Raw genomic sequence first — 61,752 nt, forward strand, 5'->3', positions numbered from 1 at the left:
ATTTTGGCAGTTGGTTCCTGGAGCTTGAGGACTGCATTTGAAGGCAGCGTCCTTGACATCCGCCCGGAACATCAACTGATGAGCAAACCTGAATATTCAGCGGATGCTCGGACCAGCCGACAACGTCAAGATGAATTATAGATTTACCCGGAATAAAATTGGTTAGATGCACATTCCAATGCTACATTTGTCATTTAGTTAGATTTAGCCATTTGCTGCGCCCATGCATGGCAAATTGAGGCTTTGACCAATATAAATGCACACTGTAGCACTAAAAATGAATGGTGATGTTTTACAACGTAAATAGGATGCTTTCAATCTGACACGGACTTCCCTTGTATAATTAATAGCCAATGCCAGCCCTGCACCATCCTGGAATCTCACTAAGGAGTTTTACAGCAGCCTCATAAAAGTAATGGGAAAGCTGAAACATTACTCCCTGCACCATTTCTAATCTGGATTACATAAGAGTCTGATGTAGCACAATAGTGATGGAGGAACAGGAAATGCCTCACAGCACGGCCTGATCAGACATTTCTTTGGCAAAACCTGGAGTGACATCAGCCAGGATACTTTCCTGAGTGGAACCACGATAAGCCCACTCCAAACCCCATGTGGTGAGAGTGTGTGTCCCTACACTCGCATCAACAGGACAAAAGAGTCATGGTTAGGAAAACACTGAGTCAGCTTTTTTTTTATATCGTATCCTCGAAAGCGGATAGAGACAAGACAACTCTGGCTCCAGACAGGTTCAACTGCAAAGACCCATAAAGAACAGCCCATAACACCAAACAGTGACGTGATTAAGGTCAGTGGGGAGACGAGCTTCCTAAAGTTAACACTGACGTCATGAGGAATCTCTGACACAGGAAGTTAACTTCTGACTAAGCTACGGTGGCTGTGAAGATATTTAAATGCAGCACTCACTGCCTATTTACACCCACTGACACGGGAGTTTATGACATTCACACACATACACACAGAATAGATGCTCATATTTCTTGGAGAATATTACTAATTATAGCTCAATGTCAACTCATCTGGTTATTTATTCAAGCTGTGACTTTAAGCAGGTCATGATCTTGTTTTTCTGTGCGCACACACACACACACACACACACACACACACAAGCAGCTACAGTGACTGGCTTTAGTTTAGAAGATGACCTCCCACCAGTGGCGTCGTTAGGCCTATTTTAGGGGGGCTTCAGCCCCCCTAAATAATTTTGAGTTATTTTATAAATTTATTTTTTATTTATTTTTTTGTTCAGTGACCAAAAAATGCCGACATATTCTTTTAAAACCGCCAGAATATATGTTTAAAAACATGTAACCTGTCATTATTTACTTAAATCTGATCATGAATCTGTTTCCCCTCACTTCATGACGCAAGGTAGAGAACCCGTTCCACCTGTTCCTATAGAGAATGCCCACATCACTGAAACTCCAGTCCACGTTTTCCCCGTGACCGCGCCAATTGTAGGACGTCGGTCCCTGCAACGTGTTTGAAGCTTTAGGAGAAGAACGTGAACGGATGGATGAAGAATGGATAAGAAAGTTTTTCAAGAAAGTAAGTTTGTCACTAGTGGTAGTAACATTTAGTTATTGTGTGACACTTAAGGGAAAACGCACAGATGCATATGGAGCTGTATGGGAGAACCACAGCCCTGAGCCACGCCCACAGTCTCCTTGAATCAGGTGCAGAGACCTGCAGAACCTGGAGGAACCTGCAGAACCTGGAGGCACCTGCAGGTTCAAGCACTGAATAGAACTCAGACACAGTGAAAAGAGAGTTACTTTTCCCTTGCGTGGATCGGATGGCTGGCGAGCTTGAGTTTAGATTCTGCAGTAGATGCAGAGCTACTAAAAGGCATCCAGCATGCAGGCCTGAATGTGAGAACCTCTTGAGTGGATCACAATTGAATGAACTTGCAAAACACTCCAGCCTGAAAACAGAGGCTGGATGTTCTCCCAAAGATATATTGTCTGTGCACAACCTCCTTGATTCAGACATGTTTCCCTCTCTGAAGGTTCTACCCAAGTTGCCCTAACAGTGCCCGTAAGCAGCTGCTCATGTGAAAGGTCCTTTAGTGCCCTGCGTCGGTTGCACTGCGTCGGTTGCATTCCTGGCTGCGTCAAACAACGGGCCAGAAAAAACTTCACAGTCTTGCAGTCATTGAAAAAGACGAGCTTCAGAATCACAACAGAGCGATCGACTCTTAGAAACAGACGGTGTTCTTTGATGCTTCCATCCACCAAGTAACTTGTAATTTTAGCCATTTTGTTTCTTGTTAATGCTGTAAACATCCTGTTACTGTCTAAAACTGTTTGTTGTTGTGCTGTATTGAAAAACAGACAGAAATAATAATAATGTATAATTTATCAGCCCTTGTTAGCCGTTTGAGGTTTTGTGCTCGTACGCTACATCTGCTCACATCCTGTGCACCTCCTGGGGGCTAAGCCCCCCCTGTCCTTAAAACCCAGTGACGCCCCTGCTTCCCACTAAGACGTCTCCTCGCCTCCATCTTTCCTCTGACTCATCATGAGTGATCTGGAGCCTCTGGAGGGCTGATGGCTAACTGTTGCTTTAACAACAGTAAAATAACTCCCTCTTCTGGATATCTGTGTACAGCTGAGGCAAAAACACACACGTATTTGTTAGCTGTATTTCCTCTACCTTGCCTGTCTATTTTATTGCGGCTCAGAAAGCCATGCTGAAGTTCAGCAGTCCCCCCCTCTATGCATGTAATGTGAAAGGCAGAAAGGTCAAATCTGTTAAGAGCAGAAATAATGCAGATCTGTCCGATCTGCTCCTTCAGTGAGTGAAACATTAATTGTCTGCTCATAATAAAGCAGAGCATTGCCAATGCACAAGGACAAAGAACGTCACAGACTGTTGAGCTGGGTGTGAGAAATGAGACACATTTCCCCCCCAAAGCTGAGCGAACTCCCCAGGAAGGAAAGTTTCAGGTCGACAACCCTTTTGATAGAAAGTGCCACCTGGTGGCAAAACGTTTTATTAAAATCTGAAAGCAGACAATTAACTGTGTACATTTACCAACAAGCAGCTTGGGTGGGAGCCTCAGGAGTACAGAATTACCCCTCAGAGAGCATTATTCATCCTTTCACACTGGTGTCATGAAGAAAAGGCTATGACACTATTTTTGGAGTGCGCCCGTGTGTGGTGTCATCTTAGCTTTAGAACACAGCCTCTGCATAATGAATAATTGATGAGTAGCCTGCAGGGAGGGTTGCCGTTTCACAGCTTGGACTCTGAAGGTCGACGCACCCATTATCAGGTTCTCCAGGCAATGCCATTGGAGTTATTCCTGTTCACTATATTCTAATGTTATGGCAACAAAAAGAGATTTGATAAAGGCCTCGCTTGACACCAGCTCTTAATCCAATTTTTTCAAAGCCCCAGCCCTGTAGGCGTTTAGAAACTTGTCAGAGCTGCTCTGGTAGATCATTAGATAAATATGAATAGGTAACACTGCCATGAATATTAAGGAGCTTAATGAAAGTCTATAACTGTCACTTTGTCACATGTCTTTTTTATTTCATTGACATTGTTTGAGAGGTTTTTCGTTTCCACACTTTGGCATTAACTAATTTATTTCAATGTGGTTCGTTTTGACATTATCTGTCATTAGACCCATTTTGTCTCATTGGTAGTTTTTTTGCTCTCAGCAACAATAAAGTGCCACATTTATTGAAATGACTTAAAGAATAAACAAGTCAGTCAAATATAACCCAACTGAGCTGGAGTTTGGGAGAAAATGCTGTTCCAGAGTCTAGTGATAAACTCATGTATAATTTCATTTGCGAGTAAAAACAAAGAAAGTTTGAAAAGTGATTTCTAAGAAAAACAACATTTCACAGACCAAATAAACATAATTGTACTACACTGGTTTCTGTCACTTGCACAGAGCCAGACCAGTGGTTTTAGGCTGCTGGGGTCCCCCATGTTGTGCAGGCATGATGATGGCATCAATGCTCTCACTTAATTATATCACAGAGAGCGAATAAGCTTGTCTCCTTTTAGATCTGGAGCCATGAGCCTAGAAAATTCTGCCAACCCCCACACTGATGGCTCAGCATCACAGGTAACCCCATTAGCGTATGCTCATACAGTCAGGGACTCCGTCTCAGCCCGTTAGTCCATCAGCAGCTCCCATAACAAAAGCACAGCCTCGCCCGTGGGTGCTGACGCAGCCCAGCCTGGCCTTTTGATGAGTAGAGGAAGAGCAGTACAGGATGTGGATGCAGACCTATTGTAGGACACAAGTTGTGTAAACTTCCCCGAGCCCGGCCGAGGCACAGCGCTCCAAAACAAACTCCATCAAAGACGTATTGGGTTAAAAATGGCACCAGCATGAATGGGGCGTACTGAACATTCAGCACCTTCACTGCTCTCCAACGGTAACAAATACAAATGTTTCAGTTAGTCATTTTATTAATTCTACTGTTTTCTGACTTTGTTTCAGACCAGACGCGGGGACTTCCCCTCTTCTTATTCAAAGGCGGTTCTGAAAGGCTATAATGGTATGGTATGGTATGTATTTATTTCAGGCAATGACAAAAGCACACAAAACAAAACTACCCGTGCCACATCGCACGAGCCACATTTAAACAATAAGTAATAGTGCCATTTATGACTGAATTTATGAGCTTCTTTTAAGTGGCAATATAGTTTTGTTTATCTGCAAACACTCAAGGCAATCAAACATTGCCTGATTCTATGGTCGTGATGAGTTAGGCTCGACTGTGAGTCACTGTATTTCAGTGTGATGAGGTATTATAATTTATGGGGTCTTTGCAGTTATATCATAGATTTAGGAATAAAATTCCATTCTTATCCAAAGAAATAAAAAGTTCTAGAGGTGACAGTAATCATTATAGTCAATGGAGAATGACTGACATGGAATTTCTAATAATAAACCCATTGATTGGTGTAGCCAGTTTCACACGAGGCGTTCACTGACCATGCGCTGTGTGAAATGGATTGAACACTTCCTTGGGGCAATCAGCACAGCACATTGAAAGCCCACGGTGTGAGTAAATAGTGTAGACGGGATCCCGGTCTATTGTCTGAGAATAAAGAGCCACACCTCAACCTTGGAGAATAAAATCTCTTCCTTAGGTCCTCTCTTAATGTAAGGCATAAAGAGCTTTTCCTGTTCAGCTGGGGAAACCATTATCATCCTGCGAGGGAAATGCATTAATGTACTAAAATTTACGTTTCCTGTTTAGCCATTTCCGCCCATGTGAAATCACAGGTTTACATTTTTCTCCTACAGGTTATCAGTATTTTAAGTAAATTCATCACTAAACTAAAAAGCACTTCTTCACCGACCCCTTCTGGTTTTAAAGTTTAAAGAAATTGCAATAAAACCTACAAGCGTTCAAAACTTTATTGAACCATTAGCCATGTCAAACCAGCTGCTTTAATTGAACAGCTCCACGAACGCAGGAATCGAACGCACATTTTGACTGACATATGTGAACTTTTCATCTCCTTAGTCATTGTTGTGTTGCCAAAGGAGATTTGGCAGGCAAACTGGACTTCAGCGCTGTTGTTAGTCTGATGAAGATTTAACTGAACGACACGGCACACAATCAGAAAACAAATGGTCCAGAAGAGTACAAAGAAAAAAATAAAGAGAAGCTCAGATTTGCGGCGCCAGCTTGTTTCTGGCTTGCTCGTCGAGTGCTGCAGAAACCAGTTGAAGAAAAATCTTGTGAATCTAAATCTGTCAATTTCTGGTGTAACCAAGCCTCATCATCACAGCAGCAGTGCGACGCCATGCCATGTGTGCAGTTATTTTAGACATCTTACCTGCAATGCGAATCACAGCCCTCTCTGCTGGATCCAGGACCTCCCCTGAGGCCGACCTGGACCGTCTGATCCTCTGGTGTTTGGACAAGTTCCATGGCAGGGTGTCTCCAGAACAATGGACACCACTCGTCTCTCCAGAGCTTTCCTCCACTTGGGCTGGATCCTTGCGAACTCTACGAGTTGCCATCACCTTTGTTCCGGGAATATTAGAAGACGGTTTGCTTGTCATTTATTAGTAATTGAAAAAAACAAAAAAGCTTGCATAATGGATAATGGAACACAGAAGACTGGTTAGATATATTTGATGTAATTCTATCAAGCTGTCATAAAATGGTAAAGCTGGAATAGAAGAGAAGGAACCAGTAACTGTCAGCTATATTTCATTGATTATCATTAGATGCAGTAGTTGAGCCCTACCCATTAGTGATAATAAGGGTTCAAAGGCCTCTGAGACTAAATACACAGTCACGTTTTACCTAAAGTCTTTAGGAAACTGTCCAACTGATCATTAATCCGCTCACTTTTCATGCCATATTTAACCAGGAGCCAGGAAACAGTAAAAGAGGACCAGGCTCTACTTGTTGTGACAAGTCACTCCTCTAATATTTAACTGCAATTAAATCTTTAAACATCAAACATCAAGGTGTCAATAAACCCAACATATTGGGTAGACATATATAGACATAGCTATGACCAGAGGACTATGAAACACTTGCAGGGAGAGGCTCTAAGACTATGAAAAGCAGGAGCAGCTCTCATTCAAAACTCAAGATGTTACTTTGCACCCCTTGTGGATTATTTTTGCTCCCTCGAGGTGGCCTTTGGCCAAAGCAAAAGAGATGAGTACAAAAGACACATTAATGCAGTTGTCAAATGATCTCTCCAGCCATTTTCAGCTCAGCTATATGCTGAGTGCCCCAGTTTTTGTGCATTTTCCCAGATATTTCAAGCCCCACACAATATTCTTTCCTATGACTATGCACACACCAAACGTACCAAATGAAAGGTTAAAAAGTCTCTTCTTTTGTCAGAAAAAACAAGTGTGTTACTACCATTGTTCGTTCCGGAATTATTGTTCGTTGAAGAGAGGTAGATTTCAATTTCAGGGTTGATGGTGAATGTTTGGGTTTCAAAAAATATTTTGAGAAGTCATTGGCACTCAAAGAGTTAAATGGGTTAAATAGATGCATCAGAGATAACAGATTTATCTGAAAATATGCCACCTACATAACCCACAATGCAAATGGGGCTAATGTCACCCAAAGCGGCTGGATGTGCATATGAGCAGCGTTAATCTGCTAACTAACTCCTAACTGCTTTACATGGCTGACAACCACTTGATGTTGGTTTGTTTAGACAGCTTACCGAGTCTCGGGCCTTTGTCTCTGGGGGCAAATATTTACCTCCAGAGACAAACGTGCAACATCAGTCATTATTAATGAGAGGGAATGAACATCCTCTGCATCAACTCGATACATCTCAGCTCACTACACATGACATCATATCCATTGCATCCCTTGTTATTATTTGTGCACAGTGCATTTGGGTACTCGGAAAATCAATCTTGCTTTATAAACTCAACAGTGGCTGGTGAGACGAGTAATGTGTGGTGATAAAATGAGGTGTCACTTCCTCTGCTGTGACATTTATTCATTTAGGATAAATATTTCCAGATCTAAAGGAGACGAGCTTATTTGCTCTCTATGATACAATTAGGTGAGAGCATTGATACCATTGTCATGCCTGTCCTTTCAATACCCTAACCTACAACACCTCACCTGGACACGTGAGTGTTTTTGAATGTGTGTCTGCAGCCGAGGTAATGATGGGCACACCCACTGTAAGCGATAACCCAGTAGAGGTAACAGCATTGCCGTCGAGGATCAGAGTTCACTTCGTCTGTCAAGTTATCATTCTGTACATGCAAATGTTCGCAGGGAGAGGATTTCATCACAAACCCAACTGTTTCCATTTATTGATGCAATCATTGTCTAAAAGCAAACTCACAGCCCTTAAACCACCAGTTAAGCTTTGGTAAATTCAACGAAGCATTTAAAACCAGATTTGGACCCACACCAAATTGAATGCCACTAAATAAGTCTGACTTTTAGATTCCAGTCCTTAAGTAAATAATTAAAAACATCCTGGACCTTGTTGTTATATGGATTATATATTATCAAGATTATCAGGAATCAGGATTATCAAGACAGACAGACCCTTCAGACGTGTGCATGCTGCAGCAAACATTATCAAACACTACAAACACGCACATCAACAGACTCCCACTGTTCTTTGATCTCATCGCACTACATGGACTTTGAGAATTTTCATGCGAGAGAATTTGCCCATCCCATCAGGAGCGTCTTATAAACTGAACAGAAACGAACGAGCAGCATTAGATGACAGTAAAATCTAAAAGTTAGTCAGTCAGAGACGTCATCATGAGCAGGGCTGTAGGCCCTGAACTCACCCAGCACTCCATGCGACAGTAAACAGCTGTCTTGTGTTGACACTAGCATAAATGTATATTATCTACACGAGGGTGAACTGCAAACGCATAGCATGATTAAACTTCATGACCTCATTGGGTTCATTTACGCTGCCCTGCGGTGCATTTTATTCTGCAACGTTTCTCTGTGCACCTTTGGAGCCCGCAGTCCCTGCAGACCTGAGGCGACTCCAACAAACTCACCCCGAACGCGCACAATAGAAAATAGAAACGTCGGGATGACTCGCTGAGGTAAGTTGGCGTCAGACCGGCCGGTTCTCCTTCACCTGTACACCGGAACGCGCGCGCACGCAGCGGATAACGTGCTGTCTCACCTCGCTGCGGCGCCGGATCGGTGCGTGAAACCCTGTCAAACAGCCAAGAATGCGGGAGCCGGTGCGCCAAGTCCGTGCACCAAGTCCGTGTCCTGCAGGCGATCCAACCAGAAACAGGCGACTGCGCGTGTGACAGCGCGTTTGGCACGAGTGCGCCGGTAATGCTGGTATAGCCACTCCTATTACGGAAGGCAGGGCTGCGGGGAGGCTGCGGGGAGGCTGCGGGGAGGCTGCGGGGAGCGCCAGCCCCGCAGAAACCGCAGAAACCGCAGCCAACCGAGATGCTCCTGCTGACCTGTTCGTTCCTTTTCGTCCTCCAGCACTCCTCTCCTCCAGATGCATAGGGGATGGACGTGGGGGGGTGCACACCGGCCGCCCCCCAGGACCTCTGCGCCGATCCACAGCAATTAAGTGCAATTAATTGCCAGGTGTTTTTAATTATTATTAGGTCCAGGAAGGATGTTTTTAAATATTTACTTAAGGACTTGAATTGGGCAAACTACGGCCCGCGGGCCACGTGCGGTCCCGTGGGCTTCTTAATCCGGCCCACCAAACTTGTCTAAATTTCATTTTTCCATTTTTTACATTTCATTTTCTCACCGCTTATTCCGCTATCGGGTCACGGGCCAAGCTGGAGCCAATCCCAGCAGTCAATGGGCGAGAGGCAGGGGACACCCTGGACAAGCCGCCAGTTCATCGCAGGGCAACACAGAGACAGACAACCAGCCACACACACACTCACACCTACGGACAATTTATTGTCACCAATCAGCCTGGGTTGCATGTCTTTGGAGGCGGGAGGAAGCCGGAGAACCCGGAGAGAACCCACGCAGACACGGGGAGAACATGCAAACTCCACACAGAATGGCCACAAGCTGGAGACGAACCTGCGACCATCTCAACAGTGCTTACCACTGCGCCACCGAGCCGCCCCTTGTCTAAATTATATTATTAAATTAAATGTTATTATAATGAAACCTCCTTCATTTACCTTTACCTTTCTCCTGTATTGCTACCTGTGGCAATAGTATTAATACTATATTATTATACACCGGTCATTTGTATTAATTTGCACAAACACTCCACCCATCTGCTCCTGGCCCGGCCCCTCTGTCACGTTTTCGAACCCATTCTGCCCCGTGAGTCAAAAACTTTGCCCGCCCCTGCTCCAGCGGTGCGGTGAAAAGCTGCTCACTGTTCGATTAGTTTGCCTGCTCGTCCCGGACTGCAGACCGGAGAGTTGAAGAAACTGGGCTTTTATTATGGTCTGCTGTAGTTTGGATCAAGAGAAAAGTGATTGAATAGCGTTAAAGATACACACAATGGCCCAGGGGATCCTATGAGCAAAGGGAAATGTGGCTTTTGATGCTAATTTTGGAAATCATTATTAATGAGATCAGTGGGAAACTCAAGTGTTGCTCCACACGGGCACGGCAGGCACTGATGAACCAGCATTTACTGTGTCGGCTTGATCTCTTAATGTACTGTATATTGCAAGGGCTCACGGTAAGATTCCTATTAAATTGTTTAACTGATTAGATACTTTATGTAAAAAATAATATAATTTACTTTACAGATTCTACCCATTGGGCAGCAGTGGGTAGCGCTGTTGCCTCACCGCAAGAAGGTCACGAGTTCAAATCCAACTTTCTGTAAGCAGCCTTTGTAATACCTTTTATGTAATTTGGTCCTGGACAGAGCTCGTAACTCAAATCGCTCGTATGTCAAATCAATTTTTCCCATATAAAATAACTGAAAAACAATGATCCGTTCTGGCCGTCTCATTTAAAACACTCAAATCAACGCTAATAACAATGGAAACAAGTTTTGAATTGCTATATAGATGCAAACACATGTTTGCTTTGGGGATACATGTTTCTCCAAAGACAATCGCAAGTGTGTCCACTCACCTCTGGTTGTCAGGGGCAACTCAATTATCTTGTCAGTGACAAATGTGTCACTATTCCTTCACAGACAGATGTGTACAGCTGAGTACAGCACATGCAGCAGCGATTCAGTGACCTGGAAAGGACATGTGTTCTATGTTCACGTGTGTTCATGTGTTCATGTGTTCACGAATGAGGCAAAGATGAGTCTGCAAGCATGATTTCAACAAGTCACTAATTTATAGGCGATTTCAGCATGGTGTCTTTATTAAAACGCTTAATGGGGCCAGCAGTACGGGCTCACTGAGGCCTTGTACAATGAGCATAAAGAAATGGTTCTAGTAAAAGAAACAACAAGTACATTTTAGTGATGAATAGATGCTCTCTGTTCTTTTCAGGAGGATCTTGACTCACACACACTCAGAAATCTTCAGTTTAAAGACCGCAGAGAGCAACTCGCCTGAGACTGCTCTATTGTTTGATGAAGAGCTTAGTCATGTAACAGCTGTTATGAATTAAATATCAGCCTAATCAAGCGTCTGCATTTGTCATCTGTTGTCTGGCTGTAAAGGTAAAACTCCCCACCTGAGCGAAGTACGGTCTCATAGCTCAGTGGTTAGAGGGCTGGTCTTGTAAACCAGGCGTCGTGAGTTCAGTTCTCACCGTGCCCCGAATCACTTTTACATATATTTTACAATTTTACACACACATATGTAAAATTGTGTGTAAAACAGCATGGGACATGGACACAGGGTCTATACCAGGTGGGCAAACTCTACGTCCCTTTGGGCTTTGTGATCCGGCCCTCCGAACTTGTCCAAATTATATAATTAAAGTAAATGTTGTTATAATTAAACTTCTTTCCTTTTACCTTTTCCCTGTAATGCTGCCTTTAAAAGGCAAAATCCTTTCATGTAATGGCTTCCCCTCCTGAGGCACCGGACGGTTTGCCAAAATTTATTCGAGGCCGCCCGATAGTTCTCTTCCATGGCCTCTCCGAGCTCTTCCCAGGCCCGGGTTTTTGCCAATGTACGCTTGGCCTGCCGGTACCTGTAAGCTGCCTCCGGAGTCCCACAAGACAAGCTGGCTCGATAAGACTCCTTTTTTGGCAGCGCCAGGCGCCGGAGACCCTTTGACCAAAGCTCAGAGCAGCAGCTTCAATAATGGAGGTGGAGATCATGGTCCACTCGGACATCATGTCCCCAGCCTCCTCCGGGATCTGGGAGAAGTTCTCCCGGAGGTGGGAGTTAAAGGTGAAAACATGCTTTCACCTACAGCGGCCAGAGAGCATTACAAGTCCAACACCGCCCTCTAGTGGAAGGGGAAATTACCTTAAATCCTACTGAAAGTGGAATTAAGCTCATAGGTCATAGAATATTTGACCAGTATCCTCGTGAGAACAGTTTTATTAAACCATTTGGAAGAAAGAATGCTAAATCAACGAGGCCTCAGAGGTATCAGTCACCACATCAATAAAATTCATTCTGTTAACATTCTGCAGGAATCTACTTCCTTACCCAAACACCACCTCGGCCACTGTGAGCCTCTCTGTTTTAAACATCATGAGGATCATATTTTTATTTTATTTTAATCTGTTTGTGTGATGGAAGTTACATATTTTCAGAAAGAGATCACACCAATAAAGCCATAAAGTAATGATGGAAATCTGGAAAGCTGAAGCAATTGGTAAATTCTCGTATATATGATTTACATAAACAATAAATGGAAAAGCTGAATGCCACCTGGCAAGGAGGGCCTTTTGGAGCAGACTGCATCATGGGAGAGTTTACGCAGGCAGTATCAGGGCAGCAGAAAGCTTGAGGATATGCTCGCTGTAACGTATGACTGTGTATCCTCAATATTAAAGTGGAAATATAATGTGATTATTACAAACCGCCAAACACGCTCACACATAGTCACATCACACAGGCATGTTGGAGGCAGCGCTGGCCAGATGCACACACAAACATGCATAATCCACACAAATGGTCATACAGAAATGATTCCACCCCCCCTCCACACACACATACACGTCAAGTGCGAAACCACATATACACACTGGAACAGTTGCTCAGCACAAACCACATTCAAACACACACACACACACTTAGTGTATACCTCCACACCACCGGTCCAGACCCAGACGCCGCATGCCAGTGCACCTCACTCCCTGAGCCGCAGGCCGCAGGGGTGGAAGACGAAACAGATGGGTACCAGCTGTTTGGATGAGAGCCCCGGGTACACAGCTACTGTATTGCAGCCCACTCGTACACACACACACACACACACACACACGCATGCATGCATGAACACCAACTCATTCTAGATGTTTAACTGCACCCATGTATGCACTGCTCCCAGAGTTTCTCACACAGAACTTAAAGGAAATGCATCTTAACCGATCTGTTGGGCGATTGTAGGTGTGATGTCATCACTGAAATTCAAAACCAATAACTAGAATTATACTACTGATTACTGATGTTACAAAGGGCAACCCTAAAAAGGATGCACCATGCTTTTTGCATTTGAACAGAGACATTGACTGTCAAGATAAGCCCACGTTTAGAAGAGTCAAACAGAAATGAAAGAATTCAATATGAATTCAATAAGTGTTGGCTTTGAATGCATTTCACCTTCATATTTGTTACAGCTCCCCGCCACCACTCTTGTGGGTTCTGTGTACTTTTACGGCAGCAAGGTCAGGTGACAGTCTTTATTTTCACACATAAATAATAAATGAAACACAAAACACAACAAGTAAATCATACTTCCTTGCTTCTTGGACTTTTCAGTCACCAACCTGGAACCTTTGGCACTTAAATAAAATTAAGAAGATAGAAAGAAAGCTTTTTTATTATTACTGTTATTATTATTGAGACGTTAACCATAGTACAAACACTGCAACGAGGTTTTGTTTATACCCTACACAAGGGACCCCTCGAAACAATCACACAATCATGCAAATGTGTATATGGACCCCGTAGCATGCGGAGAGAGGCATAGGGTGAAGCCGCCGCCATGAACGGTGCACCAGGAGCAGTTGGGGGGTGGCGGTGCCTTGCTCAAGGGTAGCTCAGTGGTGTTCTGAGGGTAGACTGGCCCAGCCAGCCACCAGCACACACTCCTCATTCCATCTGAGCTGGGACTTGAACAGTTTGCTCTCTCCGGTTCTCAAACCAAGGCGCAACTAACTGAGCCACTGCTGACACTTAACCCACTGCGCTACCTGCACAACACACAAAGTTACTGACCATGAGTATAATGGGGTAGTCGTCCACCAGAGAGTAGATATTTATTTCAGGAGGCATCCATCGGTCCACTTTCTTGCCGCTTTTCCTGTTTGCGAGTCACGGGGGTTGCTGGAACCAATCCCAGATTACTATGGGCAAGAGGCGGGGGTACACCTCAGACGAGTCGCCAGCACATTGCGGCGCCACACAGGGACGGACAAGCACTCACGCACACGCTCATACACTACGGATAATTTGGAGCCATCGATTCACCTGAGCTGCATGTTTCTGGAGGTTGGAGGAAACCGGAGAACCCAGAAAAAACCCACGCGGACACGGGGAGAACATACAAACTCCGCACAGATAGGATTTGAACCTCGCACCTTCTTGCTGTGAGGCAACAGCGCTAACCACTACGTCAACATGCCAGTAGAAAGGCAAACTCTATTGGGTTTTATTTCAGGAATAATGTCGGCGTGAATTAAAGATGATTGTTTGTTGCAGTATCGGATAACCGATCTGTCAGAAAGTCTATGGCTCTCGGACGCTTCAGTCGGTCTGTAATCTAAAGGAATCTGACCTGATGTTCAACAAGATGTACACCCCCCCAGTAGAGTCCAGACACTGGTGGCAACGGCTGATGACTGGTGACATGTTTCAAACCAAAGAAAGGATTGGTAAAATGATGGATTTTGATGGATATATATAAAAAACTTCACAGAGGTTTATTGTCACAACAGCTGTGACAACCTAAAAGCTAACTGTCCACAATGAGGCCGGTTGATGCTGCCGATCCTCCCGACCTCTCTTTGTTTCTCTGTGTTTCCTCTCTGAACCCAGTAATTTCTGATCCAGCCTCAACTATCAGCTTTCATCCTATGAGTCAACCGAGGTGGTGACTCCTTCAGCTCATTACAACATGACTTATTGTAACCAAAACGCTCCTTTTAGTGCCTTGAATGCATGTTTCCACTGACTGAACACCATTAGTTACAGCCAGCGGTTCTTCCCTTTTATTACATTCACTTTGAATGCAATACGTCCCGTTAAATAAAATTCAGCATTGTGTTAAGTACAGGCAGGTTTTGATTCACGGGTGCTTAAAGTTTCTGCGATGGTCGAGCCACCGCAAAACGTGAGATGAAACGTCACAGAGCGCCTGCGTAGTTCACAGGCAATCCTGGGGCAGCGCTTCAGACTGTAGCATCTGCTGAACGCTGAGCGGGAAAGAAATGGCGAATGGAAATGATACTGTGTGCATGGTTCACCGCGGTCATCCTGTGATTCCAGCTTCAGAGCTGATGTGGTCTGGCCAGTGTGGGTAAAGAGGGGAGGCTGGGACAAACGGCAAGCTGCTTCGGAATCCTGTTCCCCCCGTGGAAACCAACAGGATGTCGTTAATGAACCACAGTGCGTTTGAACTGTCGCATCGCGCCCGTAGAGCTGTCCAGCCCTGAACGCTGGCCTGCACAACATGCAATGGAAGAGGAAGTCAAACGAGAAACATTTCTAAACACTGAGGATGTATCAAATCAGGAATCACTGTCTCACAGACGAAAGACCACAAATCAGATGTTGGCCATAATATCGGGGAGAGTCTTTGGGTAATGTATTGTGGAGGCTTTAAGTGACTGGGGCAGCCTGGTTCTTGTTGTGTCCCAGCGGCTCCCTGCCGCAAACTGTCAGGTCTGACGTGACCTCAGAGTCCGACTGCAGCCAACATTTCAGTGAAGACTGTTGCCGCTTGTTGATTTATTTGCGAAGGCTTTGGGGAAACACTGTTGTTTTTCCACAGATTCCACTGCTCTGGGATTGAATTTACTGGCTGGCAGTCTGGCTCCCTCTGAGTGGGTTTACCTGCCACGGCCACAAGATGGGGGTGACGGAGTGCTGCAGAACTGGCAGTTAATGTGTCGATAACAAAGAGGGGGGGGAAACACACACAAGCTCACATCATTATCATGATATCTGCATACAGTGGTGATGGTTCAGCAACTGTGTGTAGATACGCTGCACATTGTTTCAATTACTCCAAACTGCTGTTCAGACCATGCCATCGGAACAGGCTCAAAAATACTACCGTGTTTGATCTTGTGGGCTTTTGTGAAACTGGAAATGAATGGTGATTAACTATAATGATGATCGTCATGGTGAACGGTTTTGTGCCACAGGTTATTTAACCGTAGAGTAGAACTAAAAGCTTTAAAAAATAAAACTATTACCCGGTACTGTCTTCAGAGGGAGGAATGCGGCACGTTGATACGGTCCAGTCGATGAGTCCAGGTGATTTCCAGTCAGCAAAGGACCTTGTCATATTTGATGAGAAACCTCAGTTACCCAAAGACATGCAAGCTGTAAAAAATGTTGCAAAGTTGTCTTCCTTTCTCGGTGGAAGCAACTTGAACTGCTTGAGCCCAGCTCAAGTTTATTTGTGCGTGGACGTGTGCATGTGTGCGGCGTTGCAGTGGCATAGCTTTGTAGTGTTGACTGAGAGAGAGGATATGGCTATGATTAAAGCAGGCAATAAAGCAAAGGTGGTAATTGGGATCATAAACACTCACTTTTCCATTTACCCCTCTAGTGAAGTGTTCCTCTTTTATTCTGAGCGGCCGCTTCCTCAGAAAAACAGCATCCACTCCGAGTGGTCTGAGTGTTTACACCCTTTAAGTCAACAAATGCCGAGAGCACAGCAGTCCACATTAACAGGTTGGCTTTCCAATGATGGTGCACTCATGAACCCAGAATGCAAGCAGTGTTTCCATTCAAATGGCTGAAAGTTAGAAAATAGAAAATGCTGTTATATGAACACGACTAGCTAATTCCATTGAGATCATAATCTGTTACATCCAGAATTAAAGAGGTAATCAGATTAATGTTGCAAAAACAGAGTTTTTTTTTCCTGCTAATTTTGTAAACTTTCAATGATAATCTTTCAAGGCTACTGGTTGAATGTGCTATCACAAAAAAAAGCACATTTTGAAAAACTCCAAACAGACAAAAGCAAATGATAAAAACAATTCACCCCATGTTACATTATTCTGTTATTTTACAAAGCTGTGTTGAAGATGAGTCATTTAATTGACATTTATTTTGTCTTGTATTTATTATATAATATAAACTAATCCAAAAAGTAGCAGAAAGTAATCAGGTTATTCAATTTTAAGATTACAGAATACACGTTTCCCCAGGTCATTGGTAATTGCATCACAATGTCTTTTTAAAGCAAGCCCTGATTGAGGAAATAGAAATCTGCATTAAAAACAATTATATATTTACGTAGAGGCGTTTTAACCAAACAAATCAGCAGTTAAAAACAATTAATTTACTGTAATTTAAATTATATTGCATTTTGGGTTTTTTTTTTTATTAAATTTGCACGTGTGACTCTTTCACTGCTGATCTGGGCTCAGATCAAATGAAGGGCGAATGAAGAAACGTTTTCAGATCTCGCTATGAGGAAATTAAACTCGGAGACATTTGGATTGAGTGTTATGGGCGCAATGCACCATGTGTCCTTCCTCTGCAACATCAGAGCAGCTGAGATGTCAGTAAGTCTCAAATTTAAAAGGTGCTCATCAGATCTGAGTCTGTTTTCACGAGTTTGACAGATGCTTTATTATGACTGGAAGAGATTATGCCTGCCCTCTGGCCATGCAGATTAGGATCCGTTCAACATTCTTCTTCCCTTTAAGAAGAAACGCGTATCTATTAGGCCATCTGCATTTTCAGGTTAAGGCCGAGGAACGTTAATTTCTCGCAATCCTTTGAAGACGGGTCGCGGCGGAAGCTCACCCGGCCAGTGTGTTCCTTTGCTTCTCCAAGTCTAAATGCTGTTTGGCATGTTTGTCATAGCAAATGAAAGGAATAACGCAGGCTGTCAGGTATAGGAAAGAGCCAGGCTACAAGGCTGTAGCAATCAGGAAAATGGTCCGGAACAAGGCAGGGCTTCAGTAAAAAAATACCTCCAGTCCTACTTTAAAAAGCATGAGTCCAGGGAAAATTAAAATGTAGAGTGCAATTAAAAAAATCACTGTGTAAATGTTAGCATGTGGAAGTTTTTCTTTTCCTTTTCCCCTTTTTTCCCCTTCCTTGTAGCCGAACAAAGAATGCCCAGAGGCAGAGCTGTGCAGCTGCTGCATATTACTGCATCCATATGTTTTAAATAAGTCCCCATTATAATTAAAATCATAAAAAACAGGTAATGTGGCCCTCTTAAACATTTAAATTTAAGTTAACTAATGTGGCGTTCAAGTCTCTGTGAGCCTTATTGCATTTCCTAATTGAACGAGTCTTGGGAACAACCAGATTCAGCAACGATCAAAGAAGCCATTATTTGGAACAGATATTGCTCCAATGTTGGAATCTAAAAGAAAATTGTGCTTACACCTAAAAGCTGTTTGCATTTCTATACAAACAATTTCTATTTGCCTTTTTGGCCTAGTTTTTAAGTCAGAGGAAAGACCCCCTTGCACATTGCACAAGACTGTGAGAAACGTTGCATATTGACTGATACAATCAGCAGTAATTCAAAGAAAATGTGGGCATGAGGTCGTCTGTAATTTCCAGCAATCTCAACTCTGCAGCTGCACATTGGTGGTATTAGAAAGGCAACATGGACTCCTGTGCTCATTAAAACGAAACTAAAAATGTGTTTATTTGCAGATCCAGCTCCTCAATGAAGACACTGTCCACTTGTTTCCTGAGACTATGACAGATCAGAGATCAGTTGGTTTTCAAAAACAAAGCAGCAACTTTCAACATTTATGACCTTTGAGTATGGATTAAAACAAACAAGCAGATACCAACAATAGCGGATATGCAATATGTTGAAGGTAGAGGAGCTCACACAATGAGGATTTGAAGTGAACTTTCACAGAGGACTCCACTCCACTCCAACCTTCTGTTAAAAGCCACTGAGGGTGTCTCCTCACACCAGGACATGTCAGTGGAGTTTCCATGGGAGGAAAGACGATGTCTGGTCAAATTCGCTTTAAAATGGATATTTCCGAGCCATCAGAGGGTGAAAGTCTGGGCTTTCAGACTGATTTTGTGACGTCTTGCTGACAGTGGCCTTCCATTCCTCAAAAGTTCAATATCTCCTAATATATTTCCCTTCAGCCGTGCAGTAAGAGTCCCAGGCCGGCCCGGCTCTGGCACACTGTTCACATTTCGCTTAATGGTGCACGCTAATTTACTGAGACTGCACACCGTTCTGGGCCCGTGGTACAATGCCCACGTTCCAGCTGAGAAAATATATCATTAGTCCCTCATCTGTGTAATGCTTGCCACGTTTCGCTATAAAAGCAGGGTGTAAAGCAACATGGATAAAACAGGAGTGATTTGCAGTGAGCCTCATTTTTGCCTGCCTTGGAATAGTTAGTGTTATGAAAACCGGATGGGATGCAGTGTTAAAAAGGCCGTTTTGCTTACCGAAGGCTCCTGGGTGGCGGCAAGACGAAGCGTTTCCCTTGCCAATGTCTCCGATGATGTCCTATACAGCCGTAGTTTGTAGAGAGGGCAGCTCTTTACGAGCCTGCTTTGAACGTTATACGGATTTGATTAACTTTCCAATTAAGATTCCATGTTAATTACAGACCCGGTATGTTAAATCAGGAAGATGGGCTCTGCAGAAATATACGTGTGCCCCCCACACGTGATTACGTTGCTGCTGCAGCGCTTGATAAAAGAATAAAGGAAGTTTCTTTACCACCCAAAGGGGGGGGGGGGGGGGGGCTCCACAGCAGACTGGCATCCTACACAACTGCTGCAGCTTATGTGTTGCTCTGTCATTAAGTGGCCAACAGTGAGCGCGACACCATTTTTTTTTTTTTTTGGCACAACACCACAGCTCTTTGGTTTCTTTACTTCACAAACATTTTTACAGGCGTGACAGGCTGCGACCGAGCAGGCCGCAACAGACAGCTCTGTCACCTCAAAAAAACCACCGCGCCGGGCCTCACGAGCCGGCTAAATATACCACCTCCTGTTGAGTCTGACCGACTATCGTGTGGCTTAATTAACCGACACAGGACACCTAATTAGAGGCCAGTGGAAGCCCTTTGACTGGATGCTTTGTAGCCGTGAGCACAGAGCGAACCATGCCTTCAACCCACCAAAGTCCTTCCCTTATCACTCACCAATGCAATATTGAACAACCCGAACCCGGTCGTCCCACCTCATGTTCTACATCCATGTTCACCATTCTACTTACACACCGACCTGTCCAGATGACCTAGCAACCGCCGTCTACTCTTCTGTCGCTCGATTTCCTTTTATCACAAGGCAATTCATATGGCAGCAATTTTGGCAGGCCAACACCCAGTTGGTGAATGTGCCTGACCCCCTGTCTGTCACTTTCTGCCCCCCTCCTGCCACCCTCCACAGACACCCTTTATAAAGCCACATCTATGACAGGGGCCCGAGCGCCCAGCCCGGTAATGTTAGAGCCTGAGGATCACGAGCATCTATGGATTTTCAGATATTACAGGTTGCAAAACGTTGCTCCATGCATGTAAGCTAACTGCTCATGAATGAGAGTGTGGCAGTCCGCTACCGTCTCGTTCCTCTTGTCCCGTCAGGGGTCGCCACAGCAAATAGACCTTCGAGTCGAGTGCATGCTTATTTCTGGCAAAGTTTTACGCCGGATGCCGCTCCTACCGCAGCCCGTATTAACACATAATAGTTTCATTTGACAAGAGAAATTCCTCAACCATCAGTGCCATGTCACCATTTTACTGCACTGTGAGCATCCATCCATCCATCTGTTGGTCCATCCATCCAATTTATTGTTGAGATGATTGTGATTGTTTGTTCAAGTCTCTCGGAGCCTTATTGTATTTCCTAACAGAACTGAGTCTTGGGAAGAACCAGATTCAGCAACGATCAAAGAAGTCATTATTTGGAACAGGTATTGCTCCAATGTTGGAATCTAAATAAAAAATGGATCTTACGCCTGAGAGTTGTTTGCATTTCTATACAAACAATTTCTATTTGCCCTTTTGGCCCAGTTGTTAAGTCAGAGGAAAGACCCCGATTGCACATGACTGTGAGAAACGTTGCATATTGACTGATACAATCTGCCCAGAACCTTCTTGCTGTGAGGCCACAGCGCGACCCACAGCCACTGTGCTGTCCTAGTTGTAAGCATTCAACCCTTAGCATGTGGCCTAATTCAAAACAGTGTGCCTTCGCAGTGGTTATTTCTATATTTCATCAACATGGCAGGAAAATAATAAAAAGAAAGGGAGCAATCCGTTCATTCCATCCTCATATTTGGAGCGAGAGAAGCAGTTTCACTCAGATGAAGCTGGACACATGTATGGAGTGGAAATGGCCCCATTTAAATGGTTTCACCATCCGGAAATGCAGTGGCCTTTGACTCCATGCAGAAGCCACTTACAAGCCCTCACAATAAAAACCCACGCAGGCTATAATAAGACCTGCTTTGTTTCAAATACGTTGAAGTGAAAACATTTATTGGACTAATTACAACGGTCTTCTATTCTTCCTGTGTTACACATGCTTTGGCACAGCTCCCAGCATTCCATCAAAACGTCTAGCTTCCATTGACTACCGTGCATGGAGAGGTAGGGATTAAATGTAACGCCTTACTGCGGGACTAAATCCATTTTCACCGATGGTACTTTCTTTTTTTAAATTGATCCATGAACTAGCTAATGTCAATCCTGCAGGGATTTCGTGAAAAACCTTGCGGCTACCGTACACGATTACTGGTCCGATGCCATAGCAGAAAAATAGTTGTTTGAAAGTTAAAAATGTGAACCCATGACTGCACATATGCAGGTTAATTGGATCGACTTCAAATATGTAATTTAATATGAACAGTTGACATCTGATCATTATGATACAGAAACACAAACTTGTTCTTAGATTTATTAGAAAGGTTTAAATGCTTTTTTGCATCTAATAATTGATCTGCTGATATTGAGCTTCGCCTCGTGTGTGCCTGCTAATATGACAACTGCAGCCTCCCCAAATCGATCAACACTCTTCAGTATTTATGAGCCATTTTGGACTGGTAGGGGAATCCTCAGAATGGACAGCAGAAACCACAGCCTCGCATATCAGGACAGCAGTTGTAGCAAAACTGGCAAAGAAGCAGGGCTACGCTTCTGTCCATGCTTCCATATGACTTTATATTTGGGGGCAGCAGTGGCTCAGTGGGTTGGGACCTGAGCTGGGAGCCAGAGGGTCACTGGCCCAGACAAAAATACAGTGTGGACTGGTTGCTGGAGAGTTTACTGCCTCCAGGGCACTGCTAAGGTGCCATTGAGCAAGACCCCCCCCCCCCCCCCCCCAAAACAGCCCCAGTCATGCCAACTGTGGCGGTGCCTTCACCCTATAACCCTTTCTACTCATGTTCCAGGCCCCTACATATGGATGTGTGTTTAATCATTTGGAGGTTCCCCATATTAAGGTGAAAACAAATGTTGCTGTCGGTTGCGGAATGGTATGGCTACATATAGCGACATATATTATTGTCATATCTATGGTGATACAGACAATACTTTAATGATTTTATTGTCGCTTTCATTTTTTTTATGAAATTTGTCTACAAGATGAGATGATGACTTTCCCATTCTCATTCCCAGCAGAGGCTTTTCCCCCCAATGAGGCAACAGAAGTCCAGTCGGTATAAATACCAACACATTTGTCATATTCACCCATCAGACAGGAGAAGAAGTCAAAGGAGCTGACAGGAGTCACCAGAAGAGTCCGAGGAGCTCAGAACTAAAGCAGTCAAACCTCCAAACATGAGGACGTTCAGTGTTACAGTTGCTGTGGCCGTCATGCTGGTCTGTATTTGCATTCAGGAGAACTCTGCTGTTCCAGTCTATGAAGTAAGAACTTCACTCAGAATCATTTCATTCGCTTTGAGGGTCTTGTCAAACTGTTAAATCCTGACTCCGACTATAAATGTTAACAATTCATTGACAGGTTCAGGAGCTGGAGGAGCCAATGAGCAACGACCATCCAGTTGCTGCACAAGAAATGTCAGACGACTCCTGGAAGGTATGTCCAATTCGATGAATGGACTGAGACAAATGTCTCAGGTCCATTGAAGGAGAGTCCATGAACAGAGGATAGTGATGATGCTGGAGATGAAATACTGTCCCTTGTCTTTTACACAGATGCCGTATAACAGACGGAAGCGTAACCCTGCTGCCTGCAGGTTTTGCTGCAACTGCTGCCCTAATATGAGTGGATGTGGAGTCTGCTGCAGGTTCTGAGGACTCCTGCACCAGCCTGGGATTTCAGCAACAACCACTAAATATTCATGTGTTAAATTAAACTTCTGTTCTGCTTTATTCACTATTTGATCTGAACCCTTGTAAATATGTCAAGTAATAGATTGTGGTCAAACAGTACTTCAAGTGAGTTCCGCTGTTTGAATATTCACAGAAACAACTTATCAGTTCAATAAACTTTAATTCTGCTGAAATTCAATGTCTTGGGCTCTTTTATATTATTTTGATCTTGTAATAAAAACAGTCTCATTTTCATTGACATGCATCAACAATCTTGTGGAACCGGATCTGTCGACGCAAGTTCAACATAAGGTCAACGAAAGGTCAAAGCCGTGAATCATTCTGACTATATACTCTTACAGTGATTTCCAATATACTGAATATATCGGCCTTTTTTTATTTTTGCTTGCTTGATTTTACTCATACAGTGTTGAGTAAACAACATGAAGTCAAATGTCCTGGATGAGATCCTGTAGGACAGAAGTTGTGCAATCTCAGAGACTCGTACTCTGGTTGGGCAAGAATCCATTGATTATTTGAGGGACAGCGTCCTCAGCAGGATACACTAGTGAGCATTTCAGAGTGCCGAACATGATGAGCAGGACTTTCAGAGCCTGTACTGGAGTCAAGAATGAAGAGAGATTTACAATATTATGTGGAACAGTTTATATGTAGCCAATTATTACATTCTACCCATCCATTGTCGATCCATTTTCCTGCAGACAAGACGATTGCGATCTTCTCGTCTACGCAGTAATATCTGCCTTGCGGGTCACAAAACTGCTGGAGCCTATCCCAAGCGACTCCGTGCGAAAGGTGGGCCGTGGGGGTACACCCCGGAAAAGGAAATAAATACAAATCAGAGTTTTAACAGCTGAATTTAGAAGCATTAATCATACGTGGCAGCTGCATTTCTCATCTGGTAGACAAATTCCAAAAAGAAAATTAAAGCTACGATAAAATCATTAAAGTATTGTCTGTATCACCATAGATATGACGATAATATATGTCGCTATATGTGGCCGTATCTGTCTTACAGTTTTGTGCCGGAAGGTCCCAATGAATGAAATTGTAAAAGTAGTACTTTCTGTTACAATAAGAACAAAAAGTTCTTTTTTTAATCAATGACTAGCCAGATATTTATTCCATCAGGCAGTCCCTGATTCAAAAGCGTTTTGATATTCCGTAGATTTCACATGAATTAGGGTTTTTCCATTATTTGGCAAGATTGTTGGAAGACCGACTTTCCAGGATATTATAAATGGCCTTGACTTGACTCAGAGTTCATTGCAAACACTGATCACTTTCATTTCTACTTGGTCTTTAGATTGGTTTTAAACTGTCAGAAACGTTAATCATGTTTGAGTGAAAAGGTAGAAAATCATATAGATTTAGACTTATTGATGCACATTGTTGAAAATTCTTATTATTTTGACCTCAGTTTTGTCAGAGTATTCGATCCGGATGATGTAGAATATTGAACTGTCAACAACTTATAACAGGTTCTAAGACATAAAGAACACTTTTTAATGATGTTGTACATGTAGTATTGATCTTTTGATAGATGTAACATTTACTTACAGGTCAGATGTCATGGTCCAGGCTTGTCCCGTCCTCTGACCTGGCATGTCAACGTTCCCCCTGCCCTCCCTCCTGGTTGACTGACAAGCGAGGTGATCAATCACCAGCGGCCAATGCTCCACACCCGTCTTAACCTTCCCAATCAGCTTTGGCTTTTCAACTTCACCATGACTGAAAGTCATCACTGGATTATTGCACCTGTTTCTGGAAGTCATTTTCATGTTTGATGCTTTTTTTTGTATGTATGTAAAACATTACACAAGAAATTTCACTCCAATCAAAATTTATTGAAATGATAAATTGTTCCTCTAAGATCCTCTCAGTGGAGTTCAATGAAAGCAAAGTTGGAGCAAATACATTAAACAACTTCAGATATTTACAAGGATTCACATCTTAAACTGACTGAAGCAGACTAACAACTTAATTTAACACATGAATATTTAGTGGTTGTTGCTGAAATCCCAGGCTGGTGCAGGAGTCCTCAGAACCTGCAGCAGACTCCACATCCACTCATATTAGGGCAGCAGTTGCAGCAAAACTTGCAGCGAGCAGGGTTACGCTTCCGTCTGTTATACGGCATCTGTGTAAAAGACAAGGGACAGTATTTCATCTCCAGCATCATCAGTTTCCTCTGTTCATGGACTCTCCTTCAATGGACCTGAGACATTTGTCTCAGTCCATTCATTGAATTGGACATACCTTCCAGGAGTCGTCTGACATTTCTTGTGCAGCAACTGGATGGTCGTTGCTCATTGGCTCCTCCAGCTCCTGAACCTGTCGATGAATTGTTAACATTTATAGTCGGAGTCAGGATTTAACAGTTTGACAAGACCCTCAAAGCGAATGAAATGATTCTGGGTGAAGTTCTTACTTCAGAGACTGGAACAGCAGAGTTCTCCTGAATGCAAATACAGACCAGCATGACGGCCACAGCAACTGTAACACTGAACGTCCTCATGTTTGGAGGTTTGACTGCTTTAGTTCTGAGCTACTCGGACTCTTCTGGTGACTCCTGTCAGCTCCTTTGACTTCTTCTCCTCTCTGATGTGTGAATGTGACAAATGTGTTGGTATTTATACCGACTGGACTTCTGTTGCCTCATTGGGGGGGAAAAGCCTCTGCTGGGAATGAGAATGGGAAAGTAATCGATGATGCAAACTCGGTTTGTTTCCTCCTCAATTCAAAGTACAACCTTTTTATCTAATAGCTAAATGTTACATCAATCAAGAGAGCAACGCTCCATGAACAACACAAAAGTGATTCTGACGTATTTATATCTAATAGTTGTTAATAGTTCAGTGTTATACATACATACAGATTAATCACTCTGACTGTGATTTCATAATGATCTTAAATTTCAATAATTTCATTATATTAATATAAAGCTGTACAATATTGACATTTGTACATTTTGAGAATTTCTGACAGTGTAAAATAAATCCCAAAGAGAAGTATAAGTTAAAAAAGGCAGTGATTGTTACAGACTGGTGCGAGAGGACCCCAAGAAACAGAGGACGGAGACAGTACAAACGTGACTATAAGCTTTACTGGAATGTTCATCAGTCGAGTCACTATCCCGGAGCTGCGCACGGGTTACGGGGTGGCTGGAGCCCAACGAAAATATCTTGTTAAACAAAAAGACACAGCCAAAAGAACAAACCAAATAAGCAAGCTCAAAATACAAAACTCTAACAAAAGCAGATCCCAGGGATGAGGAGCGGCAGAAAGACGTTCTGTACGCAGGGACGCGATCCATGAAAAATAGTCCGACTAGGAACAGCGGGCGGAGCAGGGCTTATGAAGGCCGGTCGTAATCAGCCTCAGGTGCGTCTGGGCCGAGAGGCAGCAACCAGGTGTGAGTCGTAGGCCAATCAGCCAGTGCAGCCACATGACCCTCACAGTACCCCCCCCCCCTCAACGGACGCCACCCGGCGGCCGACCAGGCTTGTCCGGGAAGTCCCGATAAAAGTCAACCAACAGGTCGGGGTCCAGAATCAAGGACGGGGCAACCCACGAACGCTCCTCAGGCCCATACCCCTCCTAGTCCACGAGGTACTGGAAACCCCGACCCCGCCGGCAAACGTCCAGCAACCGCCGGACAGTATAAGCCGGATGGCCGTCGACAAGACGCGGTAGCGGAGGGGGGTCGGCCGGAGGGCACAGATCGCTGGAGGCAACCGGCTTCAGCAAGGAGACGTGGAAGACAGGATGCACCTTCAGCGCGGGCGGCAGCTTGAGGCGGACGGCGCTGGGGTTGATGATGCGCTCCACCTCGTAGGGGCCGATGTAGCGCGGGGCCAGCTTCCTGCTGACCGCCTGCAGCGGGAGATCCTTGGAGGAGAGCCAGACCTTCTGGCCCGGTTGGTACGGGGGAGCTGGAGCACGACGACGATCCGCCAACTGCCGATTCCGGGCCGCGGTGCGGGTCAGGGCCTCCCTGGTGTCCCGCCAGGCCTGGCGGGCCCGCTGCAAGTGGTCCTGGACAGAAGGAACTGCCACCTCACCCTCCTGGGCCGGGAACAGGGGTGGTTGGAACCCCAACGACGCCTCAAACGGCGACACCCCCGTAGCAGAGCTCACCAGCGAATTGTGAGCGTACTCCACCCAGGGCAGCTGGGCGGCCCAGGACGAAGGTCGTTGGTAACAGACGCAACGGAGAGCCGCCTCAAGGTCCTGGTTCGCCCTCTCCGTCTGGCCATTGGACTGGGGATGGTACCCTGACGTCAGGCTGACCGCAGCACCCAGCTCACGGCAGAACGCCTTCCAGACCTGGGAGATGAACTGGGGGCCCCGGTCCGACACAATGTCCAGGGGGATACCGTGGAGCCGGAATACATGCTGTGTGATGAGTTGTGCGGTTTCCAAGGCAGACGGGAGCTTCGGCAGAGGAACGAAGTGGACTGCCTTGGAGAACCGGTCCACAACAGTCAACACGACAGTGTTACCACCGGAAGGGGGAAGGCCGGTGACGAAATCCAGGGCTATGTGGGACCAGGGGCGTCCGGGTATGGGCAGCGGCCGGAGAAGTCCAGACGGCAACCGATGCGAAGCCTTGCTGCGGGCACAAACCGTGCATGCGGAGACGAAGGCCCGGGTGTCGGCGGCGATGGACGGCCACCAAAAGCTCCGGCGCAGCAGCGCCAGCGTGCGGTTGACTCCAGGATGGCAGGCTACCCTGGAGGCATGCCCCCACTGTAGCACCTCCGGACGAGCTGCTGGTGGGACGAACATCCGATCGGGGGGGCAATCGCCTGGCACCGGTCGATCACCCTGGGCCTCCTGGACGGTCCGCTCCACCTCCCAGCGAGCGGCGCCCACGACACAAGATGGGGGAACGATGGCTTCCACCACCCCCTCCTCCATCATGGGGGCGAATTGCCGGGAAAGCGCATCCGGCTTGGTGTTCCTGGAACCAGGGCGGTAAGTGAGCGTGTACTGGAACCGTCCCAGGAACAACACCCACCGAGCCTGGCGGGAGTTGTGGCGGCGCGCCGAGCGGAGGTAGGACAGGTTCTTGTGGTCCGTCCACACCACAAGAGGTTGTACTGCGCCTTCCAACCAATGCCTCCATTCTTGGAGCGCCAGAACCACAGCCAGCAGCTCCCGGTTGCCCACGTCATAGTTCCGTTCTGCAGGCGATAGGCGTCGGGAGAAAAACGCACAGGGATGCACCTTGGAATCCTTCGGGTTCCGTTGCGAGAGCACGGCCCCCACCCCAGTGTCGGAAGCATCCACCTCCACGATAAACTGAAGGGCCGGGTCAGGGTGAATAAGTACGGGGGCCGACGTGAACAGGGCCTTCAAACGGCTAAATGCGGCGGCGGCGGCAGTGGACCACTCAAACGGTGTCTTAGGGGATGTGAGCCGAGTCAAGGGGGAGGCGACCTTGCTGTAGTCCCTGATGAAACGGCGGTAGAAATTGGCGAAACCGAGGAACCGTTGCAACTGCTTGCGGGAATCAGGGACTGGCCACTCTGCCACAGCTCGGACCTTAGCCGGATCCGCCTTGATCTGTCCCTGTTCTACCACAAAACCCAAAAACCGTACGGAGGTGGTGTGGAACTCACACTTCTCGGCCTTGATAAACAGCTTGTTTTCTAGCAACCGTTGGATGACCAACTTCACCTGCTGGACGTGTTCGTCCAGGTTGCGGGAGAAGATCAGAATGTCGTCGAGGTACACAAAAACAAACCGATTTAGCATATCCCTCAGCACGTCGTTCACTAAGGCTTGAAAAACCGCCGGTGCGTTGGTGAGCCCGAACGGCATAACCAAATACTCGAAGTGACCGAGAGGTGTGTTAAACGCCGTCTTCCACTCGTCCCCCTCGCGGACACGGACGAGGTGGTAGGCATTTCGGAGGTCGAGCTTAGTGAAAATGGTGGCCTGACTAAGCGACCCGAACGCCGAGTCTATGAGAGGAAGGGGGTATTTGTTGCGCACGGTGATAGCGTTGAGGCCACGGTAATCGATACAGGGGCGCAAGCTCTTGTCCTTTTTCTCGACAAAGAAAAACCCCGCCCCGACCGGAGAGGAGGACGGACGGATGATGCCTGCCCCCACGGAGTCGGTTATGTACGTCTCCATGGCCTCCCTCTCTGGCTTGGAGATATTAAACAGCCTCTGCGAAGGGAGAGGTGAGCCAGGGAGCAGATCGATAGCACAATCATAGGGTCGGTGAGGCGGTAGTTCCAGAGCGCGGGTCTTGCTAAAAGCCTCACGGAGGACATGATACACCGTCGGAACATTGGATAAGTCGGCCGGTGGCGGAGTGGACGGAGGGGTGTGACCGGAGTGAGGGATAGCTGACCGGAGACAGTTAGAGTGGCAATAAACGCTCCAATTGGCTACCGACCCGGTGGACCAGTCTATGTGGGGATTGTGCATCTGTAACCAGGGGAGTCCGAGCACCAACGGAGCAGAGGGTGACGAGAAAACATAAAAAGAAAGGACCTCAGCGTGGTTTCCTGACAACTGGAGGGTGACAGGGGCCGTGCGGTGTGTGACCTTGGATAGGCGCTTCCCATCCAACGCCAAGACGTCCATGGAACTAGCAAGCGTCACCAGCGGGATGCCGGCTTGGGTACAGAGTTCAGAGTCCACAAAGTTATCGTCTGATCCGCTGTCGATCAGAACGTGCACCGGAACAGAATCTTGCAGAAAACGGATCGTACCTCGAATTGTAACCCCGCTGACTGTGCGGAGGGAGGACGCTGCCCGGTTCAGAAGGGCCCGTCCCCCGGCTGGCGGAGTGGCGCTTCTGGGCCGTATGGGGCAGGAGGCGAGGTAGTGACCCTGTTCACCACAGTAGAGGCACAGGTGCTGCTGAAGGCGACGCTGACGCTCCACCCTGGAGAGGCTGGTTCTCCCCAGCTGCATTGGCTCCTCACCAGAACCGGGAGAAGGGGTGGCAGCAGCCGGTTCCGGGGGGACGAAGGCACCCAAGTCGGGCCTCCGTAATGGCCGGGGGCCCATGGATCCACGGACTCCCCGGGTCTCAGCGCGCTCACGGCGTCTCTCTGAGGCGGTCGTCCAGACGGATAGCGAGCGCCACCAGTTCCTCCAGTGACCTGGCCTCGTCCCGTGCCGCCAACTCGTCTCTGACATCGTCGTTTAGGCACCTTAAAAAAACTGACTGGAGTGCAGTCTGTCCCCACCCGCTCTCTGCCGCTGTGATACGGAAGTCTACCGAAAAATGGGCGACGGTGGCGGAGCCCTGTCGAAGGGAAAGGAGGCGGCTGCCGGCTTCCCTGCTGCAGACGCGGTGGTCGAATACCTTCCGCATCTCGGCCACGAATAGCGGGTACGAGTCCAGGAAGGCCGCCCCGCTGGAATGGGCGGCGAGCGCCCAGGCGGCGGCCCGGTCAGAGAAGAGACTTATCAGGAAGGCGATCTTGGCGCTCTGGGTGCTGTATGTTGCCGGCTGGTGATCAAAAATCAAGGAACACTGCAGCAGGAACTGCGCGCACCTCCCCGGTTCCCCGGCGTATCTCTCCGGCGTGGGGATATGCGGCTCGCGGGAGAAGGTGGGTGGAGGGATCCCCGCTGCGGCCCCGGCAATGCGTTCAACTCGGCCGTCCATTTGCGCCACGGTAGAGCTGAGCTGGTCCAGAGCGTCAGCGAGACCCCTGAGGGAGGCATCGTGCTGCCGGACTAGGAGGCCCTGGCTAGAAAGGGCTTGACGTACCCGTTCCGTCTCTGCGGGGTCCATGTTACTGTGGTCAGACTATTACTGTTACGGACTGGTGCGAGAGGACCCCAAGAAACAGAGGACGGAGACAGTACAAACGTGACTATAAGCTTTACTGGAATGTTCATCAGTCGAGTCACTATCCCGGAGCTGCGCACGGGTTACGGGGTGGCTGGAGCCCAACGAAAATATCTTGCTAAACAAAAAGACACAGCCAAAAGAACAAACCAAATAAGCAAGCTCAAAATACAAAACTCTAACAAAAGCAGATCCCAGGGATGAGGAGCGGCAGAAAGACGTTCTGTACGCAGGGACGCGATCCATGAAAAATAGTCCGACTAGGAACGGCGGGCGGAGCAGGGCTTATGAAGGCCGGTCGTAATCAGCCTCAGGTGTGTCTGGGCCGAGAGGCAGCAACCAGGTGTGAGTCGTAGGCCAATCAGCCAGTGCAGCCACATGACCCTCACAGTGATTCCAGTTAACTCTGATAACATCAGGGACATTTTTAATTTTCAGAACATACAGTCTTAAATAAATATCCCTCAAAAAAGACTGGAACCCTTACGTCATCTTCGTAACAAACATGAGCATCAACAACTGCACATATGATGAAACAAACACCTGATTGGCCATTGTGCTAAACGGGCAACCGACTTTGTCACTCTTGTTTAAATTTACATTTGTAATATTTCTGAGACTCCAACTTGAAAGTTTTCATTGCATTAGATCAGGTGGTAAATTGCAGTTACTTGTTGTCACGTAATGCATAAGTGAACATGGAACAAATACACAGCTTGAGTCGACTGTGTATTGTTTGCAGCACGGTGGCGCAGTGGTAAGTGCTGTTGCCTCACAGCTACGGGCTTTCTGGGACATCGTTGCATGTTTTCCCCGTGTCTGCGTGTGTTCTCTCCGGCCTCTTCCCTGCACCAAAAACATGCAAAGTAGGTGAATTGGTTGCACTAAATTGCCCATAGGTGTGTGTGTGTGTGTGTGTGTGTGAATGATTGTCTGTCTGTGTGTGACCCTGCGATGAACCGGCGGCTTGTCCAGGGTGTGCCCGGCCTCTCAACCGTTCACGGCTGGGATAGGCTCAGGCACGACCCGCGACCCAGGAACGGACTAAGAGGTTCAGAGGATAAATAAATGAATGAATGAATGTCATAGTGAATTATAACAGATTCATGCATTTGGATGCTGTATAATATTAAACTATTAACAACTGTTAAATGTCAAGACATCAGCATCACTGTTGCGTGGCATGTTTAATACTGATCTATTGAACGATGTAACATTTTACTCGAGATCAGAAACACAACTTCCAATTTATTCCACAACAAGAGCTTTTTGAATGATTACATCATTTCCTGTAGATAAATTGATTGTTTGATATTTGCAGCAGACAAACCGACTTTCCATCATCGAGGACTTTCCCATTCTCATTCCCAGCAGAGGCTTTTCCCCCCAATGAGGCAACAGAAGTCCAGTCGGTATAAATACCAACACATTTGTCATATTCACCCATCAGACAGGAGAAGAAGTCAAAGGAGCTGACAGGAGTCACCAGAAGAGTCCGAGGAGCTCAGAACTAAAGCAGTCAAACCTCCAAACATGAGTTCGTTCAGTGTTACAGTTGCTGTGGCCGTCATGCTGGTCTGTATTTGCATTCAGGAGAACTCTGCTGTTCCAGTCTCTGAAGTAAGAACTTCACTCAGAATCATTTCATTCGCTTTGAGGGTCTTGTCAAACTGTTAAATCCTGACTCCGACTATAAATGTTAACAATTCATTGACAGGTTCAGGAGCTGGAGGAGCCAATGAGCAACGACCATCCGGTTGCTGCACAAGAAATGTCAGACGACTCCTGGAAGGTATGTCCAATTTGATGAATGGACTGAGACAAATGTCTCAGGTCCATTGAAGGAGAGTCCATGAACAGAGGATAGTGATGATGCTGGAGATGAAATTCTGTCCCTTGTCTTTTACACAGATGCCGTATAACAGACGGAAGCGTAACCCTGCTGCCTGCAGGTTTTGCTGCAACTGCTGCCCTAATATGAGTGGATGTGGAGTCTGCTGCAGGTTCTGAGGACTCCTGAACCAGCCTGGGATTTCAGCAACAACCACTAAATATTCATGTGTTAAATTAAACTTCTGTTCTGCTTTATTCACTATTTGATCTGAACCCTTGTAAATATGTCAAGTAATGGATTGTGGTCAAACAGTACTTCAAGTGAGTTCCGCTGTTTGAATATTCACAGAAACAACTTATCAGTTCAATAAACTTTAATTCTGCTGAAATTCAATGTCTTGGGCTCTTTTATATTATTTTGATCTTGCAATAAAAACAGTCTCATTTTCATTGACATGCATCAACAATCTTGTGGAACCGGATCTGTCTACGCAAGTTCAACATAAGGTCAACGAAAGGTCAACGCCGTGAATCATTCTGACTATATACTCTTACAGTGATTTCCAATATACTGAATATATCGGTCTTTTTTTATTTTTGCTTGCTTGATTTTACTCATAGTGTTGAGTAAACAACATGAAGTCAAATGTCCTGGATGAGATCCTGTAGGACAGAAGTTGTGCAATCTCAGAGACTCGTACTCTGGTTGGGCAAGAATCCATTGATTATTTGAGGGACAGCGTCCTCAGCAGGATACACTAGTGAGCATTTCAGAGTGCCGAACATGATGAGCAGGACTTTCAGAGCCTGTACTGGAGTCAAGAATGAAGAGAGATTTACAATATTATGTGGAACAGTTGATATATAACCAATTATTATATTCTATCGATCCATTTTCCTGCAGATAAGACGATTGCGATCTCCTCGTCTACGCAGTAATATCTGCCTTGCGGGTCACAAAACTGCTGGAGCCTATCCCAAGCGACTCCGTGCGAAAGGTGGGTCGTGGGGGTACACCCCGGAAAAGGAAATAAATACAAATCAGAGTTTTAACAGTTGAATTTAAAAGCATCAATCATACGTGGCAGTTCAGTTCAGTTTAGTTGTTGAGAAGATCGGTGAAAGGTAAGGCTGATAATTTTCTGCATTTCTCATCTGGTAGACAAATTCCAAAAAGAAAATTAAAGCTACGATAAAATCATTAAAGTATTGTCTGTATCACCATAGATATGACGATAATATATGTCGCTATATGTGGCCGTATCTGTCTTACAGTTTTGTGCCGGAAGGTCCCAATGAATGAAATTGTAAAAGTAGTACTTTCTGTTACAATAAGAACAAAAAGTTATTTTTTTAATCAATGACTAGCCAGATATTTATTCCATCAGGCAGTCCCTGATTCAAAAGCGTTTTGATATTCCGTAGATTTCACATGAATTAGGGTTTTTCCATTATTTGACAAGATTGTTGGAAGACCGACTTTCCCGGATATTATAAATGGCCTTGACTTGACTCAGAGTTCATTGCAAACACTGATCACTTTCATTTCTACTTGGTCTTTAGATTGGTTTTAAACTGTCAGAAACGTTAATCATGTTTGAGTGAAAAGGTAGAAAATCATATAGATTTAGACTGATGTGATGCACATTGTTGAAAATTCTTATTATTTTGACCTCAGTTTTGTCAGAGTATTCGATCCGGATGATGTAGAATATTGAACTGTCAACAACTTATAACAGGTTCTAAGACATAAAGAACACTTTTTAATGATGTTGTACATGTAGTATTGATCTTTTGATAGATGTAACATTTACTTACAGGTCAGATGTCATGGTCCAGGCTTGTCCCGTCCTCTGACCTGGCATGTCAACATTCCCTCTGCCCTCCCTCCTGGTTGATTGACAGGCGAGGTGATCAATCACCAGCGGCCAATGCTCCACACCCATCTTAACCTTCCCAATCAGCTTTGGCTTTTAAACTTCACCATGACTGAAAGTTATCACTGGATTATTGCACCTGTTTCTGGAAGTCATTTTCATGTTTGATGCTTTTTTTTGTATGTATGTAAAACATTACACAAGAAATTTCACTCCAATCAAAATTTATTGAAATGATAAATTGCTCCTCTAAGATCCTCTCAGTGGAGTTCAATGAAAGCAGAGTTGGAGCAAATACATTAAACAACTTCAGATATTTATAAGGATTCACATCTTAAACTGACTGAAGCAGACTAACAACTTAATTTAACACATTTATATTTAGTGGTTGTTGCTGAAATCCCAGGCTGGTGCAGGAGTCCTCAGAACCTGCAGCAGACTCCACATCCACTCATATTAGGGCAGCAGTTGCAGCAAAACCTGCAGGCAGCAGGGTTACGCTTCCGTCTGTTATACGGCATCTGTGTAAAAGACAAGGGACAGTATTTCATCTCCAGCATCATCAGTTTCCTCTGTTCATGGACTCTCCTTCAATGGACCTGAGACATTTGTCTCAGTCCATTCATTGAATTGGACATACCTTCCAGGAGTCGTCTGACATTTCTTGTGCAGCAACTGGCTGGTCGTTGCTCATTGGCTCCTCCAGCTCCTGAACCTGTCAATGAATTGTTAACATTTATAGTCGGAGTCCGGATTTAACAGTTTGACAAGACCCTCAAAGCGAATGAAATGATTTGAGTGAAGTTCTTACTTCAGAGACTGGAACAGCAGAGTTCTCCTGAATGCAAATACAGACCAGCATGACGGCCACAGCAACTGTAACACTGAACGTCCTCATGTTTGGAGGTTTGACTGCTTTAGTTCTGAGCTCCTTGGACTCTTCTGGTGACTCCTGTCAGCTCCTTTGACTTCTTCTCCTCTCTGATGGGTGAATGTGACAAATGTGTTGGTATTTATACCGACTGGACTTCTGTTGCCTCATTGGGGGGAAAAGCCTCTGCTGGGAATGAGAATGGGAAAGTCATCAATGATGCAAACTCGGTTTGTTTCCTCCTCAATTCAAAGTACAACCTTTTTATCTAATAGCTAAATGTTGCATCAATCAAGAGAGCAATGCTCCATGAACAACACAAGTGATTCTGATGTATTTATATCTAATAGTTGTTAATAGTTCAGTGTTATACATACATACAGATTAATCACTCTGACTGTGATTTCATAATGATCTTAAATTTCAATAATTTCATTATATTAATATAAAGCTGTACAATATTGACATTTGTACATTTTGAGAATTTCTGACAGTGTAAAATAAATCCCAAAGAGAAGTATAAGTTAAAAAAGGCAGTGATTCCAGTTAACTCTGATAACATCAGGGACATTTTTAATTTTCAGAACATACAGTCTTAAATAAATATCCCTCAAAAAAGACTAGAACCCTTACATCATCTTCGTAACAAACATGAGCATCAACAACTGCACATATGATGAAATAAACACCTGATTGGCCATTGTGCTCAACGGGCAACCGACTTTGTCACTCTTGTTTAAATTTACATTTGTAATATTTCTGAGACTCCAACTTGAAAGTTTTCATTGCATTAGATCAGGTGGTAAATTGCAGTTACTTGTTGTCACGTAATGCATAAGTGAACATGGAACAAATACACAGCTTGAGTCGACTGTATTGTTTGCAGCACGGTGGCGCAGTGGTAAGTGCTGTTGCCTCACAGCTACGGGCTTTCTGGGACATCGTTGCATGTTTTCCTCGTGTCTGCGTGTGTTCTCTCCAGCCTCTTCCCTGCACCAAAAACATGCAAAGTAGATGAATTGGTTGCACTAAATTGCCCATAGGTGTGTGTGTGTGTGTGTGTGTGTGTGTGTGTGAATGATTGTCTGTCTGTGTGTGACCCTGCGATGAACCGGCGGCTTGTCCAGGGTGTGCCCCGCCTCTCAACCGTTCACGGCTGGGATAGGCTCAGGCACGACCCGCGACCCAGGAACGGACTAAGAGGTTCAGAGGATAAATAAATGAATGAATGAATGTCATAGTGAATTATAACAGATTCATGCATTTGGATGCTGTATAATATTAAACTATTAACAACTGTTAAATGTCAAGACATCAGCATCACTGTTGCGTGGCATGTTTAATACTGATCTATTGAACGATGTAACATTTTACTCGAGATCAGAAACACAACTTCCAATTTATTCCACAACAAGAGCTTTTTGAATGATTACATCATTTCCTGTAGATAAATTAATTGTTTGATATTTGCAGCAGACAAACCGACTTTCCATCATCGAGGACTTTCCCATTCTCATTCCCAGCAGAGGCTTTTCCCCCCAATGAGGCAACAGAAGTCCAGTCGGTATAAATACCAACACATTTGTCATATTCACCCATCAGACAGGAGAAGAAGTCAAAGGAGCTGACAGGAGTCACCAGAAGAGTCCGAGGAGCTCAGAACTAAAGCAGTCAAACCTCCAAACATGAGGACGTTCAGTGTTACAGTTGCTGTGGCCGTCATGCTGGTCTGTATTTGCATTCAGGAGAACTCTGCTGTTCCAGTCTCTGAAGTAAGAACTTCACTCAGAATCATTTCATTCGCTTTGAGGGTCTTGTCAAACTGTTAAATCCTGACTCCGACTATAAATGTTAACAATTCATTGACAGGTTCAGGAGCTGGAGGAGCCAATGAGCAACGACCATCCAGTTGCTGCACAAGAAATGTCAGACGACTCCTGGAAGGTATGTCCAATTCGATGAATGGACTGAGACAAATGTCTCAGGTCCATTGAAGGAGAGTCCATGAACAGAGGATAGTGATGATGCTGGAGATGAAATACTGTCCCTTGTCTTTTACACAGATGCCGTATAACAGACGGAAGCGTAACCCTGCTGCCTGCAGGTTTTGCTGCAACTGCTGCCCTAATATGAGTGGATGTGGAGTCTGCTGCAGGTTCTGAGGACTCCTGAACCAGCCTGGGATTTCAGCAACAACCACTAAATATTCATGTGTTAAATTAAACTTCTGTTCTGCTTTATTCACTATTTGATCTGAACCCTTGTAAATATGTCAAGTAATGGATTGTGGTCAAACAGTACTTCAAGTGAGTTCCGCTGTTTGAATATTCACAGAAACAACTTATCAGTTCAATAAACTTTAATTCTGCTGAAATTCAATGTCTTGGGCTCTTTTATATTATTTTGATCTTGCAATAAAAACAGTCTCATTTTCATTGACATGCATCAACAATCTTGTGGAACCGGATCTGTCTACGCAAGTTCAACATAAGGTCAACGAAAGGTCAACGCCGTGAATCATTCTGACTATATACTCTTACAGTGATTTCCAATATACTGAATATATCGGTCTTTTTTTATTTTTGCTTGCTTGATTTTACTCATAGTGTTGAGTAAACAACATGAAGTCAAATGTCCTGGATGAGATCCTGTAGGACAGAAGTTGTGCAATCTCAGAGACTCGTACTCTGGTTGGGCAAGAATCCATTGATTATTTGAGGGACAGCGTCCTCAGCAGGATACACTAGTGAGCATTTCAGAGTGCCGAACATGATGAGCAGGACTTTCAGAGCCTGTACTGGAGTCAAGAATGAAGAGAGATTTACAATATTATGTGGAACAGTTGATATATAACCAATTATTATATTCTATCGATCCATTTTCCTGCAGATAAGACGATTGCGATCTCCTCGTCTACGCAGTAATATCTGCCTTGCGGGTCACAAAACTGCTGGAGCCTATCCCAAGCGACTCCGTGCGAAAGGTGGGTCGTGGGGGTACACCCCGGAAAAGGAAATAAATACAAATCAGAGTTTTAACAGTTGAATTTAAAAGCATCAATCATACGTGGCAGTTCAGTTCAGTTTAGTTGTTGAGAAGATCGGTGAAAGGTAAGGCTGATAATTTTCTGCATTTCTCATCTGGTAGACAAATTCCAAAAAGAAAATTAAAGCTACGATAAAATCATTAAAGTATTGTCTGTATCACCATAGATATGACGATAATATATGTCGCTATATGTGGCCGTATCTGTCTTACAGTTTTGTGCCGGAAGGTCCCAATGAATGAAATTGTAAAAGTAGTACTTTCTGTTACAATAAGAACAAAAAGTTATTTTTTTAATCAATGACTAGCCAGATATTTATTCCATCAGGCAGTCCCTGATTCAAAAGCGTTTTGATATTCCGTAGATTTCACATGAATTAGGGTTTTTCCATTATTTGACAAGATTGTTGGAAGACCGACTTTCCCGGATATTATAAATGGCCTTGACTTGACTCAGAGTTCATTGCAAACACTGATCACTTTCATTTCTACTTGGTCTTTAGATTGGTTTTAAACTGTCAGAAACGTTAATCATGTTTGAGTGAAAAGGTAGAAAATCATATAGATTTAGACTGATGTGATGCACATTGTTGAAAATTCTTATTATTTTGACCTCAGTTTTGTCAGAGTATTCGATCCGGATGATGTAGAATATTGAACTGTCAACAACTTATAACAGGTTCTAAGACATAAAGAACACTTTTTAATGATGTTGTACATGTAGTATTGATCTTTTGATAGATGTAACATTTACTTACAGGTCAGATGTCATGGTCCAGGCTTGTCCCGTCCTCTGACCTGGCATGTCAACGTTCCCTCTGCCCTCCCTCCTGGTTGACTGACAAGCGAGGTGATCAATCACCAGCGGCCAATGCTCCACACCCATCTTAACCTTCCCAATCAGCTTTGGCTTTTAAACTTCACCATGACTGAAAGTTATCACTGGATTATTGCACCTGTTTCTGGAAGTCATTTTCATGTTTGATGCTTTTTTTTGTATGTATGTAAAACATTACACAAGAAATTTCACTCCAATCAAAATTTATTGAAATGATAAATTGCTCCTCTAAGATCCTCTCAGTGGAGTTCAATGAAAGCAGAGTTGGAGCAAATACATTAAACAACTTCAGATATTTATAAGGATTCACATCTTAAACTGACTGAAGCAGACTAACAACTTAATTTAACACATTTATATTTAGTGGTTGTTGCTGAAATCCCAGGCTGGTGCAGGAGTCCTCAGAACCTGCAGCAGACTCCACATCCACTCATATTAGGGCAGCAGTTGCAGCAAAACCTGCAGGCAGCAGGGTTACGCTTCCGTCTGTTATACGGCATCTGTGTAAAAGACAAGGGACAGTATTTCATCTCCAGCATCATCAGTTTCCTCTGTTCATGGACTCTCCTTCAATGGACCTGAGACATTTGTCTCAGTCCATTCATTGAATTGGACATACCTTCCAGGAGTCGTCTGACATTTCTTGTGCAGCAACTGGCTGGTCGTTGCTCATTGGCTCCTCCAGCTCCTGAACCTGTCAATGAATTGTTAACATTTATAGTCGGAGTCCGGATTTAACAGTTTGACAAGACCCTCAAAGCGAATGAAATGATTTGAGTGAAGTTCTTACTTCAGAGACTGGAACAGCAGAGTTCTCCTGAATGCAAATACAGACCAGCATGACGGCCACAGCAACTGTAACACTGAACGTCCTCATGTTTGGAGGTTTGACTGCTTTAGTTCTGAGCTCCTTGGACTCTTCTGGTGACTCCTGTCAGCTCCTTTGACTTCTTCTCCTCTCTGATGGGTGAATGTGACAAATGTGTTGGTATTTATACCGACTGGACTTCTGTTGCCTCATTGGGGGGAAAAGCCTCTGCTGGGAATGAGAATGGGAAAGTCATCAATGATGCAAACTCGGTTTGTTTCCTCCTCAATTCAAAGTACAACCTTTTTATCTAATAGCTAAATGTTGCATCAATCAAGAGAGCAATGCTCCATGAACAACACAAGTGATTCTGATGTATTTATATCTAATAGTTGTTAATAGTTCAGTGTTATACATACATACAGATTAATCACTCTGACTGTGATTTCATAATGATCTTAAATTTCAATAATTTCATTATATTAATATAAAGCTGTACAATATTGACATTTGTACATTTTGAGAATTTCTGACAGTGTAAAATAAATCCCAAAGAGAAGTATAAGTTAAAAAAGGCAGTGATTCCAGTTAACTCTGATAACATCAGGGACATTTTTAATTTTCAGAACATACAGTCTTAAATAAATATCCCTCAAAAAAGACTAGAACCCTTACATCATCTTCGTAACAAACATGAGCATCAACAACTGCACATATGATGAAATAAACACCTGATTGGCCATTGTGCTCAACGGGCAACCGACTTTGTCACTCTTGTTTAAATTTACATTTGTAATATTTCTGAGACTCCAACTTGAAAGTTTTCATTGCATTAGATCAGGTGGTAAATTGCAGTTACTTGTTGTCACGTAATGCATAAGTGAACATGGAACAAATACACAGCTTGAGTCGACTGTATTGTTTGCAGCACGGTGGCGCAGTGGTAAGTGCTGTTGCCTCACAGCTACGGGCTTTCTGGGACATCGTTGCATGTTTTCCTCGTGTCTGCGTGTGTTCTCTCCAGCCTCTTCCCTGCACCAAAAACATGCAAAGTAGATGAATTGGTTGCACTAAATTGCCCATAGGTGTGTGTGTGTGTGTGTGTGTGTGTGTGTGTGAATGATTGTCTGTCTGTGTGTGACCCTGCGATGAACCGGCGGCTTGTCCAGGGTGTGCCCCGCCTCTCAACCGTTCACGGCTGGGATAGGCTCAGGCACGACCCGCGACCCAGGAACGGACTAAGAGGTTCAGAGGATAAATAAATGAATGAATGAATGTCATAGTGAATTATAACAGATTCATGCATTTGGATGCTGTATAATATTAAACTATTAACAACTGTTAAATGTCAAGACATCAGCATCACTGTTGCGTGGCATGTTTAATACTGATCTATTGAACGATGTAACATTTTACTCGAGATCAGAAACACAACTTCCAATTTATTCCACAACAAGAGCTTTTTGAATGATTACATCATTTCCTGTAGATAAATTGATTGTTTGATATTTGCAGCAGACAAACCGACTTTCCATCATCGAGGACTTTCCCATTCTCATTCCCAGCAGAGGCTTTTCCCCCCAATGAGGCAACAGAAGTCCAGTCGGTATAAATACCAACACATTTGTCATATTCACCCATCAGACAGGAGAAGAAGTCAAAGGAGCTGACAGGAGTCACCAGAAGAGTCCGAGGAGCTCAGAACTAAAGCAGTCAAACCTCCAAACATGAGGACGTTCAGTGTTACAGTTGCTGTGGCCGTCATGCTGGTCTGTATTTGCATTCAGGAGAACTCTGCTGTTCCAGTCTCTGAAGTAAGAACTTCACTCAGAATCATTTCATTCGCTTTGAGGGTCTTGTCAAACTGTTAAATCCTGACTCCGACTATAAATGTTAACAATTCATTGACAGGTTCAGGAGCTGGAGGAGCCAATGAGCAACGACCATCCAGTTGCTGCACAAGAAATGTCAGACGACTCCTGGAAGGTATGTCCAATTCGATGAATGGACTGAGACAAATGTCTCAGGTCCATTGAAGGAGAGTCCATGAACAGAGGATAGTGATGATGCTGGAGATGAAATACTGTCCCTTGTCTTTTACACAGATGCCGTATAACAGACGGAAGCGTAACCCTGCTGCCTGCAGGTTTTGCTGCAACTGCTGCCCTAATATGAGTGGATGTGGAGTCTGCTGCAGGTTCTGAGGACTCCTGCACCAGCCTGGGATTTCAGCAACAACCACTAAATATTCATGCGTTAAATTAAACTTCTGTTCTGCTTTATTCACTATTTGATCTGAACCCTTGTAAATATGTCAAGTAATGGATTGTGGTCAAACAGTACTTCAAGTGAGTTCCGCTGTTTGAATATTCACAGAAACAACTTATCAGTTCAATAAACTTTAATTCTGCTGAAATTCAATGTCTTGGGCTCTTTTATATTATTTTAATCTTGCAATAAAAACAGTCTCATTTTCATTGACATGCATCAACAATCTTGTGGAACCGGATCTGCCTACGCAAGTTCAACATAAGGTCAACGAAAGGTCAAAGCCGTGAATCATTCTGACTATATACTCTTACAGTGATTTCCAATATTTTGAATATATCGGTCTTTTTTTATTTTTGCTTGCTTGATTTTACTCATACAGTGTTGAGTAAACAACATGAAGTCAAATGTCCTGGATGAGATCCTGTAGGACAGAAGTTGTGCAATCTCAGAGACTCATACGCTGGTTGGGCAAGAATCCATTGATTATTTGAGGGACAGTGTCCTCAGCAGGATACACTAGTGAGCATTTCAGAGTGCCGAACATGATGAGCAGGACTTTCAGAGCCTGCAATGGAATCAAGAATGAAGAGAGATTTACAATATTATGTTGAACAGTTGATATATAACCAATTATTATATTCTATCGATCCATTTTCCTGCAGATAAGACGATTGCGATCTCCTCGTCTACGCAGTAATATCTGCCTTGCGGGTCACAAAACTGCTGGAGCCTATCCCAAGCGACTCCGTGAGAAAGGTCGGGGTACAACCCGTAAAAGGAAATAAATACAAAACAGAGTTTTAACAGTTGAATTTAAAAGCATCAATCATACGTGGCAGTTCAGTTCAGTTTAGTTGTTGAGAAGATCGGTGAAAGGTAAGGCTGATAATTTTCTGCATTTCTCATCTGGTAGACAAATTCCAAAAAGAAAATTAAAGCTACGATAAAATCATTAAAGTATTGTCTGTATCACCATAGATATGACGATAATATATGTCGCTATATGTGGCCGTATCTGTCTTACAGTTTTGTGCCGGAAGGTCCCAATGAATGAAATTGTAAAAGTAGTACTTTCTGTTACAATAAGAACAAAAAGTTATTTTTTTAATCAATGACTAGCCAGATATTTATTCCATCAGGCAGTCCCTGATTCAAAAGCGTTTTGATATTCCGTAGATTTCACATGAATTAGGGTTTTTCCATTATTTGACAAGATTGTTGGAAGACCGACTTTCCCGGATATTATAAATGGCCTTGACTTGACTCAGAGTTCATTGCAAACACTGATCACTTTCATTTCTACTTGGTCTTTAGATTGGTTTTAAACTGTCAGAAACGTTAATCATGTTTGAGTGAAAAGGTAGAAAATCATATAGATTTAGACTGATGTGATGCACATTGTTGAAATTCTTATTATTTTGACCTCAGTTTTGTCAGAGTATTCGATCCGGATGATGTAGAATATTGAACTGTCAACAACTTATAACAGGTTCTAAGACATAAAGAACACTTTTTAATGATGTTGTACATGTAGTATTGATCTTTTGATAGATGTAACATTTACTTACAGGTCAGATGTCATGGTCCAGGCTTGTCCCGTCCTCTGACCTGGCATGTCAACATTCCCTCTGCCCTCCCTCCTGGTTGATTGACAAGCGAGGTGATCAATCACCAGCGGCCAATGCTCCACACCCGTCTTAACCTTCCCAATCAGCTTTGGCTTTTAAACTTCACCATGACTGAAAGTCATCACTGGATTATTGCACCTGTTTCTGGAAGTCATTTTCATGTTTGATGCTTTTTTTTGTATGTATGTAAAACATTACACAAGAAATTTCACTCCAATCAAAATTTATTGAAATGATAAATTGCTCCTCTAAGATCCTCTCAGTGGAGTTCAATGAAAGCAGAGTTGGAGCAAATACATTAAACAACTTCAGATATTTATAAGGATTCACATCTTAAACTGACTGAAGCAGACTAACAACTTAATTTAACACATTTATATTTAGTGGTTGTTGCTGAAATCCCAGGCTGGTTCAGGAGTCCTCAGAACCTGCAGCAGACTCCACATCCCCTCATATTAGGGCAGCAGTTGCAGCAAAACCTGCAGGCAGCAGGGTTACGCTTCCGTCTGTTATACGGCATCTGTGTAAAAGACAAGGGACAGTATTTCATCTCCAGCATCATCAGTTTCCTCTGTTCATGGACTCTCCTTCAATGGACCTGAGACATTTGTCTCAGTCCATTCATTGAATTGGACATACCTTCCAGGAGTCGTCTGACATTTCTTGTGCAGCAACTGGATGGTCGTTGCTCATTGGCTCCTCCAGCTCCTGAACCTGTCAATGAATTGTTAACATTTATAGTCGGAGTCAGGATTTAACAGTTTGACAAGACCCTCAAAGCGAATGAAATGATTCTGAGTGAAGTTCTTACTTCAGAGACTGGAACAGCAGAGTTCTCCTGAATGCAAATACAGACCAGCATGACGGCCACAGCAACTGTAACACTGAACGTCCTCATGTTTGGAGGTTTGACTGCTTTAGTTCTGAGCTCCTCGGACTCTTCTGGTGACTCCTGTCAGCTCCTTTGACTTCTTCTCCTGTCTGATGGGTGAATGTGACAAATGTGTTGGTATTTATACCGACTGGACTTCTGTTGCCTCATTGGGGGGAAAAGCCTCTGCTGGGAATGAGAATGGGAAAGTCATCAATGATGCAAACTCGGTTTGTTTCCTCCTCAATTCAAAGTACAACCTTTTTATCTAATAGCTAAATGTTGCATCAATCAAGAGAGCAATGCTCCATGAACAACACAAACATGATTCTGATGTATTTATATCTAATAGTTGTTAATAGTTCAGTGTTATACATACATACAGATTAATCACTCTGACTGTGATTTCATAATGATCTTAAATTTCAATAATTTCATTATATTAATATAAAGCTGTACAATATTGACATTTGTACATGTTGAGAATTTCTGACAGTGTAAAATAAATCCCAAAGAGAAGTATAAGTTAAAAAAGGCAGTGATTCCAGTTAACTCTGATAACATCAGGGACATTTTTAATTTTCAGAACATACAGTCTTAAATAAATATCCCTCAAAAAAGACTAGAACCCTTACATCATCTTCGTAACAAACATGAGCATCAACAACTGCACATATGATGAAATAAACACCTGATTGGCCATTGTGCTCAACGGGCAACCGACTTTGTCACTCTTGTTTAAATTTACATTTGTAATATTTCTGAGACTCCAACTTGAAAGTTTTCATTGCATTAGATCAGGTGGTAAATTGCAGTTACTTGTTGTCACGTAATGCATAAGTGAACATGGAACAAATACACAGCTTGAGTCGACTGTGTATTGTTTGCAGCACGGTGGCGCAGTGGTGAGTGCTGTTGCCTCACAGCTACGGGCTTTCTGGGACATCGTTGCATGTTTTCCCCGTGTCTGCGTGTGTTCTCTCCGGCCTCTTCCCTGCACCAAAAACATGCAAAGTAGGTGAATTGGTTGCACTAAATTGCCCATAGGTGTGTGTGTGTGTGTGTGTGTGAATGATTGTCTGTCTGTGTGTGACCCTGCGATGAACCGGCGGCTTGTCCAGGGTGTGCCCCGCCTCTCACCCGTTTACGGCTGGGATAGGCTCAGGCACGACCCGCGACCCAGGAACGGACTAAGAGGTTCAGAGGATAAATAAATGAATGAATGAATGTCATAGTGAATTATAACAGATTCATGCATTTGGATGCTGTATAATATTAAACTATTAACAACTGTTAAATGTCAAGACATCAGCATCACTGCTGCGTGGCATGTTTAATACTGATCTATTGAACAATGTAACATTTTACTCGAGATCAGAAACACAACTTCCAATTTATTCCACAACAAGAGCTTTTTGAATGATTACATCATTTCCTGTAGATAAATTGATTGTTTGATATTTGCAGCAGACAAACCGACTTTCCATCATCAAGGACTTTCCCATTCTCATTCCCAGCAGAGGCTTTTCCCCCCAATGAGCCAACAGAAGTCCAGTCGGTATAAATACCAACACATTTGTCACATTCACACATCAGAGAGGAGAAGAAGTCAAAGGAGCTGACAGGAGTCACCAAAAGAGTCCGAGGAGCTCAGAACTAAAGCAGTCAAACCTCCAAACATGAGGACGTTCAGTGTTACAGTTGCTGTGGCCGTCATGCTGGTCTGTATTTGCATTCAGGAGAACTCTGCTGTTCCCGTCTCTGAAGTAAGAACTTCACTCAGAATCATTTCATTCGCTTTGAGGGTCTTGTCAAACTGTTAAATCCTGACTCCGACTATAAATGTTAACAATTCATTGACAGGTTCAGGAGCTGGAGGAGCCAATGAGCAACGACCATCCAGTTGCTGCACAAGAAATGTCAGACGACTCCTGGAAGGTATGTCCAATTCGATGAATGGACTGAGACAAATGTCTCAGGTCCATTGAAGGAGAGTCCATGAACAGAGGATAGTGATGATGCTGGAGATGAAATACTGTCCCTTGTCTTTTACACAGATGCCGTATAACAGACGGAAGCGTAACCCTGCTGCCTGCAGGTTTTGCTGCAACTGCTGCCCTAATATGAGTGGATGTGGAGTCTGCTGCAGGTTCTGAGGACTCCTGCACCAGCCTGGGATGTCAGCAACTGCATTTTAAGAATATTCCTGGGTTTGGTCATACCGTGTTATCTTTGTGGTTCAACCTTAAATAAAAATGTAAGGTTATGATAAAATTGAAAAGTGCATCAATGTATTTTTTTTTATCAACAACTCAAATTCCTAACTTTGCTTGCATGCATACTTTTAGTCATTTCAAATGCCCTCAGGTGAAATATCCACAATTCATTTTATAAATATTAGTCTGCTGTGGCACATCAAAAGTTATGTTTTTTTTCAACAACCCATGCAGCAGAGACATTTTAGCATTCCTTCATCTTCGGCACAAAGTTTGGAATTCATCAGGAAGATTCTGTATCAAGACACTGGTCAACAGGCTAAAGGATACAATATAATAACAATATGTTATCAATCACTGTGACCAAAAAAAAGACAACCACAAATATTCACCACCTCCATCCTCAATGCTTTGTAGAAACCACCTGGCTGCCAGACTTGGAGGATGATCACTAAGACGTCCATTTGATGGAAGACACATGATCAATACTCAAACTGGAGTTTTTGTTTGCTGTCCTTACGTGGAGTCTTCAGTTAAGCTAACAGCTCACTCATAAATAGTTACTGCCCTGATGCAGTTTTTTAATAAACAGTACAAGTATAAAATGTCAACTTGAAACTTTGAATTATTATTATGATTGATCAATAACAATTGTCACAAAGGGATTGCGACACACCGACGAACAGGGAACTGATGCTGTATGTGCGAAGCTTCAGCTCATCTGTCACCATGCAGGCACCCATACTTGTGTGTCCATGTGTCGTCCTCCTCTGGCCTCTAATAAACAACTCCAGGAGGCAACTTCCTTTTCCAGGGGTCTTCTGCTGCCCAGTGCGAAGCCCAGCCCCCGCTCTGCTGATCTTCACTTGTCATCCAGTATGGAAAACGGAAGTACGGCATCCAGCCATGGTGGCGTGCGTGTTCTAGTGTTACTCATCAATTATAATGACCACAAGGTTGAAATAGAGGGGCCTGGTGTTGATTCAATTCAGACATGGGGTGTTCACTAGTGTAGAACAATGGCAAACCTGTGTGTTTATGATGCAACGCACACACACACACACACAAAACAAATGTACATGTGCACGTCAACAGACACAAATGCATAGACTGCTAGCCTGGAGCCCAGTGGACTGTTCTGACACCACCCCCCATCCAGCCTTGAAGGGGGCAAAGCCCCATGCCAGGCCCGCCCTGTGCCGAGACGGATGCCCATTCTACGCCCCCTTACCAACAGAGCAGCTGCCAAATCACACAAGGAGATAGTAAATGAAAGCAGTGGGCTGAGTTTCCTCATGCACACACACACACGCACACACACGCACACACCATGTGGTTTATTTTATCTAACTCATTCACACACACGAAACACAATACAGGCAGGCAGGCAGCAATTAGGGGCCTGTTCGTTGCTGAACTGAAGTATACTAGCGCAATAAATCTTCAGGCAAGCATGTTTAAAGTGTACAAACTAAAGTGCTGCGGCGGTAAGCTGCGGAATTCACAGGATGTTGATGTTGTTTGTGATTTCATTAGAAACTCAGACTCGATGGTATCCAGACAGACGCACGTGACAGTCAGAGCTTCAGATCGTTCCGACGCAGAACTGGAAGCTGAACAAACTGCAACGCTGAGATTTGTGGGCCTCATTTCATTCTCTGGATTTCCATGTCAGAAGAGTTTGAACACCTTCAACACCCAAGGACTGAGCTTGAATAAATAAAAATGAAAGCTGGCTTCTGCCAGTTCTAACTCAAATTATCTCTGATGACAGAAGTTACAACAAACAATGAAAGAAAACCAAATGTTCTTTCAAAAATTGTAAACCATTTTGAAACAAAGTGGTATCTTTTAGTTTCACATAGATAATCTATACTCTTCTATACAATTTTTCACAATATCCTGTTATGTCTGTGTTTGAGGCATTTTCCTGCACCATGCTCTGAACCGGGATATTATTTCAGGCATCTTTTTATCAGTGTCAAAGCTGAGGCTGAGGCTGCATCAGTGGGGATGAATGCACCGACATATCCCCTTGACAATGAGGAGGAAGAGAGCCTGACTTAAATGTCAATATTCAAATCGGATTCAAAAATCAATTAAAAATAGCATAAACTCAGATTCAGTTTTACTTTTAATGGTTGGTTTATAGGGTAGCACGGTGGCGCAGAGTTAGCAATGCTGCCTCACAGCACGAAGGTTCAAATCCAAATTGGGGCCTTTCTGTGAGGATTTTCTATGTTCTCCCCGTGTCTGCTACGGGTTCTCCGGCTTCCTCCCACTTCCATGAACGTGCAGCTCAGGTGAATTGTTTGCAGTAAATTGTCCGTATGATTTTCTATTATTATTTTTGTAAGTCTCCATTATAAGTAAATGGGAAAATCAACATTTTTGTTGTTGTATCCAGACAGGTGTCCAGATTACTCTTAAAATTTAATTTAATCTAAGTTAGCCCAAGACCTATCTTCAGATATTTTTTCACCAAGATCCATCCAGCAGTTTTTCCATGATCCCGCTAACAGACAAATGCCGTCAAAAACATAAGCTCCTTGCTGGAGGTAAATATTTGGCATATTTTCTGGGTCAATCATATCTCTGGTGTCACTGATCGGGATAGAAAGTGTAATAATTTGTTTGAAAGACTCCACTAGGTGTCAGTGCTAACCTTGTAGGCAAGTCAAGCACTCGTCCTCCTCATTGTCAAGGGGAGATGTCGGTGCATTCATCCCCAGCTTCCGCCACGTGGATGGTGCAAATCCAATTACGAGGGGAATGAGCTGCTCAGCGGAGGTCTGCGCTCTCTGGGTGCTTTTCTAGTTTTGTATATATTTATTAGTCACAGCAGGGTTTATTTTCAAAAGTCATCTACCAGAAACGTATGCTTGCATGACTGCGATAGGTCGTGCATTGCTTTGCAGCAAGACGTGAAGTTCATCTTTGAATCCTGAGTTCATTTGGTGGAAGGGCTAAAGCCACTGTCATGGCTAAAAATGAATGATGGAAGTGAATATTCCATTTAATGTGAAATGAACAACATATGATTGGATGCACAGCATTAAATCGTTGCATGGTATTTGTCCGTCAAGACATATTAGCCAGGTTTACTCTGCGGTTGGCAAAATATAAATCATTACAAAGTAATTTCCCTTTTGGGAACGCTGGATTGTGTAATACTTTTTCAAATGAATAACACGAGAGAAGAGAACTTGGTAGTGCTTTCTATTAATCTTTCCCTTGATTGGATCCAGAGGGCTAGAAGACATACAACATTGCCTGTAATATCTCATTCAACTGCAAATGTTTCAGAATCTTATCCAACAGATTAGTCATCACTTTTGACAGTTAATCACTTAAAACCAGCATCAGCGGAGAGCAGAGATTTTACCGGAGGCTTCACCGCAGGTCACGCAGCAAAAGGCTGGAAGCCGATCACACAGACACACACACACCATCATGGCTGGAAGCCGCTGACATGGGGTCAAGACCTCAGCTTCAGCTGAGTTGATTAAACCCATGTCTACAGCCCACGCGCTGCCCAGCACAATGTGCCATACTGAGGGTGATGACTGGGAGCGTCACTGGCTGAAGCATTTCCAGAGCCCAGTCCAGTTAGAGAGACTACAAGCACGCCGCTGCAGTGGCTACACTTCCACCCCCTAGTGCCTGGCTTCTTTTCAGGTGCAGGATAAAGCTTGTTCGCACGTATTTGTAGGTATAAATGATCATTTCCTCAACCGACCCTCCAAGTTGGGGCAAAGGTTGTTTTTTGAAACAAGGAGCTGCATATTCCACCCCTGAATGAAGGCGGACAATGAGACCCTAATTTACCCCCCGCTGCCCTCATACCCACTTAAAGTCTGTTTACCCTCTGCGCAACACTTGGCTAAAGTGAAAAGCCCCACTGCAGTGCCGCCGCAGGATAACACTCCTACAAGCCAAAAGTGTCAGTTATGGCTCAGATACAACCCTTATGAGCCCTTACTGAGCGCAATTTATTCAATTCAACTGGTCTTAATATACTTTAATAAGACCTGTTTGCGATTAATTCTCCCTTGAAGCCGGTAGTAACACGGCTACTAGGCACACATAAAAACGGAATGAATGGAGAATTGCTGCCAGAGAAGGGGGGCAGGGGGGAATAGGAATCCTTGAGGATTTGTCCTCACCAGCTGGCTCTCGAGACCAATATAATAGTTGTGCCCGTAGCAGTTAGTAGAAATATCTGCCCTCGCCTGTAATGCGTTTAAGGTGCACAATATGATTCCGTTCAAGTCGTAATGCCCTTGCGTGTCATATCCTGAGCGGGGAGGATGGAGCTTCTTGGATATATTCCCCTCAAGTGAATCAGGGACAATGACTTTTTATGTTTGGACCCACATGTAAAAAAAAAAAAAAGAAAAAAGGCCAGACTGTTCAGATGAACATGTGCTGAAGTAAGCCAAAAAAAATACTTACAGCACCCACAGGACACACCACACCAGGTCAGCATAGGAGCGCCTGTCTGTTCCGCGTAATGGACGGTGATAAAACGTCCCGCGTCCCTCACTGCACCTGCTGTTATGAAGCCGGGCCACGGAAACACTACCGCAGCGAGCGGCTCATAAATATTCCCCATTTGTCATCCGAGAACGAAACAAAAACAGCATGGCGATATTAATACGCAAGGTGAATAATAGGAACATGAATCTTTCCACTTCCTGTCCAGCAGGTGAAGCAGATGTGGAAGGGGCTGAATGACTGGGATCACCAAGGACTTCCAGCACGGCTACATGCTCCAATTTCCTGTTTCAAAAGGCACAAACCAAACAACTGTCACAAACACTTAGCTTTCATCGAAGAACATGTTTATTTGGGGGATTAAGTTGTTGCCTAGCGACTTCAAATGAAGGCAAAATCTGCACTGAGTTGACTTTGGATAGCATTTTTTTGCAATTAGGGGTGACTTTAGCAATAAAATTCACCCATTAATGCCACCATTTAGTGGGCTTGTACACACCATGATGGCTAACATATGTCAAACTTGTTCAAAAATATTAAAACCTCTTGTCCTTTTCGCACTGCTCTGTTCCTACTCGCTGCTGCTTCGGCCTGTGCCAAACACCATGGCGAACCCATAATGATTCCAGATTTCCCTCCGCTGCAAGGGCAAAGCCTCATTATACAGTTATTAAAAACAGCAAATTATTGCAACATTTATTATATTGGGCAATCTTATTTGCCTCACCAATGTCATAACTTCCATTTCAGCCATCTGCATTGGAACAAATGTGTCATCTATCCCACAACTGGACACTCAACGGTACATGAATGCCAGATAAAAGCCCCTCCCCATCGTCCACTTGCTGTCGTCTGAGCTTCTGTCTTCTGAGCTGCCTTCATGTGCCGTCACAACACACAGATTGCTGTCACTGATCTATGTAGTGTTGAGCCCTAGGTCATTTCCTGCTAGTGGTTTCACTTGTCGGGGCCTTTGAAGGAGGCTGTATTAATAGGACTCAGCAAAACTAATGAAAATGCTCTCTGTCAGACTAAAAGGCAAGCTTCAGTCTCAGCCACCTAATCGCATTCGGCACAAGTATTAGAGCTCACACGTCCACGGTGGCATGCGTGCACACCGTGCTCTCTGAGTGCAGAAGTGGTTTGCAGTGGGGGAGCCAGTCCTCCTGGCGTACGAATGACTGCTAAACCCTCTTAGCAACTTGGAGAATGCCATCAGTGTCCTGTTTCTGTTTCAGCAGCAGAGAGAGAGACAAGTGAAATCAAAGGAAAGAGGTGATGGGGAATAAAGAGACCCATTCCTCAAAAATGTGTTTTTTGTTCCCATCGTAGGCGCAGCAACGTGTGCTGGAGTGGTGGTCTTGGGCTTAATGAATCCACTTCAGTGCAGTTCCTCTCCGTAAGCCATAGGTTTAATCCCCCCAGTCTGGAGCAGTGATAGTCTGGCCCAGAGGATGGCATCTGTGAATCGTTCATTAAAGTGTAACCAGTAGCAGATGCATTTCAAAACAAGCCGCCACACCGAAGCCTCGTTTCAGTCCATCTTTTAGTTTTATTCACATTTGATCTGATGATTCCGAGACCAAACCTAACATGTTTAGAATAGCCACAATAATCATCTACATCAGAATAGAACATAATGTGAAAAGAACATGGCACAGCAAGCTGAAAATATTTTATCCCTTTTACATCAATCAGTTGCATAATCAAAGCCATTATGACCTCGCTATATTAAGGTTTGCACACTGAGGAAATATGGTTTGTTGAATTTATTTTGTTTTGTCAAAAATTCCAAAAAATGGGCAGCATGGTGGCACAGTGGGTAGCAACTGTTGCCTCACAGCAAGAAGGTCACCTGGGCCCTTCCTGTGCAGCGTTTGTATGTTCTACCCGAATCTGCGTGGGTTCTCTCCAGGTTCTCTGGCTTCCTCCCACCAATAAATATGTGAGATTTAGGAACATTAGTCACTCAAATGTTGAGGTGTGCGCGTGAGTGGGCATGAGCTTTCAATGCACACACCTCTCATCTTCCTCTTGTGATCGTCACCAGCTGATAATGGCAGCCGTTGGTCTGTGCTGTGCAGGTAAGCTTTGACGATGCATTGGTGAAAGAAATAATTAACTGACCAATAAGCAGTCTGCAATATTTCATTTGACCTCATAGCAACTCCTCAGCCCTGTGTAACCCCAATAAAGGTGGTACTAAAACAAAAAAAAGTAGTGCCATATAGCAGTTTTTATTTTGGCACTGCTAACCCAATGGAAAACCAAGAAAGGGTGCGTAGAGTCGAGTAGAGTCGAGTTGGCACCACGTAGTGGAAACGCGACTCAAATAACTGAGACAAGACCTCTCATAAAGGTCTTGGTACGCTTCCAGGCAGACTGTGGTGCCGTTTGTTTGTGATGCAAAAGAAAGAAGACCAACCACAGACAGCTTAAGACGCAATCTTGTATAACTGATCCTTTTAGGCCTCATACAGACCTAAATAATAATGTAAAAAAAAAAACAATCATTTGGAAACCATAGCAACACGTGTTGAGGCGCCAGCTTCAGGGTTTTCTCTCTGAAAGGTGTTATGCACTTCTGGCTCAGACTCTGATGTCATAATGTCTGACTGATTAAACGCTTTAGCTTTAGCTTTGGCAGGCGCATTTAGCTGTGGAAATGAATAACCACTAAAGGTAAAATGAGGGTTGGCACCTTCAACACCTGTTACAGATGTTCAACCACTTAACGCTGTTGCATATATTGTGAACAGTAAGTCATACTAGTCAAAGTAGTAGTACATTTCATTGCCGACAACCTCCCTACATAAATATAACACCACAGCAGGCAGAATGTCCGCAAGGGCGACGTGCAGCATATGTGACAATGTGATTCATCTGCTACTGTACATCCCATACGATGCTTTTGTCTTTCAGCAAGATGATTATAAGGTGTGGATCTCAGGCTAAATTGTCCGTGACTTGCATTAAAATATCCCCTTTATACCAGTCAGACTTAGCTTAAAAAAAACACACACACTTTTAAGTGTTTTTTATTTGATGTTTTAGGACCATATAAGCGGATAAGTGGGACATGCATCGCATAAAGAGGCGATCAAACTTGTGTGCGTGATGAAAGACAGGGGCCAAAGCCAAGTGCATGTTGTTAAGGCGTTAAAGTACGACGTCAAGACTAAATGAGCCACCGAAGACGCGTAATGGATTTGTACCATTTGTGAGGATACGTCATTGTGAATTACAAACTCTTAACAGTGCCTTCATGCTGTGAAGGCTCAATTGACCGTGTCCAATCCTTTGGCTGGAGGCAGCAGTGTGACATGATGGCTTTCGCAAATGCTTTTGAAATCACATAATTGTACGCTGAAGGGAAATAAGGAAATGTTGGTTGGAGAACACAGCCATGGATATTAAAGCCAGAGACTTGTAATGAAGATCTTCATCATACAGTCACATGAAATGAATTTTAATAAAACACAATGTACACATATGCAGTCCTATGACCATACATTTGCTGGATCCTAATTAGTAAAACAGAATATGTCAAAGCATAGTTTGCCTTTTTTTTTTTGCTCTTTAAAACATTGAAATCAGTAGATGAGGTCAAATGAATGTAATACAACACTTGTGTGATGACAAACAAAACAAAAAAAACATTTTCCACGTGTTAAAGATATGCACTGTTATAAGGAAGTCAAAGAATATTTCAGCATATAAGAGTAACAGTATGAGGCAAAACTTCTCACTGAACAAAAAAAGTACAAAATAGAATTAATAAATAAATCAAATATATACCATATAAATGAAATAGCTATGTAGCGACTATACTTATTGTTTGTTTTTATGATTTTAACCTGCAGCTTGCTATTACAACAACTTTATTTTCCTAAAACATTTAGAACGACGAACGAGTCAATACTGAAAATACAGTAATAAGCTTCCATAATAATTAGATAAATTATGTACACGTGAATCTGTTGCCATGCGAGTCCAACAACTAATTTTCTTATTATTTTTTTATCCACACTATACAGTTAAAGCATAAAGCGTAAACAGTTTGTGCTGAGAATAAAATACTTTCCAACTATGCATGGTAATTTCTTTAATATTACTCTCAAAAATTTACATAACATAAAGGCCACACATGGGAACGCTCCGTCTCCTTTCAGAAGGGAAGGTGAGGGCAGTTTTGACATAAATATTGGACCAACGAGAAAACAGTCTCTTTTCCTGTCATCAGAATCACTTATCTCAAGCCCCCCCCCCCCCCCCCCTTCTTTCCGCCAGCAGTTTAGCTTGCCAACTCCTTCCCCACCTCCTCTATTCACCTCCGTCTATTTAGCTTTCTTGCCTCCACAGTCTCTGGTCGCCCCTCCGTCTTCCTTCACCCTGCATAGTTAATGACATTGTCAAGGACGGGAAATTAGTTCGGTAATGTCAACTCTAAAAGTCCACAAGGCAACGGGGTGGACCAGAGCCCCCCCGACTGGTCACTGCAGCAGGAATTGGGGGGGGGGGGGGGGGAGAGCGGCGGGAGGCAGAGGCATGAAGCATGTGTTTAGTGTGTTGATACTGACATTGTGTGTTAGACATATATTTTTGTAGTGACGGACTGAGTCCAGGGGGCGGTTGGGGTTGGGGCTGGCAGGCAGGTGGGCTTGTGGTGGGGTTCGGGGTAGTCGTCGGTCAGAACATGGGTGTAGCAGCAGCTAGCAGCTTTGCGTTGGTTTCAATGGAAGTCCGTAGTTTCAGTTTTCACTGGCTGGTGCGCGCAGAGGCCAAGTGGTCACTGTGCTGGTTCTGGGCCCGAAATCGCAGCCGCTGCTTGTTCTTCTTCTTTGGTTCTTTGGATCGGTGCTTCCCCGAGCCACCTGGACCCAGACAAGAGTAAAGGAGAAAAATGATCAGTCCTTTAATCGGCACTCCTCAAGCACTTTACAATGTTCAAGTAACAGTTGCCTGCATGTCAGATTCTAAAAACATGGTTGCGGTGTCCAGACCCCCCCCCCCCCCCCCCACGATGCCCCCCCAAACTAAAACGAAAGACAGCCTGTGAGACTAATTGCTATGCAGAACCTTGATGAATATTCATGAAATTTAAAACACAACTGAAACTGAAATGGTAAATGGCCTGTCATATAGAGTAATATGTAATCTACTTGTTTTATTTACAGTAAAATGTGTAGTACTGTTCTCAGCATTTATCAGGTATCCTATTGTGAAAAGATCCTCACGGAAACAGTTCCACATTACCTGATGCAGTTATATATTCTTACAATAAAGAGGTACAGATAGCACTAATGTGCTGCACAAAGACAGTCAGAATCAAACTTGGAACATTTTCTCAAGGCTTTGATTCATTAATTACGATGCAGATCTTGTACTTAGAAACAAATCACAGATTGATAATGGTAAAGGATTTCTTTCCCGGCAACCTGTGAGCTAGACTTAGATTCCTTTTACTTCAAAGCAGCAGCACACAAAAGCATCAAATGTCTGCTGTGGAATACATTGTGTGAACTCAACATGTTCATTTGGGTGGGAGAATTCAGAATTTTGGACTTGACCGTGGATTTGATTCGATTCTCCAAGAGTTACGGAAATTTGAAAAAGGTGTTGGAATAGGAAGAAAACCACTTGGACATTTTTGGATTTCAGCAATGAACCTTTTCAGAGAAAAAAATAAGAATTCTAAAAAAAATGCCCTTCCACTGACATTAAGTTTATCAAGTTTTGCCAATGAAAATGGCAGACTTATATAAGGAAATGACCCATATATGAGGGAACATCACATATCAGGTCTTCATTGGCTCCAACATTCAGGACCAAACCTCATTTTTATACAAATGTCTGCTCAACCTGACACTTTTCACTGTCACTGCAATAGCGAGATAAGTAAGGGATGTTGCATAACTCTCTTTCCAAGTTGGAGAGGTCTCCCAGCCCAAGGTTAATGCATCCCAGGTTTCATTGGGATGGGCAAGGCATGCTGGGAACTGACTTCCTGCTTTCATGGAAGTTTGTGTGGTGGAGGTTCTGCACCCACTGCTCTCTGTGACAGCGAAAACGCTGGCTACCAAACCACAAGGCAACAATCTGGCTGCCAAGGCCACAAATAAGATAACGAGGTGTGTGTGCTAGATGTATGTGTGTGAGGGGGGGGGGTAGTGTGAGGGAATTTAAGGGAAAAGAAAATCTAATGGGGGGAAAAGTGGAGTAAGCCTTGGATGATGGGAAGCTATCTGGATTCTGATCTAGAACACAAAGAAAAGAAACAAGCCACGCTACGGTTCGCTGAGGGGAAATGCTACAGAAAAACAAGCCTCGGCTGGCTGCCTGGTTCTGGGTCCTATTAATGCACTTGTTCACAAAAATCTTTTCTCATGAAACATAAGTAACGGTGCATCAAACGGGGGCATTATCTGTAACCGCCGTCTCAAGTAGGCTGAGATTATGGTGTGCGTCTAAGCACCCAAACCAAGGACCTGATTCCTTTCCTTAGCGCTAGTCTGGCAGGTAGATTTGAAAATGCATTTACGCGTTTAAAGGTGACGCACGTACGAAAGCAATATATTGCTCTCCTAATGTGGCCTCCCAATGAATGAAACAGATGCACGCAAACATCAAATCATCTCAGAGCTATTTCCTGCAATGAATCTAATCTTCAAATCATGTCAAATCACGCTGCCAATCTGAGCCATGACTGTAAAGTCGCTCGCACAACTCTCTCTTGGAAAACAACTTAATTTCTAGAGATTAGATTTCCTTTAATTGACAAATATTACGAGGAGATTTTGCAGACTTGCGTACTCCACTTCAAAACAATTTTCTTTTTGCATGACTTACGGCATGAAGTTATTTGCTGAAGTAAATGTGAAGCTGAAAGGCATTTGGCCCGCAGGTTCACGTTCCTAATTACTGTTTAAATAGCTGATTTGAATTCAAAACAGCGTTGCTGGGTAGCTGATAAACATGGCTTTCAACTCAAGATATATTACATTTAATGGCAATAAAGCATGGCGCAGCATTAATACCCCTCTGTACCAGGACCATTCCTTGGATGCAAGGCAGCATTTAAACTGAAAAAGCCTTCATTTACAGCAATTGCTTGAAACTGAAATACTTAATGTGAGAGTTAAGCTTAAAAGTAGTTTTCCTGGCTACCTCAGGAATGGGCAGGAGATCTATGATCCAGAGTTTTACGCTCTTTGCTACAGCATTCATAACACGCATTTATGCACATGAAACTGCCAGAAAGAAATAAATTCAGCAGCTGCACATACGGAGCGAGCGAGCGAGATATTACATTGACTGATTAGTCATCGTTCATTGATTAGACAACTTTAAAAAATGTTGTGATCAAACGTGGGCCAATCATTACACTGTGCCCACTGAGTACTCAACCTTCCTTCATTTCCCATGACTTGTTTCCTCTTTCTTACCATAAAAAAACTACATACAGTATGTGGGTGCTAAAACAAAAATCTCATTAGAAATAATAAATGAATCTATTCCAATGAGCCAATGATATCTTGTTGCTCTGCATCGCTACAAAAGCCTGCAATATGATAAACACAGCAACTCAGCTAAAAAAAAAAATCTAATCCTCATTAGCTGCCATTTCAACTTCAGGCTTGAGTGGAATTTATTCATGAATTAATGCGTTAGTTTGTCTCAGTCGCTTCTCATAACTATTCACTCAATCTCCATGATATTTAGTCACGTGTGCACCTCTGAACAAATAGCAAATGCTCTACCAAAAGGGTGTTTCTATTTGTTCGAAATCAGTGACTGTAGTGCATTTTTCTTTTGCACAATGCTGTCGAATTGCAAAGAGCTTATATCCGTATTCAATGTCTTGTACTCCACTTACTTCCCTAACTACAGTAATGTGCAATTTTACTGTAGTTTTCAAACGGCTGTCACCGAGTTCTGACCTTGTTTTTTTTTTTTGCATTGGAAAACACAGAGAATAAAACTGTCATAATGAAAACATGACAAAGCCGTTTGACTCTCTTGTTCATAAACGACGGAGTCAAGTCTTCTCATTTTGATGACACTGGCAGTTTCATTGACGTGAAGACTTGCTTTTGCAGGTTTTGCAGTTTGCACTAATTGCTTTGAGAAATGCACTAACTGCTGTGAAAATGTTCATAGTGATGTGAGAAAAGCACCAACGCCACATAGAAAAACTGTAACTCATAAAGTATTCGATTACATTTACCGCATTATGAATATTCTATAAATATACCTAGAAACAGATACCTACTATAAAAAAGGTAACATTTAATCCTCTGATCTTTGAAATGTATAATCAAACCAGCTAAAGCTGACAGAACACATTTTGGTACTGTCAATATTACATTTCCCACATGTCCCATAAATACTAAGCACAGTATCTGTAATTTTTAGGTATTATGTATAGGCTCCAAACCAATGATTATTGTGGAGTAAAATACCTAAAAAAAAGGCAGTTTGAGTTCAATTCTTTTTTTCCTGGTTTTTATATTGTGTCTTTGTTTGTACAAAGTTGATGATAGCCGTGAAGCCGCCATACAAAACACTCATTTAAAAAAGAAAAAGAGAAAAGAAAAAGCTGATACCTGATGTTTTCCAGTCGTTGCTTTTTAAATTGTTCTATTCTAAATCCCCAAGTTGGGGATATTATAAAAACACTGTTGCACATATTCGTGCTATATAGTAGTTATACAAACAGATGAACTCCGCATTGCTTCTGCTCTGGAGAAACTCAGCCCAACCTGATCGAGTAATTTGATCCTATAATTTGTTGAAGAACATATTGACAAGTTCTGACTTTTATGAGTCCTCATTTTCCTGCAGAAACTAAATCCAGATCAATACCAGCATTATCACCGTTATTCATAATACACATCTGCTGTAACTTCATATACTCACCTAAACAGCTACTTCAGACAGTATTTCATTAACAAATTTCAATGTTAACAGCTAGAGGGCAACCAATCCCCACAAAAGCCCCTTCCCCCCCATAGCATCTGATACAGCTCTAAGAGATAGACTATCATATCTACCGCTGTTCCTTGGGGTACCATTTACTCAGAGCACCGAGCTTTCATCATATGATATTTACGATCGATATAGTCACTTCAACTGATTACCAGGGTTCACAGAGGAAACAGTTTAATTAGCCTGGAAAGAAATGAAGTCATTTCAATAGCTTTCAAAACCAAGAACAAATGCATAAATCTTAAGCGCGTTTTGTCTTGGAAAGCGCAGCAGGCCTCTCGTCGTTGCTCTGAGTTTGAACTGGCACAGGAAGGCACAGGACTCGAACGAGCATGGCTTTTATCAGAAAATTAAAATAATACTTTATACTTTCCTTTCCACTCCAGCTGCATTTACAATCACTGCATGCAAACCATAATTCCACCGATGTTTAGTTTTCCGCAGCAGATACAATCTCCCGCTGCCAGCATGACATTTGTGTTCGACTTTAACATGAAGAGTTAATGAACAAACAAACAAAACAAACAAAAAAAATCACCAGAGCCAATCAAAATGTTTTTGTATTTCTGAATCAGAAGCAGAGCCTGCGGTCGGACGTTTGTTTACCGCTGTCAACCGTGACCTTTGAGTGCATCTGGTGTCTGCGTGTGCATTTGTGAATGATACACAGTGCGTGAACTTTAAGCATCTGCGGCAAGAAATATGAGTTTCTAGATATCACCTAGTTGGGCTCGAGAAATGCTTTCACACTGTCATTTTCAATCTTTTCAATTGCCAAACCAGTGAGAAAAGTAATATTAAACGTCTCTGAAACTCCAACTGTGGTGGATGTTCCTTAATAACCTCTCAAAGCCTGCCGGGATCCACAACTTTCCCTTTAAATTCCCATTAAATCCTCTCTCCCCTTTTCGCCCCTCTGGTGTCCCGGCGATGCTATTTGAAGCGGTCAGCAATAACTGAGACAACCCGATGAAGATCCAAGTCAAAAAGTAAGCACTATATTATAGGTATCATATTTATTGGACCTGCAGTGTAGAATAATATTTCCTTGCAGAGCGGCAGAATGACTGCTTGTCCAACGGATTCACTGAAAGACAATCAGTGAAATCCATAT

General features: G+C 43.7%; 9 protein-coding genes across 9 annotated transcripts; 5 read left to right on the forward strand and 4 right to left on the reverse strand.

Moving 5' to 3' along the window:
- Positions 1-22,551: 22,551 nt before the first annotated feature.
- LOC137915565 (hepcidin-like) lies at positions 22,552-23,028 on the forward strand. The gene is made up of 3 exons (XM_068758766.1): positions 22,552-22,638; positions 22,736-22,810; positions 22,930-23,028. The coding sequence occupies exons 1-3, from the start codon at positions 22,552-22,554 to the stop codon at positions 23,026-23,028; spliced, it is 261 nt and encodes an 86-aa protein (XP_068614867.1).
- Positions 23,029-25,076: 2,048 nt separating this feature from the next.
- Positions 25,077-25,608, reverse strand: LOC137915563 (hepcidin-like). Its single transcript, XM_068758764.1, has 3 exons — positions 25,499-25,608; positions 25,327-25,401; positions 25,077-25,207 (listed from the first exon to the last, which is right to left on the reverse strand). The coding sequence occupies exons 1-3, from the start codon at positions 25,583-25,585 to the stop codon at positions 25,109-25,111; spliced, it is 261 nt and encodes an 86-aa protein (XP_068614865.1). The 5' UTR covers positions 25,586-25,608; the 3' UTR covers positions 25,077-25,108.
- Positions 25,609-32,428: 6,820 nt separating this feature from the next.
- On the forward strand, positions 32,429-32,905 carry LOC137915564 (hepcidin-like). Its single transcript, XM_068758765.1, has 3 exons — positions 32,429-32,515; positions 32,613-32,687; positions 32,807-32,905. The coding sequence occupies exons 1-3, from the start codon at positions 32,429-32,431 to the stop codon at positions 32,903-32,905; spliced, it is 261 nt and encodes an 86-aa protein (XP_068614866.1).
- Positions 32,906-35,027: 2,122 nt separating this feature from the next.
- Positions 35,028-35,503, reverse strand: LOC137915556 (hepcidin-like). The gene is made up of 3 exons (XM_068758757.1): positions 35,417-35,503; positions 35,246-35,320; positions 35,028-35,126 (listed from the first exon to the last, which is right to left on the reverse strand). Exons 1-3 carry the CDS (start codon positions 35,501-35,503, stop codon positions 35,028-35,030), a joined length of 261 nt encoding a protein of 86 aa, XP_068614858.1.
- Positions 35,504-37,131: 1,628 nt separating this feature from the next.
- Positions 37,132-37,638, forward strand: LOC137915558 (hepcidin-like). The gene is made up of 3 exons (XM_068758758.1): positions 37,132-37,248; positions 37,346-37,420; positions 37,540-37,638. The coding sequence occupies exons 1-3, from the start codon at positions 37,162-37,164 to the stop codon at positions 37,636-37,638; spliced, it is 261 nt and encodes an 86-aa protein (XP_068614859.1). The 5' UTR covers positions 37,132-37,161.
- A 2,122-nt stretch (positions 37,639-39,760) lies between these two features.
- On the reverse strand, positions 39,761-40,236 carry LOC137915562 (hepcidin-like). Its single transcript, XM_068758763.1, has 3 exons — positions 40,150-40,236; positions 39,979-40,053; positions 39,761-39,859 (listed from the first exon to the last, which is right to left on the reverse strand). Exons 1-3 carry the CDS (start codon positions 40,234-40,236, stop codon positions 39,761-39,763), a joined length of 261 nt encoding a protein of 86 aa, XP_068614864.1.
- A 1,586-nt stretch (positions 40,237-41,822) lies between these two features.
- On the forward strand, positions 41,823-42,371 carry LOC137915561 (hepcidin-like). Its single transcript, XM_068758762.1, has 3 exons — positions 41,823-41,981; positions 42,079-42,153; positions 42,273-42,371. Exons 1-3 carry the CDS (start codon positions 41,895-41,897, stop codon positions 42,369-42,371), a joined length of 261 nt encoding a protein of 86 aa, XP_068614863.1. The 5' UTR covers positions 41,823-41,894.
- A 2,077-nt stretch (positions 42,372-44,448) lies between these two features.
- Positions 44,449-45,035, reverse strand: LOC137915560 (hepcidin-like). The gene is made up of 3 exons (XM_068758760.1): positions 44,878-45,035; positions 44,706-44,780; positions 44,449-44,586 (listed from the first exon to the last, which is right to left on the reverse strand). The coding sequence occupies exons 1-3, from the start codon at positions 44,962-44,964 to the stop codon at positions 44,488-44,490; spliced, it is 261 nt and encodes an 86-aa protein (XP_068614861.1). The 5' UTR covers positions 44,965-45,035; the 3' UTR covers positions 44,449-44,487.
- A 1,581-nt stretch (positions 45,036-46,616) lies between these two features.
- Positions 46,617-47,093, forward strand: LOC137915559 (hepcidin-like). Its single transcript, XM_068758759.1, has 3 exons — positions 46,617-46,703; positions 46,801-46,875; positions 46,995-47,093. Exons 1-3 carry the CDS (start codon positions 46,617-46,619, stop codon positions 47,091-47,093), a joined length of 261 nt encoding a protein of 86 aa, XP_068614860.1.
- Positions 47,094-61,752: the final 14,659 nt, after the last annotated feature.

This window comes from Brachionichthys hirsutus, unplaced genomic scaffold (assembly GCF_040956055.1).
Source record: "Brachionichthys hirsutus isolate HB-005 unplaced genomic scaffold, CSIRO-AGI_Bhir_v1 contig_471, whole genome shotgun sequence".
Classification (NCBI taxonomy): Eukaryota; Metazoa; Chordata; class Actinopteri; order Lophiiformes; family Brachionichthyidae; genus Brachionichthys; species Brachionichthys hirsutus.

Excerpts from the sequence above, each read along its gene's own strand:
- LOC137915562 (XM_068758763.1), bottom strand. The coding sequence starts at position 40,236 with ATGAGGACGTTCAGTGTTACAGTTGCTGTGGCCGTCATGCTGGTCTGT. Across the intron at positions 40,054-40,149 it reads CTGCTGTTCCAGTCTCTGAA|GTTCAGGAGCTGGAGGAGCC; the intron begins GTAAGAACTTCA and ends ATTCATTGACAG. Across the intron at positions 39,860-39,978 it reads TGTCAGACGACTCCTGGAAG|ATGCCGTATAACAGACGGAA; the intron begins GTATGTCCAATT and ends TCTTTTACACAG.
- LOC137915565 (XM_068758766.1), top strand. The coding sequence starts at position 22,552 with ATGAGGACGTTCAGTGTTACAGTTGCTGTGGCCGTCATGCTGGTCTGT. Across the intron at positions 22,639-22,735 it reads CTGCTGTTCCAGTCTATGAA|GTTCAGGAGCTGGAGGAGCC; the intron begins GTAAGAACTTCA and ends ATTCATTGACAG. Across the intron at positions 22,811-22,929 it reads TGTCAGACGACTCCTGGAAG|ATGCCGTATAACAGACGGAA; the intron begins GTATGTCCAATT and ends TCTTTTACACAG.
- LOC137915559 (XM_068758759.1), top strand. The coding sequence starts at position 46,617 with ATGAGGACGTTCAGTGTTACAGTTGCTGTGGCCGTCATGCTGGTCTGT. Across the intron at positions 46,704-46,800 it reads CTGCTGTTCCCGTCTCTGAA|GTTCAGGAGCTGGAGGAGCC; the intron begins GTAAGAACTTCA and ends ATTCATTGACAG. Across the intron at positions 46,876-46,994 it reads TGTCAGACGACTCCTGGAAG|ATGCCGTATAACAGACGGAA; the intron begins GTATGTCCAATT and ends TCTTTTACACAG.
- LOC137915561 (XM_068758762.1), top strand. The coding sequence starts at position 41,895 with ATGAGGACGTTCAGTGTTACAGTTGCTGTGGCCGTCATGCTGGTCTGT. Across the intron at positions 41,982-42,078 it reads CTGCTGTTCCAGTCTCTGAA|GTTCAGGAGCTGGAGGAGCC; the intron begins GTAAGAACTTCA and ends ATTCATTGACAG. Across the intron at positions 42,154-42,272 it reads TGTCAGACGACTCCTGGAAG|ATGCCGTATAACAGACGGAA; the intron begins GTATGTCCAATT and ends TCTTTTACACAG.
- LOC137915556 (XM_068758757.1), bottom strand. The coding sequence starts at position 35,503 with ATGAGGACGTTCAGTGTTACAGTTGCTGTGGCCGTCATGCTGGTCTGT. Across the intron at positions 35,321-35,416 it reads CTGCTGTTCCAGTCTCTGAA|GTTCAGGAGCTGGAGGAGCC; the intron begins GTAAGAACTTCA and ends ATTCATTGACAG. Across the intron at positions 35,127-35,245 it reads TGTCAGACGACTCCTGGAAG|ATGCCGTATAACAGACGGAA; the intron begins GTATGTCCAATT and ends TCTTTTACACAG.
- LOC137915560 (XM_068758760.1), bottom strand. The coding sequence starts at position 44,964 with ATGAGGACGTTCAGTGTTACAGTTGCTGTGGCCGTCATGCTGGTCTGT. Across the intron at positions 44,781-44,877 it reads CTGCTGTTCCAGTCTCTGAA|GTTCAGGAGCTGGAGGAGCC; the intron begins GTAAGAACTTCA and ends ATTCATTGACAG. Across the intron at positions 44,587-44,705 it reads TGTCAGACGACTCCTGGAAG|ATGCCGTATAACAGACGGAA; the intron begins GTATGTCCAATT and ends TCTTTTACACAG.
- LOC137915563 (XM_068758764.1), bottom strand. The coding sequence starts at position 25,585 with ATGAGGACGTTCAGTGTTACAGTTGCTGTGGCCGTCATGCTGGTCTGT. Across the intron at positions 25,402-25,498 it reads CTGCTGTTCCAGTCTCTGAA|GTTCAGGAGCTGGAGGAGCC; the intron begins GTAAGAACTTCA and ends ATTCATCGACAG. Across the intron at positions 25,208-25,326 it reads TGTCAGACGACTCCTGGAAG|ATGCCGTATAACAGACGGAA; the intron begins GTATGTCCAATT and ends TCTTTTACACAG.
- LOC137915564 (XM_068758765.1), top strand. The coding sequence starts at position 32,429 with ATGAGTTCGTTCAGTGTTACAGTTGCTGTGGCCGTCATGCTGGTCTGT. Across the intron at positions 32,516-32,612 it reads CTGCTGTTCCAGTCTCTGAA|GTTCAGGAGCTGGAGGAGCC; the intron begins GTAAGAACTTCA and ends ATTCATTGACAG. Across the intron at positions 32,688-32,806 it reads TGTCAGACGACTCCTGGAAG|ATGCCGTATAACAGACGGAA; the intron begins GTATGTCCAATT and ends TCTTTTACACAG.
- LOC137915558 (XM_068758758.1), top strand. The coding sequence starts at position 37,162 with ATGAGGACGTTCAGTGTTACAGTTGCTGTGGCCGTCATGCTGGTCTGT. Across the intron at positions 37,249-37,345 it reads CTGCTGTTCCAGTCTCTGAA|GTTCAGGAGCTGGAGGAGCC; the intron begins GTAAGAACTTCA and ends ATTCATTGACAG. Across the intron at positions 37,421-37,539 it reads TGTCAGACGACTCCTGGAAG|ATGCCGTATAACAGACGGAA; the intron begins GTATGTCCAATT and ends TCTTTTACACAG.